The 72089-nt window shown below is 42.6% G+C and overlaps 1 protein-coding gene across 3 annotated transcripts; it reads right to left on the reverse strand.

Moving 5' to 3' along the window:
• Positions 1–7424: 7424 nt before the first annotated feature.
• Positions 7425–55202, reverse strand: Wdr11 (WD repeat domain 11). Of its 3 annotated transcripts, none has more exons than XM_021228518.2 (29): positions 55046–55201; positions 53995–54106; positions 50832–50985; positions 48313–48486; positions 44961–45147; positions 43040–43205; positions 42802–42916; positions 41899–42094; positions 41526–41626; positions 38125–38301; positions 37183–37267; positions 32228–32334; positions 29597–29672; positions 26721–26829; positions 25334–25458; positions 24760–24907; positions 19536–19642; positions 19083–19197; positions 18546–18717; positions 15549–15657; positions 14579–14641; positions 13670–13735; positions 12879–13056; positions 12090–12185; positions 11435–11600; positions 10882–10979; positions 10402–10547; positions 9445–9524; positions 7425–8303 (listed from the first exon to the last, which is right to left on the reverse strand). In XM_021228518.2, the coding sequence occupies exons 1-29, from the start codon at positions 55129–55131 to the stop codon at positions 8146–8148; spliced, it is 3672 nt and encodes a 1223-aa protein (XP_021084177.1). In that variant the 5' UTR covers positions 55132–55201; the 3' UTR covers positions 7425–8145. The 3 variants fall into 3 exon arrangements, 2 of the variants coding, with proteins under 2 accessions (XP_021084177.1, XP_005063432.1); XM_005063375.4 differs by having other exon boundaries at positions 41526–41629; XR_002383169.2 differs by lacking the exons at positions 7425–8303; positions 9445–9524; positions 10402–10547 and having other exon boundaries at positions 11435–11596; positions 41526–41629; positions 55046–55202.
• Positions 55203–72089: the final 16887 nt, after the last annotated feature.

The raw sequence follows: 72089 nt of genomic DNA on the forward strand, positions 1-72089 counted from the left end.
CAAGCAGAGGCCTCCTCTCACCCTCGGCCAGGAGAGGACCGCAGTGTTAGAAAGAACTATCTCTCTTCTAACAGGGACGAGTGTCTGAAGTCTCTGAGGAATTCCAGGTGCCCACTGTGGGTCAATGGAGGTAGACTGGTTTTCAAGAGGGTGATCACAAAGGACCACAACCTTGACAGCTTCAAGGCACTGAACTTATCCTCACCATTCTGCAGGCAGAAGTCTAGAGCTGGAGTGAACAGAGGCGTCTGGGGAGGGGGCTTCCTTGTTTCTCCCTGATGGTATCCTTGGTGCTGCTTGGCTCCTGATAGCACACCACGAGTGTTTCTCTCTGTCACAGCAAGGCCTCTTCTCCACATCTCCATGTTCTCTCCTCTCCTCATAAGGGCACCACCCAATGGGATATGGTCCACACAAATCATAGGCCCCATCTCCTGTCCATCCTTGCTGATCGAGCTCTGGCTTGTGAGGGAGGCTAAGGCTGTTTACAGAGCATATACTATGATTCCTAAGCTGACTGACCCGAGCATCTCTGAGACCAGGATTTGAATGAGTGGCAGCCACTGGGGCTCCACCCAAGGGGAAAATGGCCCATGCTACCCTTTTAGCATCCTTCAGTGACTTCGTAATTGAAAACAGAGGCACTCTGCAGTAGCAGAGAAAGAACTAAGGTTCCAAAACCCTTGACCAAGGAACAGAGCTGACCCTGAGGAACAATACTGTGGTTTTTAAACCAACAGGTAGTGTTTTCAGCTCTCACTGAACATCTGGTACTCATCTAAAAGAAAAATAAGGATGAAGATAGAGTGAGGGCATGCAGTGGTTTCCGTACAGAAGGAGAACACCCAAACCACAGTGGTCTTGGCTGTTGCACTTTGCAAATAGGCCTTGGAATGTCCAAACTGGCATACAAATGTTTGAGAAATGCTTTGCAAGCCCTTCCTTCATGCCAGCAGCACACGTCTGACCAGCAATCCTGTGTCCCGGCCCAGCTAGCTTTAGACTGCCTACCCTTGCCTGTTCCTCAGCTGGCTCCTCAAAGGAGTGCACTGATTCAGGTTCCCGAAACTTCCCCCTCCTTTAGAGAATTAGAGAGGGTGGAGATGGCTGGGGCTGTGTGGTGTGTGTACCAGGTCTTGCATTTCCTTTTGTCCCTTACCAGCAGGGCAACTGGCCACTCCTGTTTGCCAGAGGATATCTGAATGTTAGGATTGGAAGCCTGGTGTCCCTAGAAATGCAACATGAGGATTTTGGGACAGTGTATCACCTACCTCTCTTTGCCACTCTACAGTGCTTTGTGGGTCAGGTGGCACAGTAGGACAGGCTTTGCCACTCATAGGCTGAGATTAGGGGTCAGGCAGCATGCACTCACCTATGCTCACTCTCCTTTGCCTGTCCAGATATCCCGCCATGCCCTTGTACCTCATCGACTCTCTAGCGGCTTTGCAAGGGACCCTGCATCATGGGCTCGTTCCTAGCAGGAGGCAGATGCAGTACTACCCAGGGAACAGGGCCTGCAGATCAGGACTGGACAGGGTAGATGCTACTCTGATGCCTGCAGGGCAGTCTCAAACAAGAGGTACTGAGAGTATTCTGTGGGACTTCCTGGGCAGATTCAGGACTGGCTAGACTCTTGGGAAAAACAAAACGTAGTGGACGTTTGGTTTGAATATGAGGTGCCCCTCATTGGCTTGTGTGTTGGGAGATGTGGTTCCTAGCTGTGGCACAGGTAGAAGGAAGGTTGTGGAACTTTTAGGATGTAGAGTGTCATTGGGGAAAGTGGGTCGCTGGAGGAAGTCCTTGAAGTTTTAGAACTGGGCCCTAATTCCTGTCTACACTGGGCTTCCTATAACTGCAGTGTGACTTCCGGCCTCATGCCATTGCACTCCCCAAACGGTGAGCTTAAACAAACCCTCTCTCCCATAAGTTGTTTTTGTCACAGAACTGAGAAAAGAACATATACAATGTTTGTCTACAGGTTTCAGGAAAGCAAGCTGTAGTTGATTATTTTTAATCTTTTCACTCTGGGGGCTCACCACCCAGCTCCCAAATAAATACACAGAGATTTATTCTTTCTTATGAACGCCCAGCCTTAGCATGGCTTGTTTCTAGCCAGCTTTTCTTAATTGGATTATCCCATCTACCTTTTGCCTATGGGCTTTTATCTTTTTCTATTTCTGTACATCTTTTCTTTCCTTCTTATTCCGTGGCTGGCTCTGTGGCTAGGTGGCTGGCTCCTGGCATACTCCTTCCCTCCTTTCTTGTTCCTCCCTCTTCTTTCTTATTTATTCTCTTCTTGCCAGCCCCGCCTATTCTCTCTCCTGCCTTGTCATTGGCCACTCAGCTCTTTATCAGACCAATCAGGTGCTTTAGACAGACCAAGTAACACAGCTTCACAGGGTTAAATAAATGTAACATAAAAGAATACAACACATCTTCACATCATTAAACAAAAATTCACAAATGTAATACATCTTAGTATTCCACAACAGCAGGCATGAAACAAATGGCAGATCACTTCCATGTATTGAAAGGGTGCACCTATTTCTGCATTCATCTATGGAATGCTGTTGAAACTTAACCGACCAGGCATTACATTTTCTGAGAATTGCACTGAAAAATTCTTAGACGTGCATAAAATACTATGCACATCTGCTAAAAGAAGTGAAATATGAGAAAGGGATCATTACCAACCAGGAGAAAATGGGAGCTTCTGAAATAAGATGATACATTTGTAAGTAAACTTTCTAGAACATTCTGCAGAGGCAAAGAACACCTACCAAAGCCCAGTAAAATAGGAAAGCTCTACTGCCTTGTGTAAAAACTTGTAATGATGCTGGCTGGCCTCAGATGTGCCCCCAAATCTCCTGATGCCCCACTTTCAGCAGTACACACAGCTGAAAAAAGTTCACAGTCCTATCACCTGTCAGCTGAGGGTGTCCCAAACCTGATTCAAAGTCCGGCCCTCTTCTACTCTGCTCCCCCCAAGCCCGATTACACCAAGTATGTGATGAGTCCATCCTTTTATGGGGGATCTGAGAGTCCTCAAAAGGGAGAGCACACAGGATAGGACATCAGCTCCAGACGTGAAGTGAGGGGACACATCTGCACCTCTGGGCAGGGGTGGGAGCAACCCCAGCTGGCACTCCTTCCTGTCCCATTCTCAAGCTATGCCCTCCTTTATGGCAATGATCCCCTCATACACTGACCAATGCCTTCCCTGGGATAGACCTTCTTCTGGGAGCTGAGGCCCCAGGCAAGGACAAGGCAAGAGAACTTCACCTCTGTGGAACTTGTGATCTAGTCAGCAGACAACAAGAACAGGGACTGAGTGAGGTCAGGGGCTCTAGAGGCAAAGGAAGGGTCTGGATGGAGGCGTAGGTAAGAGACAGGTGACTTTGGAGAAGTAAGGGAGAGGAGAGCCACATGAGTGGCTGGGGGAGGGCAGGGGCACACATGCAAAGGCTGAGGTAGGCCAAGGATACATATGTCCAAGGTCACACAGGAGAAGACTATCCACACAGATGGAGACCGGGAACCAGGAGAGATCCTGCAGTCTTCCTGCAGATGGGCCATGCCGGTAACGGCTTTAGGTGTTATTTCAAGTGCAGTGGGAGGTAGCTGCTAGGGAGGGAGTGAGGGCAAGCCTGGAAGGGCATCCTCATCACCAGCAGACATCTGCACCTGTGCTGCCTTGGGATGGGCTTCAGGAATGCTTTCCATGTTCCGGAGGAAGTCCCTCCCTAAGCCTGTTCATCAGTGTTGCCCCAAGTCTTGGGACAAGGCTCACTGAGTTCACACTGGCTCAGAGCAGGGGGAGCAGAGCTGGAAAGGCTCTGGTTTCTCTCTCCAGACCACTCCCTACTCCCCTCTTCCACCTCCGCATGCAATTTATTTGCTGCCTTTGCACCTTCTATGGTGTGGAGTACTGGACAGAGTTTTGGGCTCAGTAAACACATGAAGCTTACTAGTTCCCAAGAACTGGTGGGGGACAGAGGTGGGGGGTGATCAGGGCTGAGGTAGCCAAAGCCTTGGGATGGGTCTGAAGTCAGGCAGAAACAGCCTGCTGGGCATGGGGGAGCCTACCTCTGGGGAGATGATTACTACCAGGCCCCAGATGAAGTTCTGCCCGAAGCAAGTTTTCTGCAACCACAGTGGCTGCATCTCCCCTCCACCCCCTGTTACACCCAATCCTGAGGAACTCCTGCTTGTCCATGCCACTCCAGGAAGGCTCTGCAACAAGGGGGCAGTTCTTCCGTATTCCCCATCAGCCAACCTTACAGACAGCACGCATCCTTAAAAACTAACTGTAGTGACTAGAGCATCCTCTACATTGAGCAGCCATGATTCGCAGCTGTCTGCTCTTTCAGTCACCCAGGGAGAGAATTATCACCACTAACGAAAGACAACCGGTCAGGTGGTTCAAGCTCTACTCCGTTTTCGACTGTCCCTTCTGTGGCACTGGTATTTAGAACCATTCCTGAGCAGGTCTGCCAGTGACCGTGAGACACAGAGGCACTCTACAATGTGCACTGGCCTCTCCTTCACTAAGCACTTGCCAGGCAGGCTGGGCTTCTCACCATCATTTCAACAAACCTAGATGGGAATGTTCCTAGGATGCTATCCAAGCTGCCCAATGTGATAAGGTACCTGGTCCCTAGACCCCCAGCAAAGATCAGCAACTTCAGAGAAGCCAAGGACTGCCATTCAATTGCACTGGGTTGAGGAACATTCCTAAAGGGCCCTAGGAAGGAGAAGTCAACAGGACTCAAATTCTGTTGAACAGTCAAGCTCCCTTTTTGTGTGTGCTGAGGGATAGTTAAATATACTTTTTCTAGTTACATGCATTAAGTAGCATGTGCTGCTGATCTTATGTCAACTTGACACACAAACTAGAGTTATCTGGAAGGAGGGAAACTTAATTGAGAAAATGCCTCAATAAGATCTGGCTGTAAGACATTTTCTTAATTAGTGATTGATGTGGGAGGGCCCAGCACATTGTGGGTGGGGCTATCCCTGGGCTGGTGGTCCTGGGTTCTATAAGAAAGCATGCTGAGCATGCCACAGGCCAGTAAGCAGCTCCCCTCCATGGCCTCTGCATCAGCTCCTGCCTCCTGGTTCCTGCCCTATTTTGAGTTCCTGTCTTGACTTAACTTCAGTGATGAACACTAATGTGGTAGTGTAAGTCAAATAGACCCTCCTCTCCTCAACTTGCTTTTTGGCCATGTTTCAGCAGAAACAGAAACCCTAACTAAGATATAGCACTAATAACACAGTAAAATGACTAAAATGAAATCACAGGATGATACCTTTGCCACAGCTGTGTGGACTTGGATTTCCTGGGCACGGCAAGGTTTTGAAAAATTAGATACCCACTCCAGAGCTATGCCAACCAAAGTGTTAAGACTCAAGTTCTGAGGTGGTGGCTCACCAAAGTTCCTTGCTGCTGGCAGATGACAGGCAGGGCACACTGCTTATAAAGTCACAGCCTAGCTCACAAGTTACCAGTCATTTTCAGAAAGAAGCAAGAAAACTTTGCCTTAGTGTTTGGTGGAGCACAGAGGCCATCGGAGCTGTGAGAAAGGACCCTGGTGGATTGTGTTAGCATTCAGGCATCTGTACTCACCTGTCCTTGGGGTTCTGACAGGATATGTCCTCAGCCTCAGCCACTAAGAGCACCACCTGTGCATATTCACTATGTTCCCTGCCCACCTCCCATCTCTCCTCCCTCCCCTCTTTCCTCTCTCCTGCTGCTCCTGTCTCTGAAGGCTGGTCTCCCTCCTTTCCTTTTCCCTTTTTATGATCCCTTTCCCTAATTAAAAAAAAAAAACCCTCTGCTTGAACCCTGTACCATGGTATCTTTCTCTCACGAACCGCTTTTCTTAAATTACAACAGGTTGGACATCAAGAATCATCATGGTTAGTTCCTAAATACTGAAGGCCAGATGCCGTCTGCTTTCCAACCTTGGGTAAGTTAGAGATAGATGGAAAGGGCGGTAATCGTACACCAAGGTTAATGAATAGCACTTAAACATTAACCCAACACTTCTTGAGAAAACTGTGTGAGTGCCTTCCCCATCAGCCTTCAGAAGTCTGCCTCTTCTCTCCACAGTGCCTGTGCAGCTCAGGGCCAGTTTCCCCTTGACCCTGTCCCATCGACTTCACTGCAGACTTGTTAGTTCTTTGTTCTGCTTGCTGGTTCAGCTCAGTGGGACTGTGTGGGACTCCAGTCATCAAGTGCCTGAGGGTTCCTCAGTCAAGGACTTCTCCACAATCGGGATACACACGCTTCTGCTTCTTTCTATTAATTATTTTCTGCAACAGGCATGCACACCACTGGTTTCAAACACAACTAATTTTTGTCTTCTGGCCTTACCCATTTTGGCTCACAAGTGATGGGACAATGACAAAAGACTAGAATAAAGTCAGGGTCTTGAAGCAGAATGTGTCTGGAGTAAAACAGATCCACTTCAAATGCTTTTAACACAGCTCTTGAAATTGAGCCTTTTGTATTCCTCATCAGAACTGTCACATTTCTTTTACCTCAGAATTGTCACAGATGACATAAAAGTCAGCCTGGGCCGTGCATAGACATCTCCTGGAGCCTCTCTCATGAGAACCCAAGGCTGTAAAGGGACAGACGGGACGAACTTTGACATTGTTCTGAGCACAGGGAGTAGGGGAAGTGTCTATGGTACTCACCGCAAGGGTAACAGAGGACCTCATGCCCATCTGTCACCAGTGAGACTTAACAAGGCAGCAATTTGGCCCCTAAATGATAATCATAAAACTGTTCTGTCAAGGGTAGGGCAGTAACACTTTAGGCCTTTCAAGTCACCTGCCCTCAGCCACAAGTACCCCCCTCAGTCTTCCAAACAGAACAACCAAAGGCAGATAATACAGGGTCTGACTATCCTCCAGCAAACCGGAAGCGGCCAGCAGATGCGGAGTGTAACTGCGACAGCATTTTACCTACTACAGACACTGCCCCAGCAGCACTCCTTCCTCCTAAAGTCCCTCTCCAGCCTCCACTCCCACCAGGCAGAGATCCGTTTCTTCCAATATTGTAGCAGCAGGAAGAAAGCTGGTACCTCTAGCTACACGTGTAGAGCGATAACTAAGGTGTGTCGTTTTTACTTCAGCCCAGATTTACAGCTACTGTTCAAACCCAGTCTTTTCGCCAAAGTGCCACATGGAGTCTGGAATAAGCCATCTTTCTCAAGTGCCCCTGATGTCTCTAAGTTCAAAAATGGGAGACAGGGGACTGACTGGAAATGACCCCAAGTTGCTGGGAACCAGTGACTGTAACTTTGACCTGAGTTGTGTTTCTCAATGTTCCTGAAAAAATAAAGTAGGGGTGAAGGTGTTATTCATTTGGCCAAAAGACCACATCTCAAAAAGAAAAAAATCAAAACAACAAAGTCTTGGCTGAGATTTTCCTTTATTTATCATTTGTATAGTCACAGTTGTTGAAATTCTGAGCAATAATTTATAATAATTACATCTAGTGGAAGAAAACAAAGGCATAAAATGTACAAAAGAGGCTTCAGAAATGAGGTTACTGGAATGTATCCTAGGAGTTAAAATTCAGACCATCCAAGACCACTAACACTAAACATAAAGTTTGACATGTCCCATGAAGACTATGAGGCCCAAATACAAAATTGAGCAATGCCTAAAGCAGGGAATCCACTCCCTGCTGTGTCCTAAACAACTGCCTATCAACACAGGCACACATGGCATGTATCTGAGAAGCCGTCAGATGTACACTTTCTTCTACCGATTTCTTAAACATCTCTAAATTAACAAATGAGAGAGGAAAGCAATCCAGTCTCATGAGTTTTAGGTTACAATTATTGTAAAGTAGTCACAAGGATCCTAGAAGCACTTTCCAAATGTATAAACACTACATACTTTCCCACCATGTGTCCCCGCTGATCTGAGCTCACATGGGACACAGAACTGGCTCCTAGTGTAAATGTGCCCATGCCGCTGAGACCTGCGGCCTTAAGAAGGTGGTGACACAACTAACAAGGGCCAGGTCTTCACATCAGTCTGAACTGACCATGACGGTGACTGTGAGCATGGTCAGGTCAGTCCTCCTCACACCTCACTTCCAACATGGGATTTCCTGCACAGAGCATGTCACCCTTCTGTTAGTTCTTCCTTGGGGGATCCAAGCTCATTCAATAAATCTCTGCCAGCTGCTCCAGCTTTTGAAGCAAAATGCACTGCTCCCTGTTTGAAACCGAGGCTCTTCAGGCTTCGGGCATAGTCTGCATAGATGGCAGTGATGAGTTTCTGTAAACCTCAGTTAAGGAAGCCAAGAATGAAGGGTGGGCTCCTCAGACTCCAAAGCAGAAGGGCAGCTCTGCCCAGGTGCTCCAGGGAGACCTGGTGGCTCCGGCGAGCAGCGTGTCAGGAGTATAGATAGGCACCTCGTTACGAGGGGGGAAGCGCCTCAATGGAACCATGCTGCACTTTGCACCAGCTAAATCCAATGTTTCTTCTAGAAGACTCCAGCCAGTGTCCTCTGATGCTGCCACTGCTGTACTCCAATGAAGCCTGGAGAAAGGCAGAGGACAGGAGAGAACCTGCACACACCCTCATTCCAGGAGGAAGTTTCTCAGAGACTGGCAGTCAGAGCAGAACCGTTTGTTAGGGGAGAGGCTCTAGACGGCTGGGCATCAGGTTTTGAGATAGCCCTGTTCTGTGGTGTCCTGAAAAATTTGATACCAGACCAAGTTCACCAGTGACTAGTCCATGGCTTTGCCAAACCTTAGGCTTTAGTTACTTTTTCAAATATTTTGATTTATGTTAGCTTTAAAAAAATGAGTATTTACAAAGCCAAATGACCAACATAAAGAAATGAGGCCAAATATAGAAACTCAAGAAAAAATACAATGAGAAATGGGAGAGTTCTTTAAACCTGAGGACCTGGGAGCTATATCCACAAGCCCATTCTTTCCAAAAGAAGAAGGTACCCAAGTGATGCTTAGTAGAATACAGTGTCCTAGCTCACAGCAGCCCGCCTCTATGGCACATCTCAAGAGTTCTGTTCTATGCCATACCAGAGGTTCACTTGGGTACAGTGGGAGTTTTTCAACTTTTTAATCTATATTTTCTAGGTAAACATATAAAATATATTTCAAACAGTATTTAAAGTACAAGGACCACATGCTTTTCTAAATTGTACTTTCCCTTCTTTTAAGGCCAAACACACATCAGAGAACACAGGCCTTCACTGTACAGTCCTCCTTGCCACTCCCTCTACCCAGCTTGCAGTGCAGCAAGCTGTTCTGGTTCTTTCCCTCCTCCTCTAGTTTTCCTTTCTCCTTCTCTTCCGGGTTTGGTGACTCACAGCATGGATCTTTCTCAATGTAATATAAGTTCTAAATCTCACTCATGTTACCCTCTCAGCATAAATGTCCTTGCAAAGGATATCTGTGTCCTCACTGACTTCAAATGCACCATACTTGAGACAGGCTTCCACAAACAGGGCAGCTCTATCGAAGTACCTCATGCTGGTCAACGGAACAAAAATAAGTTAGTTTTCAAGATCTGACATAGGTGGGCAGAGCCACCCAAGCAGCATTTCTGTCTGAAGCTTTGTACACATTTCCCATGGAAATAGAGTATTCTATAAGTCAGGCCAACGCCTTTCTAAGGCCTGGTTTATAAAGGAGGGAGCACACTTCTCTAAATACAAGCTTCACAGTAGACACCGAGAACACTGTGCTAAGTAGTTTAAACCACTGTAATCCAGGACTACAAGCTTTTCTAAATTATGTACCCACTGCCCAGATTTAGTAAGCAGTCTGTCAAATCTGTCTCAATTTACTGCCTCTAGTTGTCTATAGGTCAATCTCCTATCAGACAGAGACGTTCATGGGGACTTTCCAGCTTGCCATACTCTACCACCTCTCACGGCTCTTGGGGCTTCTTCTCAGCTACTCTCAAGTCTGAATCCTCCCCAACTGTCTAAAGATTTCTGTATTCTTTCTTTTTTGTTTGTTTTTTGTTTTTTCGAGACAGGGTTTCTCTGTGGCTTTGGAGGCTGTCCTGGAACTCGCTCTGTAGACCAGGCTGGCCTCGAACTCACAGAGATCCGCCTGCCTCTGCCTCCCGAGTGCTGGGATTAAAGGCGTGCGCCACCAACACCCGGCTTGATTTCTATATTCTTACAGTGTGTCCTTTGGGTTTGGCACACATAGTGCTGGAACCAATAACTAAGAACAGAGAGAGATGCCCCCCTTCCCCCTTCGGTTCTTCACAACCGTAACTGTACTATTCTCCCTTCACGTCACACATCTACCTCCATTACAAAGAACCCGGGAACACCGAGAACACCGGGAAGGGCTCACCCAGCACCGCCTAGCGGCCAGGGCTTACATGCCATACCTGTGAAGTGTCTCTGCCACACTGACAAAGCAACCCAGAGAGAGGAGGACCAGGAGGGCCTTGGACTTCTGATTGACTTGTGGAGAACAAAGATGATCGACCCACCGCTTCAGAACATCTGCACATTCTTCGGAATTTAACCGAACCTGAAAAAAAGGCAGATAGAACAGAACATCGTACACGCTACAGAGAAATGAAGTGTGCTTCTCTGAAACAAACAGCTAAACTGTTCCACTGCCATTTATCACACACAAACTGCAGTGATTGCTGCTGGGGCCTGGCTGCATCAGACCCCGGCAGGCAGGAGTCAGCTGTTTTCACCCGACTGCTCCCAATGCAAGCTGTTTTCAGTGAAAGTGGCAGTTAATAATGAGAGGTGGAACAGCAAGTAACCACACGTAGACCAGCTTCCCAGGGAAGAGAGAGGCTCAAGACTGAGCTGTCTGTCTAACTGCCAGGACGCCTACCGGAAATGCCTACCTTTGCCAGCCATGCTGCCCGATTCCACTCGCCATACGTCTGCAGGTAGCGGCAGGCGTCCGCAGCCTTGTCGATCAGGCAAAGTAACTGAACACCCTCTGGAAGACAGAAGAACAGTCCCCTCATCTGACCCTGCAGCACTCTTTTTAACAAATCAATAAAAAGTAAAACCACATTTAACTTTAGTCTTGTACATTTTATATAGGGTGAGCACACTTAATCATTTCAGTTAAGGGGTATTCAAAACCTGGACCTAATGGGAAGCTGTTGAACTGAATTTTAAACTATTAGGACAGAGCTCTACACAATGTCACCTCTCAGGCAACCGGGGCAGTGAGCATGAATACAACCTAGAGCATGAACTGGGGTGGAGCACCTGGCCCAGGATCGTCACCGCAAGCATTCATACACCTCGTTTTTTCACTTAAAAAAAGCTCACTTATGTGACTGTGGTCACCCTATAATCAGCACTAGTTTTCTGTAGCATATACAAAGAGACATGTCTTCAACAGCCCAACCCAGCACTGACAGATGCAGTAACAGTGTGCCTTACCTGCCAACTTGCCATTGGCAATCATATTGGTTGCCACCAGCTTAATGGTGCTCTGAGAAGGGCCTGAGGAGGTGACAGTGGTGACCAAACAAGCTTTCAGCGAGTCACAGTAATAGTGCTGGTTATCCGCACTCGTTTCCAACAGGAGCTGCACGGCTCTGTCTGTCTAGGAAGAGAAACACCTCCTGCAGTTATGGGAACATTCTCTTCCAACAGAGCCTTTTAAGATTCATAAGGGGAACATCAAAGTTTGCAGCCTAAAGGCAACGTTCACTTTCAAACGTATGATATTATATCAACATATACAAACTAGTGAAAGTCCCACACTTTAGCTCTAAGGCAAGCATAAAACCCAGCCCGGGGGGAGAGCTGCTAGGAGGAATGACACTTCAGCTGTGCACCACTAAGTGCAGGAAAACAAAACCAACAGCTGTTGTCTGTTACAGAAGCTAAAGCGAGAGTAGGCTAACCTCATGGCCGTGATGCTCACAGCGTTTGGTGGTGACATTGCTAAAGAAAGCCTAAGTGTGTACAGAGAAGGACATGCGTTCATGTGGCTATATACATATGCACACATAAGTGAGAGTATGTGTGCACAACGATGCTTGAAATATCCATCAACTAGCAACTCCACGGAGCATCCAAACTGACATACCTGACCCAAGAGTAGTAGCTGGTCTGTGCATTTCCTTGTATGATCGTAAGTTGACCTTTTTACTTCCTGTAGATTAACTCTTTCTAGTTGAAATTTCTAAAGTAGGAAAGAAGAAGGAGGAGAAGTAAGATAGGAGGAGGAGAAAGAAGAGAGAGGGAGGGAGGGAGAGAGAGGAGGGGAAGAGGAAGGAAGGAATAGAAAATTTAGTCAAACTTTTTTTATATTTTATTTTTTTTAATTTAAATTTAAATTAGAAACAAGGTTGCTTCACATGTCAATTCCAGGTCCCACTCCCTTTCCCTCCCCTCCTCCCGTGCCTTCCCACCACCCTCCCCAATATCCCCCCATTTCCCCAGGGAGGGTGAGGCCCTCCATGGGGGTGTCCATAGTCTGTCATTTCATTCAGGGCAGGGCCTAGACCCTCCCCCAAGAGTCCAGGGTGAGAGTGCATCTCTCATTGTTGGATGGGAGCCCAAAGTCCGTAAGTCAAGTAAATTTTTTAAATCAAGTAAAAATACTGAGATTTATGGAAAATTGAAGTGAACAAATTAAAATGAGCCTTCTAAGGTAAAAAATTTAATACAAAAACCAAGACTTTTTGTGTGCATTAAAAACCTAGTGTTTATAAGCTTTCTGAGAATCAGGCTTTTCATACAACATGCCACACTTATTTCTAGGCTGTGGACTTTAATTTGGCTCTAAGTTTTCCCAAGTTTAAGATGCTCAGGGAAACTCCAATAGTGAAGATGAGATGTATGAATAGGGCTTTGCTCTAGAAAGCAGCAGCACCTGGAAGTAGTCGTTCTCACAGAGCACGTCGTAGCAGATATCCAGTGGGTTGTTCAGCTTGTCCTGTGGAGCACCTTCCTGGGCTACTGCTGTGTCCCCAGACTTGGCTTGGGACACGCTGTGCAGGTAGTGGGCCGCCACTGTCCAGAAGTGCAGCTCTGACTCATCACCATAGAGCCTGGGGAGGGGAAAGCCAGGCCTCCATGAGTCCACACTCCAGGCCTGATCAGGCTGCCTTGAGTAGCCTCCAGTACCAGGAACAGTGTTCACTTCAGAGTCCACCAAGAAAAGCATAGAGCAGTGGGTTCCCAATAGCACATGGCCTGACCACACAGAGCCCTTCACATCCAACAGCTCCACAGGCCTGGTCTCCCCGTATCTCTATGTTTGCACATCAGTTTCCCAGTAAGAGCTTCTGCATAAAGTATCAGGAACAGAGAGGGAAATGTCTTCATTGTAAGTGACTCTGCTAAACACTAGGAAAGGACTGATAATTGCTTTTAAAGGTAATTCATCAGTGTGTTTATAAATACATTTAAATGCATAGTTTGTAGCTGACATTTTAAAAGCTGACAATAAGCAAAAGTCCTTGCAGTACAGTAAGCCCAGATCTCATTTAAGATGTAAAAGGATTTCCAGTTTGTATCAGCACTCTTAATTGTAAGTCAAATCTAAAGGAGGAGCTTAGATTTTTAAAACATGTCACAGCTTGGTGTAACTTTTACAAAGCCTTAATAAAAGAAGTAAGTTACCTTGAATTATCTCTTACACAACATATCAGAGAACATTACCTGGAAACAAGCAGGCACCTCTGCAAGAGAGTGAATTCAGGATCAAGCAGGAGTTTCTTTATGTCGCTGTAGACAGGAACCCAGACAGAGGTAAGACAAACATTTCCAAACAAACAAAAAGCAAAGAGATGTATCAATAGACATAGGGATTTCTAAGAGCAGTTACTTTGTCTTGGCTCCCAACTTACGCAAGTGGAAGAATACTGTCAACCACCCTGAACACTGGGACCAGGACTCTGCTTTGCAGTCTTGCAATAGTTTACTTGACTGCAAGGACAAGGATGTCACTGCTGACAGGATTCTTAAACTCTACAGTTTCCCAATTAAACACAAATGTTAATCTTAGGAAACTGATGACAAGTAATTATTTTGAAATTGCCATTTACCAAGTATTATAACTTGTTAAAGATTATTATATAGGGTAGATTCTAGATTGCAGAAACATGCTCTATTTTACCAAGACCTTCAGGTGGACCCCTATTTTTCTCCCCCCTTTGCAAAATAATTCTCAGTATTTATTTTTAAGTGATCATGGCTCTAAGAAACATCAGTTTCTTAGCCAGAACTGTGCGTTCACAGTACCTGCCACGGGCTGTCTCAGAGTCACCTGTGCACTAACACAGCTCCATGAGGCCCTGATGATGGAGCCTCATGACACAGAACTCCTGGTCCTGATAGAACACAGCAGTTGGAGAGTTGGGAACTGGGTGGAGATGGCTACTCTGTCCCTGTAATCAGTAACTTAGTCCCTCTGGTAAACAAAACTACAAGAGGAACAAACCTATGTCAACAAATTGTCTCTCTGTGGACCATTAACACTTAGGAAAACAATTGTTTTGGTTTTTAAAATCAAATTAATATGTGTCACTTTCCTGTGTTCTTATCTTCTATGGAATACAGAGTGCTTACTTAGACAATGCGTTCAACTGTTCTTGAAGGAGAGTCTTTATTTCTTCATTTTCTGGATAGTCACTGTACAGAAAAAAGTTTGAATCATTCACTGTCTCTGAATTTACTACTATGTATTTCTTTACTGAAAAAAACCATTGTATTAATATAGAAATAAACTTTTTATAACCTCTGGCTAAAAGCTTGGCTACAGGTCAAAGTAGTAGCAATGTACCTGGGACTCACTGACCATTTTTGTGGCTTGTCTTTCTTTGTCTTACTGAATAGAAATAAAGAAATGAATGAAGAAACCTCATGTATTCAAAAGAGTAGGAAATTGGTTAGCTGATTCTAAGAACTATCAGGTTTAGATTCCTTTTAATAAAAAACCTACAATGAACAATGGCTAAAGTGATTATTTCCCTCTGCCCTATAGAATGTGGCCATTTGTTTCTCTAATTAAATAGTTCTTAGACAACAGACAGATAATGCCTTAAAAACAACAACAAAACCCTCATCCCACACCAACCTGTGATGTCCATATACTGTAAGTTCAGTAAATTATAGTAAATAATTGATAATTTTTTTCTATGATGACTTTTTTTGCAGTGAGGTAGACACTGATTTATAAACGCACTTCTGATCCTGCTGTACAGAATTAGGCCTGGCCCCAAACCTGCAGCATCTCCTGGTCCTCTTCGCATTCATCGTTTCCCTCCACCCTGATGCTCCCATGTGCTGGTCACCCAGTCCTGAGAGCGAGCATCCCATGCACCTGCAGCTCCCCTCCTTACTGACCCACTCTTCTGCAAAGGCCCCACGGCGGTGGAGGCGGGCAGAGGAGGAATCCCCATAGTGTCTCTGCCTTGGCCTGGACTGGTGTTAAGGTTTCATTCCTTCTAAGCTCTGGACTGTAAGCCACCGCTAATTTTCATGGGTGTCCTGCAATCCAAGTAAATCATGCACAGAAAACAAAAATGAAATAACTTACATGCGAGAAATATCCAAAGAATATCGCCCATTCCAGGGCTGGTGTAGTAAGAAGGCTTTCAAGGCGAGGGAGGCCCTTGGAACAAGGAGGTATGGGCACCACACAGGCTCTAGACAGCAAAAGAGTGCTTCTCAATAAAATGAACTTTTATACCTTAGCAAAGCCTCAGCTACAGACCATTTACAGGGCAGTTATAAGAGACCAATGCCTATACTTGGTACAACTGGGACTCTCCAGAGCAGAGATTCTCGCACTCAAGTTTGATTAGTACATTGTCTTCCTCCTTTTTAAAGTTTAAATATCTGGAATGGTACAAAGCTCTATACTACTCATTAAAATACCCAATGCAATGACTCAACACATACCAATAAAGCACATTTAAAAAATATTAAAATCAACTACACTTACTTGCAATGTTTGTACCACCAGATCTCTTTTTTTTGAGACTATTAAACTAACACGATCCACCCATCCATCAGGAATTGGTTGCTGATGAGACTGGGTGGCCTCTGATCTCTGGGCTTCCCATGAGTCCTGTGTGAAGTCTTTTGCACACAAGGGATAACTTCCTACAGGCATGGCCCTCACCCCCAGGCCCCAACATGAAGCAGTTGCTTATTGGGACACTACAAAACAAGTAAGAGCTGGCTGTTTTCAACACATTCCAGTGGAAAGAAACAAGACCAATGGCTCTACTACCTAGCAGCTACACACAGCATCTCCCTCAAGTGGGCTCCCCACCTTTGACCCACTGGTTTTCACTACCCAGTCTCCTCCAGCTCCTGTGAAGCCTTCCTTCCCTGGTCTCTCGAACAGACACAATGAGTTAAAATGGCCCAAATGTAGGACAGATTGTGCCATCTAATATGAAAGACAGCTACTAGTCACATACATAGCTACTGAACACCTGAAAGATGGCTAGCATGGAGAGAATGAATAATTTAATCAATCCCAAAGCTTGACTCAGTGATTATGTAACTTCTACATAGATCTGGAGTGACTCAAATACATAGCTACTGCTCACATGAAATGATATAAAATCTAAACAGGGCTCAAATATTTCTACTGAAAATTTGTCCTCAGAGTTACAGCTATCCCAACTTACTTAGCAATACAGATTAAAATATCAACAAGATCTTGAAGACATAGTACTTAAAAAAGGCAAAAATGTCATTAGTAATTGTTAATAAAGATTATACTTGAAATGACAATTTTTAATATTTAAGTTAAATAAAATCTTCGTTAAAATCAGGCATACCTCTTTCTTTTTAGTTCTTAAGGTGTTATTTCTAGAAAATGTAAAGCAATTCATATGACTCATTATGCTTCTATGAAGCAATGCAGCTTTAGCAAACATGATTCTGTACGTCAAATAAAAACTAAACTGGCGATGAATAATATGCACAGGCTTTTCAATCTGAGAGTCAGATGAGGTGAGAAATGTTTCTACTACTATGTTTTCACACCTGAGAGTTTTACTGTTGATTCTATAAAAGCACCTAAAATGCTATATTCAAAGTTGCTAACTACTCCCTAGATAGCTTGATAATTACATTCTTTTTAAAAACCTAGAGTCTGGGAGCTAGGTATACAATAGTGTGCATGCTTAGCAAGCCCAAGGCTCTGGAGTCAACCCTTAGAACCAGGGGTCAAAAGAAAAAGACAAACAAGTTTGGAGCCCAAAAAAAGCTCCTTCTTTTGTTCCCTCCCTGGAAAGCTGGTGCCCAGCAGTGACCCTACCCATTACTAAGTTCAAATTTCACTTCCTGGTTGAGGCTATTACACTAGAGACTGAACAAGAGTAATATTTTTCCTTTTACTATTAGTAGAATTTTAAGTATAATGATGCAAACCTGGTTCCCAGCCGGATGTTTAAGTACAGTATACATAGTATGACAGACTCCAGTTCTCTAGTCAGCTTAGTTGAGAACACATTGAAGTGCTATGGAGCTTTGTAGATTCAAATTTTTAAATCAAAAGTAAAAAGTTTCTAAATACTTAGATTTTTATTTACCTACATTTTAGCCTAGAACTAGCAACTGTTTTTCTTCTGTTTTTTAAGCCTCATTCTTGTTATTCCCTCAATTTCTGAAGCATTTCAGGTTTAAAGTGCTTGCTTCTGCTTGTCTCCCTTGGTGAGGAGGTCCTGACACCTCTGCAGAGCTGACAAATGACTCGAGATCAGGTATGGGAATGCAACAAGTGGCCTATATTTTACCCGTGCCAGTCACAGCTACAAAGAAAGAAGAGCTAGTGCCCCAATGTAGTGGGCAGGGGCCACAGATAGACGAGGAACAATGCCTGGCTCATGTAAGCTACAAGCACCCCAGCTAACACCAAGAACACCAGGGCAGATTTACACAGCCTCAGTCTCTCAAGTGCCAAATAGTAATCAACTCTACAAAGCACAGGCAATTCTGAGTTGAGTCCATAAATGAATAACCAAGGCTCTACAAAGCAGATGGCCAGGAGTATGCATGGAGGATGTGCCAAGAGGATACTTGGAGCTGGAAGTCCCTGGTCTACCCCACTGAGGATCAGAACCACTGTTGTCCTCTGAAAGTGCATTCTAAAAATGATCCCACTCCAAAAGACAAAGGCTGCCTTTTAAACAGCTGGATGGGTATGCTTGCAGCCTTCTTATTTTTTCTTTAGGAAAAACAAGTCATGCAAGCAGTTTTGTTTTGTTTAGTTTTTTACTACATTTTTAATTTGTGTAAAAGAATAAACTCAGAACAACCACATAAGAAAGGAGCAAGACAGTGCAATCACTTATCTCAGCTGTGGTTGGGCACATAACGAGTCACAGACAGGACTCAAACATCACGGTACACAGAACCACTCACTGATACACAGTGCAGGGCACGTAAGGCTTGTTACTGAAAAGTCATTAGAGTCATGTTCTCCCAAGCGTTCTCTGAAATGAAGCAGCAGTTGCCCTCTGTCTAGATGGCCATAGCCTGTAGCAGCAAGCACCCTATCAGGAGTGCGCCTTACCCGTTAACTCCTGTTCATCCATTCTAAAACACGTAGATTTCATTGACATCTCCAGGACTCTGATGCACCCGTCATCAGATGCCAAGATCACCTTATCTGATGTGCACCAGTCCACATCCAAAATCCGAAAGGTCACATTTCTTCCACTTCTTAAACTGCTCACCATCTGAACCTGCGACATGATTGACGGAGAAAGAAGTTGTTTACCTTTCTGGATTAAATGGTCAGAGACTGCGTGGCTGAGGCCCAGTATATCTCTGCAAATGAAGAGTCTCTGGCAGCCCATCTCCCACATGCAGTCTGCATTCCACAGGTCTCAGTCACAGTGATGACACTAAAACATCAATCAATCAATCCGTCATGCTGTCTCGCTTACAACAGAAAATACCATGTGAGCAAAATTCTCTAACGAATAATTTCTTATAAGAAGTCTGAAGATTATTACTGGGGACTCAGTTTTCAGAAAAGGTGGACAACAGAAGCAGGTCCCATGCTTCGCTTCCTCTGCTTCACCGCCAGCTGCAGGGCCGGGCCTACCTCTTTAGTGTCCCACACTTCAGCACCATCGTTATACATTGCTATCAGCTTCTGGTTTCCTTTGCCAGGAGCAAAACGAATCTTCCTCACCCAACTTCTATGTGTGGGTATTCCTCTGGGGACAAAGAATAAAAACACCAACATGATACCAAACGCAACCCTGCCAGTATGCCCACTATTTCTGATCAGGTGTGAGGATGGCAGAGCCACTTTACATTCTTGGCAGCCACACTGGACAGGTAGCTCTGCCCACTAAGATCTGTTGGAGCGAGGTCCCAGGCCTTCTGTATGGCTGCCTGCTGATCAGGGTCTATTGTGCTGACCAGAGCCTGGCTCACGACCATTCTTCCTCCAAAGTTTAGACAGTAAGGGCTCAAAACTCCAATTTACACTTATCAGTCAGATTTACAGCTGTAAGTTTCCACTTGAACAAAGATTTCTTTTGGCTCCTACCTGGATACTCTGCCTTTCAAATCCCAGAAGTTTAAATTTCCATCCATATCTCCAAGCACTAAGGTATCCCCTTTCCAAGCGATGCAGGTAATGCTGCCCATGCTACCCTAGAAGCAAGAACAACAAAACTACAGGTGAACTTCTCAACTGAGTTGCCATTAGAACAGAAATATTTCCCTGTACTGATCACAATGAAATAATAAATAATTTACTTAAAAATCATTTACTTTGTATGAATGCTATCATATCTTAAAACTTTAAACACTGAAAAAGCCACTGCATGTCAGCTTCAACTGTGCTAAAACAGGATATTTCAATTTGATGGATATCCAAATTGTTCATTCAAGTAGACATTGGATGTAGTTATCCAAACTGCATTTATAGAGAAGATGTGTCTTTTGGGAAGAAATACTTTAGGAAAAAGAAAATTCCAGAAAGAAAAAAATAAATTGCAGTCTAGAGAGCCAACTCTAATTTATCTCATTACAAAAGGTTATATAAATCCATTCCAAGGGAAACTCAGTCACCCTCTGTGTAGTGTAGTGTTTGTCCACTAGAAAAAAAGACTCGGTACTTTGCCGACACACTATTGTAAGAGGTGAGCATAGTGGGGAGATCCAGCAGAGGCTCAAGGAGGAAGAGAGGCCCTAAGCACTAGTGCTCTGGCATCAGACTGCCTTGACATCATGGGGTTGGGATGTGTTTATTTAACCTTTCTGTGCCTTGGCTCTATTGTTGGTGGAGTCCGGTGCTGGTAGTATATCTATAAAGCTAAAGCCCTGAAAGGAATGTCTGCCACACTGTAAACACACATTCGAGTTGGCATTAAATAATGTTGTTACTCACTACACTCACTCCACTCATAAAAACAAAACTTGCTTTGCATTTATAGAACCATTAAAGTATTCAAAGGGGCCTCTATGGTTAGGTCAGGAATGTGCCAATGCTTGACAAAATGACCAACTGCCTCCCTAATATTTTATAAATCCTGGTGATATCCCAGAAACTAAAGAAAAACAGAATTACAAATCAATATTGCAATGAGCTTAATAACAAAAACAACTTACAATAAGAGCATGAGACTCTGTGTAATATGAAGCAGGGTTCTTAGACCTTATTTCCATTTCTCTGAAATCCGAATGGAATGTTTAAGAAGTATTTGCCTCTAAGTTTACTTTGTCTTGAATACTTTCACATTTTAAATCTTACTTTCCTTTTCAGATTTAAAAATGAGAATATTATAGGTTAAATTAGCCCACAAACTAGCGTAGCTGTGCTAATTCAACTGTGCAGACAGGAGGATCCCCTCCTGCAGTGCTGGGGGAGCAGGAGAGGTGCTTCTGGAGGGCCTGCTGTGTACCCCGTGGCTCTCAGAGCTCTGCAGAGCTCACTGCCCTGTTGCTGGGCTGCCCACATGCCAGGCAGACACACAAACAGCAGACATTCACTGTCTCATTCTTTCCATTTTCAAGATAAAGCAAGCCACTGAGGACTACACATACCTACAATTTAAAATATGCCAAGTTTTCTCTTTCCTTTTACCATTTTATGTGCTTTATAGTTTGGGGGCCAAAATTCAGAGTGAAAAATTCAAATCTAAATCAATGTTTAGAACTTTACATTTGAAAGAACAATAAGGAAAATATTGGATTGAAACAAACAAATCCTTTTTCCTACACACTGCATTATAGCCCCTGGAAAAAAGATCAGCTTCAGAAAAATAAAAAACCAAAACCAATTCTCATATAGTATATAGATATCAATTCCTTCCCTAAACATAATGTGCTCTGACATGCATACCAATTTCACTAGAGGCTGCATGCTTACTAATACAGTCATTCCTTCAAAGACTCACATTCATTTTGGAAGAATTCAGCGGAACAAAGAGAGTTGTAATACCCAGATTTCAAAACCCCACAAAACAGAGGTGACACCGTCTTAGCCATGTGGCATGACTCCCTTGAAAAGGCATGTATAGGACCAGAGCCGGCCAGAGCTTAGATGGTAGATTCTCCAAGCCTGACAGCCAGAGTTTGAGACTTGGGATCTATATGGTAGAAAGGAAGGATTGACTGCTACAAGTTGTCCTGTGATTGCCACATATATGCTATAAATATTAATGCAATAAATTAAAAAACAAATACTCATGTCTGAAGCCCAAAGCCTTTTCTTTGGTTTAGTCAGAAAGACTGGTTCTTTGAGTTTTTGGCCCTGTTACATTCTAACCTCAGTGTGAAGCAACTGGAAAGTGAGATTAAATTACTTGTAAGTAACTCTGTCAGAGTCAAGATAGCATCTTCCCTAGGCTTCTAAAAGAGGAGCTATGTGGAGGCTAAGGGTGCACAGTGGGCTCTCCAAATTTTCAGCAGCATTAGCTACAACTGCTTTTCCTTGCATGCATTTGAAGTTAACTTTCCTATTATAATCACCAAACATCAACTTTCCACATTCATATTACTACATCCATTCTTTCAAAATCTTTAAAACAATAGCAGATATACTTAAACATAGATATAACTAAGTCTTAGATATGACTTAATTCTTCTATGTAAGGGTTAATTTTATGCTACAATATGAAAAGATTCTCATGCTAACTTCAATTTTGCAATAATGGTTTTAGGAGTATGCCTTCAATTCTTTGCTTGTTAATAGGGAAGACTTGGTAGCTAGCCTCTAAAGAACTCCATCCACCCAAGGGCCTCAGTAGTTACTTCCCACAATAAGTAGATCTGATCCAAGGATCAACAGTAGACTGCAAAAGTGACAAGGTGTTACTTGTGAATGGGGATCATCTATCCTGGCTCTTTTGACTCACTCACCTGAGAAGCCAGCTGCCAAGATGGGATGTGACTCAAGTTTTACAGAGAGCCACTTGATGAAGCACTTGGCTCTCACCACCAGCAACATTAGTTATAAAAAAGCCATGTGATGGCACCAACTTGGAGTGGATACCCATGATGGCTGGTTTTAATGTCAACTTTATACAGGTAGGGTCATCTGGGAAGAGGGAACCTCAACTGAGAACATGGCTCCAGCAGATTAGCCTGTGGGGCATTTTTTTTTTGACTGATTGATGTGGTATGGCCCAACTCACTGTGGGCAGTGACATCCCTGGGTACGTGGTCCTAGGCAGTGACATCAAGAAAGCAGGCAGAGCGAGTCACGGTGAGCAAGCCAATAAGCAATATTCCTCCATGGCCTCTGCTTCAGTTACTGCCTTGACTTTCCTCAGTGATAGCATGTGCCCTGAGAGATGTAGGACGAAATAAGCCCTTTCTCCCCATTGCAATAGCTACAGCGTCCATCATAGCAACTGTGACCCTAACTGACACTGTTCCTCTGCCCCATTTAACTTTAATGACTGCAGCTAGTTAACGTCTTCACTAGGCCATTTTAAACATGAGAATCAGCCTTCTATTAGGACATCTATTTTCAGATGGGAATTTTAATTAAATACACATTGTGTGAAATCCCTCCTCATGCTTCTATTTAATTATAATCTGTACTAGTTAACAGTCTATTAATTAATCTATTAAAAGCAATCTGTAAGATGTATACTGATACCAAAATTTTTTTTCAGTTTAAATTTAGATAAGAAACAAGGTTGCTTCACAAGTCAGATCCAGGTCCCTCTCCCTTTCCCTCCACTCCTCCTGTGCCCTCCCCCCAACCCCCCCATTATCCCCTCATTTCCCCAGGGAGGTGAGGCCCTCCATGGGGGTGTCCATAGTCTGTCATTTCATATAGGGCAGGGCCTAGACCCTTCCCCAAGAGTTCAGGGTGAGAGTGCACCTCACATTGTTCTATGGGAGTCCAAAGTCGGTGTGTATACTCGGGATGGGTACTGATCTGCTGCCCAAGTCTCAATAGATTACCTAGGCCTCCTCACTGACACTCACATTCAGGGGTTCTTGATCAGTCCCATGCTGGATTCCCAGGCTGATGCCTGGGATTCAAGAGTTAACCTTTGTCAGGTCAGCTGTTTCTGGGGGTTAAACCAGCCCAGTCTTAATCCCTTTGGTCATCAGTCCTCCCACTCTGTTACTGGCTTTCTTGAATAGAGGAGTCTAAAATGGCTGAGAGGCACTTGAGAAAGTGCTCAACATCCTTAGCCATGCGGGAAATGCAAATCAAAACAACTCTGAGATACCATCTCACTCCTGTCAGAATGGCTAAAATCAAAAACACCAATGACAATTTATGCTGGAGAGGATGTGGTGAAAGGGGGACAATTCCTCCATTGCTGGTGGGAGTGCCAACTGGTTCAGCTACTTTGGAAATCAGTATGGAGATTCCTCAGAAAAATGGGAATAAATCTACCACAAGACCCAGCAACTCCACTCTTAGGCATATATCCAAAAGATGCCCATTCATACAACAAAGATGTCTGTTCCACTATGTTCATAGCAGCTTTATTTGTAATAGCCAGAACTTGGAAGCAACCTAGATGACCCTCAACCGAAGAGTGGATAGAGAAAATGTGGTACATTTACACAACGAAGTACTATTCAGCAGAAAAAATAATGGAATCCTGAAATTTGCAGGCAAATGGATGGCACTAGAAGAAACCATCCTGAGTGAGGTAACCCAGTCACAAAAAGAGAAACATGGCATGTACTCTCTCATATATGGATTTTAGACATAGATCTGGGGAGTGCCAGCCTACAATCCCATGGCCAGAGAGTCTGGGAAACAGAAACTTCATTTAGTGGCTGACTGAAGAAGAGGCAGACTCCCTCGGTTAAGTACTGATAGCAATTATTAACTATAGTTGATTCCACAAGGCCAAAAATGATACCTAAGAAATGAGTAAATATTAATGCTACTAAACTTATAATCTAGTTATAATTATCCCAAACTAATCAAGTGTTTCATGAAAATCCATGGAATGTAAACAGGATGGCTGAGTTCCAAACATGGCTCTGTCATGACTCAGCCATGAACCTTGGAAAGTCCCTTCCCATCCTCAGCTTCATAAGCAAACAGATAATTCCTGTGGACCACCATCGTGGTAAGAAGGAACAGCACACGTGGTCTAGGGGTGGCTATGTTACTTTGAGGAGATATGGACCAAGTTCAATCAGAGATGACTTCTCCTCAAATAGGAATATTTTTTAAATTAGGCTTTTCTCAAGATGTTTCCTTAAGTATGTCTTCACTGGATATGAATAAATAAGATCCACAATCACATTCGTCACAGAGATGTATTAAGGATGACACTCACATCTGGTGGAATCCGAGCACTGTCCTTTACAGAGTTCCCTTCGACAGTGAGATGATAAACTTGGCCATCATTGTCAGTAAACACAAAATGTTCCCGAGCTGAGATGTTCTGACTGAGTTCAGACTTACTTTCTGCCTCCTGTAATAAGCTTTAAAATAGAGAAAAAGATCATTTTTCCCCTAGAGTGACACCCACTAATTCCCACCATATAGATGTATTTATAGGAGTTCCAAGACCATTTAAAAACTTCTGAAGTTTAGTATAACAATCCAGGGTTCCCAGTACATTTTCTTTGACAGTGATTCTATCTCTAACCATGTCAGTGTTCATTTGCATTTTTGACATTCATAGGATGGAAAGGTGCTGGCTTGATCACACTCATGACTGCTGACAGGTTAACAGCACTGTGTGTTACTGATAACCCTGAATACAAGAACAACAGAGCTCAACTTCAGTCCTCTGGGTCTGTGCTGAATGAATGCTCACAAGTGAGTCTAACTCGCTACCACAGATGCCCTGCATGGTGTCTGCCAGGGTCGCTGTCAGAACACCCACAGGGAACAGAACACAGTACCTGATCACAGATGACTCCACAGCACCCAGCTCTGCATCCGAGACAACAGTCTGACGGGCCATGGCCTCCCGGGTGGCAAGCTGTTTCTTTCTCAGGCTCTTCAGGTTGTGAGATGGCGACCACTCCTGTGTAGCAGAAGCAAATTATATGCCAGGACCCCCTCTATCAAAGCCTGCTTAGAGCAGCTGGAAAGGGCTATCAGCACACCACTGATTCTCAAGTGGGGGCATCATTTAATGGCAAAGTTCTACAAGTAGGTTTTCATTTTCTTTTAAACAAGACGAAATGAATTCCACTACAGTCCTGTGCATTCTACCCACCCAGGACTAGAGAGTCGTGGTCTCTCATCAGGCTGCTCTCAGGTGCAGGTGCTCACACAGCTGCTCATTTACATGCTTATTCTTATACCTCCACCTATTCTAATGAGCTTAGTATCCTCCCATGTAAAAGTTCCTTTTTAAAGTTTATTTTATAGGTATGCATGGTTTTGCTTGTATGTATGTCTGTGTACCATATGAGTATGGACAGTTTGGGGCCACCACATGGTGCTGGAAATTGAACCCCAGTCCTTTGGAAAAGCAGTGAGTGCTCTTGACCACTAAGCCACATCTCCAGCCCTGTTATATAAAAGTTCTTCACACGTAGCTATTGTACATGTGTATATTTCTAAGACAGTCCTCTGCTGTCTGGCTCAGGCTATATGAAATGAACTGCCCTCCTACTTCCGCCTCTCCAGTGCAGGCACTTCAGGGTATGCTCCCATGGCCAATTCTCACACGCATGAAAATCTAATGTATGTAATTAGTGCTGTGTTAATACCATCTCATTTCTTACTTTTTTAGTTTCTTCCATTAGAGTGGGATAGTTTCTATCTAGAGACACAGGTTACCAGTGAATAGAGAAAAGGGAGAGTTGGGAGGCGGAGTGCCTAACATACAATGTACGTTTGCATGACAGCTTAAAAAATAAAAGGTGAAACTGTTTTCTTACACCACTACTAAACAGTCTGACTATGCTCTTTGATTCGCATATGGCTATACTATGTATGTGGACCACAAATACCCATGGATTTATTTCTGAACTCTTTCTGATGTTGACCCATTTCCTTTTCTTATGTCAATAGGGCAATGCTTTTATTTCTATGGCTTTTAAAAAGTGCTAATATCAGATATCATGGCCAATTTTATATCTTTTTATTTCAAGAATGACAACCAGTTAGGGCCCATCTTCTTTCATAACTATATTTATTATGTTCCTCAATATATCCAAATGTTAACACATTTTAACAAGAAAATACATGGCAGGAATGATGTTAACTCAAGCTACAGAAAAATAGCTACCACAAAGGTCTGTAGTCAGGAAAATGAGCTGTGAGGCTGTGACTTACCAATGCAGTTATAGCAGGAAAGCTTTTAGACATTTCTCTAAGAAGGGTGCAAGTTCTAATATCCCACAATTCCAGGGGCTTATCTTTGAAAACAACTGCCAAATACTGCCTAAAATAAACAGCAAAAAAATAAAATTTATCAAAAAGATCCCATTTTACAACAAAACATCATGAATTAGTAAGCCAAGAAAAAAAAATCAGACGCATGTCCCATGCATAAGCAATTGAACTAACATTCAGACCCCACAAGAAGTCACGTTCAAAGTTACATTAAATCTGAATCACTAAGAAGCTGAGATTGCCAGTGCAAAGAGAACTTGACAAGTCGAGAGGCACAGATGAAGTCATAGTGGGCAAAGGGAAGATTAGCACTGACTGTTCCACATAAGAGGAAACATAAGCCGGGCGGTGGTGGCGCACGCCTTTAATCACAGCACTCGGGAGGCAGAGGCAGGCGGATCTCTGTGAGTTCGAGGCCAGGCTGGACCGATAGCCTCCGAAACAATACAGAGAAACCCTGTCTCGTAAAAACCAAAAAAAAAAAAAAAAAAAGAGGAAACATAAACTGAGGTACACACTTGGATGCAGTTTTAGTGAAAATGATCAGAAATGCAATACAATACAGGAAACTGCCAGCTCCATTTTCAAAGACTCTGCAGAGAGGATGAAGATAGGAGAGCTGCGTGGTTGAAATGTAAATAGGACGCTAGAGGGTCTCAGTACACACCGTAAGCAGGCAAGTACAGGCGTAAGCTCCTAGCACACGATGTCCAGAAGAAAACCACTCAAGAGCACAAAGACTTATCAGAGTGCATACATAAGGATAAACAAATATAAATACTAATCAAAACAAAACTGCACTGGCTGTTCCAATAACAGATTATCCAGACTTATTTCCAAATGCAAAACCCAAGATAAAAAGATTCTTCCTAGTGATAAAAATAATTAAGAACAACAACATGATCTTAAATGTGTGTCTGATTATGGAGCACAGAACACCCATAAGAACCTAATGTCTTCAAGAGAAAAGTCAGCGAACCCATAACTAATGTAGGGAACTAGGCACTATGCACTCACTTAGTACTACACAGAATACCTGCAATAGAAAACCAGCATGAACACAGCAGCCTTGGGTAACCATGCAGAAAACCCAACTCACAGACTAACAACAGCTTTTCAAGTCACAGGGACATTCATTAAGGTAGGCCAGATACTAAGTCATGTGCCATATCACATTAAATCTAAGAAGTCTGAAATAACACAGAATGTGCTCTCTGACTACAACAGAACTAGAAAATAACAGAAGGATGTATCTGGGGAAAAGAACCCAAATATATAGATATGTCATGGGAATGTTAAGATAGCATGACATGAAATAAAACGAAAATATACCATATCAAAAAGTATAGGCAGTGTTAAAATGGTGTCATGTAGTAGGGAATGCTTATGTTAAAGGGCCAGGACTTAAGATCCTGGCGCATGGCAATTGTGTGCTCTCACCACTTGCATTCAATATTTACTAGCAGCATTACTCAGTGCAACCAAAAAAACCAAAAGGCCTAGAGGTGAAAAAGAAAGGTCAGAAGTGTCTTTATTAACAACTAAGACTGTCTAACACAGAGTCTTCTAAGGAATCAACAAAATTATTACTAAAATTAACAACTCAGCTTAGCATGGTCACAAGGTTCAAGGGAACCATCCAAAACTTAATTGTAGTTCAATGTATAATAATAATTGGAAACTGAGATTTAAAAATCCATTTATAACAACATCATAAAAAATATAAAATACTGAAAGTAACATAAGACTTACATATTGAATCATGTACAATACTGCATGCAATGCCATATTGAAAAGTATATAATATTTCTGGACAAAGAAGAGCTAAATGGGTGGTGGTATATGTCACATTCATGAACTTAAAAATTCATTAAGATGTCCATTCTTCCCCGCTCTGATACACAGACCAAAACCCCAGGAGAATGTTTTGGGTAAACATCTAAAATTCACACAGAAATCCCAAAATACACTGCTATCACTTTTCACTGTCTTCTAAAATAATATGACTCTGGGGTGAATTTTCAAGTCATGGTATTAGTAAAACCAGCTGTCTTAATTAGAGTGTCTATTGTTGCAACAAAATACCATAACCAAAACCAAGTTGGGGAGGAAAGGATTTATTTGGCTTACGTCTTCAAATCACTGTGTATCACTGAAGGAAGTCAGGGCAGGAACTTACTGGCTTGCTCCCATGGCTTGCTCAGCCTACTTTCTTATAGAACTCAGGACCACCTGCCCAGGGATGGCACAATGGGTTGGGTTCTCCCACATCAATCACTAATTAAGAAAATGCCTTACAGCTGTATCTTATGGAAGCATTTTTCTCAACTGAGATTCATTTCTCTTTTCAGATGACTCTAGCTTGGATCAAGTTGGCATAAGACTAGCCAACACAGACAGTTTTTACAAATTGACAAAATGTGTTTTTCCTGATAAAGATTATTGTCATCTAAGTCTTGTGCCCTTCTGAGCATGGGATTATTGTGAAAGATCTCATTTTCTCTGTGTACAATTTAAGTTCATTTTGTTTCCAATAGTCCTTTGAATTTTTGATCCAAGGAAAATACACATACAATAGGATTGGTGAAAACAGAGGTAGGGAGGGGGGAGGGAAGCAAAGGAAAGAGCATCTCAAGGCTGTCTCCACATCTACCCTTTTGATATGGCCACACATAACTACTGGCTATTACCAACCAACTCTAGGAATATTAACATATTAATATGTTAATAAGTGGGAATCTACTTTCTTAAAAGTTAAAAAACAATTGTGATATACCATTAAGCTAAAATCATAGATGGTGTATGTTGACACTTACTTCAAATGAGATACTTTGATCATTTCAATGGGTGACTCGTCATTGCCTCGATCACCACGAAAAGCAGTGCTCCTCCCTTTAATGGAAAAATGAAAAAGTGAATAGCACATACCACATGAAAACAAGAAATGTACTGCCTGATGTGGTCAGTCACACAATCACACCCTCTGCCTCCTGTTATTCATGCCTTTGCTTCAAAGCCAGCTCTAATAGCTAAATTGAAAAATATTCTTAAAATGTGAAAAGGAAGCAAAATATATTATTTACATTCAAATACTTATTTTATAAATAGATATTTTAGTGTTATATAGTTTCTTAAATTCAGTAATTCAATTTTAGAAACAGAGATGCTACTGTCTAAAAGTTTAGGGCATCTGTGGACTGCCAGCAATCACTGTACACTTAAAGTCACAGAACAGACCTGTGTGTTCACATGCCAATTAGTTGGGAGAAAAAAACCTCTTGAAATGAGTAGTTAAGATTTCTTATGTGCAAAGTATTAGATGAAATGTCTGAGCACATTCCTACCAAAATGTCTAAGTGAAACTGGGAGTTATAACTATACACTGTATTAGTTAAGTGCCAAAAAAGACAACAGTTTTCATAAATAAAAACAAATTCTACCTTTACCTGAACAAATATATTTTAATATCTTCTTGTGAGATTTTTACTTACATTGAATTAAAGAAAGAACATAACAAGTGGAAAACAACTGAACATACCTAGACGCCCCTGTTCTACAGGCAGCAAGTGCAATCTACACTCCCCAAATGGTCCTTTGTAGAATCTGCAGTCTATTAACCTCTAGAGCAGCATTTCTCAACCTGTGGGTCATGAACCCCAAAAGGCATCAAATGACCCTTTCACAGGACCACCTAAGAGCACTGGAAAACATAGATATTGACATTATAATTCATAACAGTAGTGAAACTACAGTTATGAAGTATCAATGAAATAATTTTATAGTTTATGGGGATCACCATAACATGAGGAACCATATTAAAGGGTAGCAGCATTAGGAAGGTTGAGAACCACTGCTCAAGAGCATCCAGCTACAAAAACCTACACCTGAACGCTCACTCACAAATCCCTCTTCAGGAAATCAGTATTACAGACTGTATTACAGACAAGAGAAATCTGTAACAGATTCTAAATTAGTTAAGAGTTCTGCTGAAGAACACAGGGATTTTTAAAATGTGAATGACTAATAACAGTCTTGTTCAAACTGTGGGATATGATATTGCTTGGGATAAAGTCAGAGCCAGTATGCTAGCAAAGCAGGAACCTAGGACCTAAAGTGCCCAGGCAGGTCACTTCCTGACACTACAGCAGCAGTGATATATGGGATGGATGATTCTTTAAGTTAACATCAACTGTATACAGAAAAGCAACCAAACAACTGTCACACCTACACATCATTATTTTAAAAAATCTGCATATTTTGGTTTACTATTGTTTCCTTGTTTGTTTTTGTTTTGTTTTTTTTGAGACAGGGTCTCACCACGTAGCTCTGGCTAGCCTAGAACTCAATGAGATCTGGCCACCACGCCCAGCTACTGTATTAGTTTGAAGAAACTCACTTATTTGAAATCACTATATTTAAAACTCATGTACTAGTATAGTTTAAAGTTCTTCATTCCTTAAATTCATTGGGTTAAGCCTTATAAATAACGTTGAACAAGTTACTTTACTGGAATGTTCTCTTTCTATCACATTTAGTTATTTCCTGAGTGTGTGGGTTTGTGAGTGTGCACAGGCAGATGTCAGAAAAACACTTGTGGGGTCCGTTCTCTTCCTCTGTGTGGGTTACCTGCTGAGCCATCTCCCAGCTTAAGAAACACTCCTTTAAAATTATGAGACTGGACTCACCTGTTCTAGGCTGGCCTTGAACTCATGTAGCTGAGGATAATGTGCCTTCCTCCTCCTGAGTGCTGGGGTCACTCCTGGGTATATGGTGCTGGAGCTAGAACTTAGAACTCCCACATGCTGGGCAAGTACTGTATGAATGGGGCTACACCCCTAGCCCTGGAATGTTTTCTATTGCAAAGACTTCCTATATTCAAGTTTCCCTAATCCAATCAGCCTGTAGCTATCCAAGTTTTAAATTTGAGCATTTAAAAATCATCACTAACCTATAAAAACTTTGAAGGCTTCCTACGGTGGTTTCCAAACTCTGAGAACCTACAGAGATGGCTTAAAAATTGATCTTTTAGAGGGCCAGTGAGATGGCTCAGTGGCTCAATGGGTACAATCACTTGCCACTGAGGTCAATCTCAGGAGTCAACATGATTAAAAAGAACTGACTCCTGCAAGCTGTCCTCTGACCTCTACGTGCGTGCTGTCATATATAAAGCACTGTGTGCATTAGAAAACTGGGTCCCACCTTTTGTTACGCATCTGTGAGTTCAGGCTAACCATTTTCTACTTACTTGTGTTACATTAATATTATGTACATAGAAACAATGTTGTGGCTATTCTAGGGCAATTACTACAGAACCACAGAGTGGCCACAGAAACAAGATATAAGGACACACACCAAGGTGAGAGAATGTTCTGAGCACATTCTATGCCAACAGTGTCTCCATTGGCATGATATACCACCCCTGTCTTTCAGGAAGCCAACACACAGACCTGTTGGGAGATCAACCAGCTGAAGCTCATTTCTCACTAACCCCATGTTGTTTGGGGTCGAAGCAGCAAAAGAAAGGAAACTGGTCAAGCTTGTCCATTCAATACCCCTAGAAAGCAAACAAATTTTAGTCTTGTACCCTTTTTTCATTTGAAATGTTTATTTGAAAAATAAGGTTTTCCTAAGATTTCATTTTATTAATGATGTTATTAAAATGTTATTCTTACCTTTAGGCTACATTACTGCATACTCTGACATATGTGAAATTTGTTCAAATTAAATGAATACTAAAATTCAGCTGGGGAGAAACACTTCAGAGCAGTTTTCAAGAACCTAAATGTTCAAAGGAAGCAGCTCAGAGACACTCAGAGAAGAATCCTTAAAGTGACCACTAGAGATGTTATCAAAATGCCCAGCTGCAAAACACAAGCAAAATTTGATGGAGCAAAGAATCTGCCTTCAGCTTCAAGATGTGAAGGAGACAGAAGCCCCAAGTGTTCCATCACACAGAGAAAGCACAGCTTTGGAGAGGGCCATCCAAACAGGACAGCAGCGGGCTGACAGGCAATGCTGACACATTTTCTTCCACGCAGAAAGGCTGGCTAGGCAAAAGACTAAAACTGGGTCCAATTTACAGTTGTTCATCAGTAGTCAGAGCCATCCATTTGCAGTGTGAATGAGGTGCCTCTGGCTGCTCTCATAATACAATGGCAAACTTGAACAGCTGTGAGAGGCTTCAGGCTCTAAACTCTTGAGCCTCGGAACTTTATTACTGATCCTCCACAAAAAATGTTTATTGACCTCTGATCTACAGCAACCTGAATGCAATTACTAGATTTGCATAAAATAGTTTTTTTTCTGTTTTGCTTTTTTTCCAAGCAGTGCAATTATCTCCTGTGTCAATGTAAGGCCCTGTTTGCAGCTTTTAAGACCACTAGGCACTGCATCATCCAAGCTTTCTGCTCTATCCTCTGAACTTGACCTGCTGTCATTTATTTTCTTTTGAGACAGTCTTGCTCTATACCCCAGGCTGACCTCAGGCACACTGTGTAGTCCACAGTGATACTCCTGCCTCAGCCTCCCAACTGTGGGATTAGTTGGTTAGACACCAGTCAACTCTGTATCCGCTATGTTAACTACAAGCATTTCCCTCCTTGGTTCCTGTGGACCCATGTACTCATCTTTTGGTAGAAGGACAACACAATCCACAGAGAGCTGTAACTGTTGAAGCAGTAGCAACAGCTGTGATAGCTAGGATTACAAGCATTTCAAAATAAAGCTGTACTGACACACTCAGACTAATGGTTGCCTGAAATGAGTACAGTCTGGAACTTCCACTCTGAGCACACCTTTTTCCTTTCTTCTTCAGATACAGCTGGAACAGACTGACTCTAGTACTTGCTCACTTGGATCCCCGCATCTCAGTACACAGACACTACTGAGTACACACAGAAGGACTGGCCATTATCACACTCATGGTTAGCACAGTTATTGAGGAATTCATCAGGACTGCTTTAAATAAACATACCCACAGTGGTTAGCATATAACTGGGCTAATCATTAAGAAAGTCCTTTTGTCTCTTCTTTCTCTTTTCTTCCCCCTAGCAGGCAAGTCTTCAATTTTTCTAGAGAAAAGGAAGGAATCACTGCATTTGATCTACTGTCTATAACCCTGGTAGTGTTCAAGCAGATGCTCACCTACAGATTCTCTCAGAGCATTTTCCAAGTCCTGCTGCTAGCAAGATCAACTCACTATCTCGTTAAACACTTGGAATAGTGGCGTCAGCAGCTCTGAGCACTAGCAACCTGCCCTCCCACTTCTCATGCATTGAATTTTAAATGAACCCATTAAGTATCCAATTCATGCCAGGGGCTAAATGAAGCTCTGTGAATGAGACAGACACACCTGCTATCCATTTCAAGCTTATATCCTAGCAGAAAAGGGACAGTATGCTCAACAGGAGCTGTGTGAGCCACACACACTCTGACCTCAGGGACCAGGCAAGGTCCCAAGAGGACTGTGAGACTGCCACTGGATCCAAGCCTGACCAACCAAGGCAACAGTGTAATAAACTAGTTGTGTGTGTTCCTGAGGGTTGAACCCAGGGCCTCACATGTGCTAGGTAAGCACTCTACCATTGACCTACATCCCCAGCATCCTGGACTGTCTTTGAGGGGATGTACCATGCATCTCGCCTAGCACATCTCTGTTAATCAGTGTGACACAGATTCTTGGAAGTGCTTCCCCTGTTCATGAGTGGTCCCAGCCCAGGAGCTGCCACAAACCTGCAGGGACTGCTTATTTGTGATCTGGCAGTATGAACATGCTGCCTCTGAACAGAATACAACAGCAGCTTATACCTTCATAAGTAAAATAAAATCAAGCTGGATTTCCAAATAGATTAGATAAGGACAGGGTTATCTGTCGGAAGAAAAGACTAAAAACTCCTGTCAGACACAGCTGAGCTTCACACTGCCATCAGGATTAGAACACTGTTGTCCAGGCTTAACTCTATACTGAGTAGCTGAAGGACTAAGAACAGCAGCTCATGGCTGATCCAGGACTTCTCTAATCTTTTTTGGTAGGATCCTTAGCCACTGAACAACTGTAATCTTAGGATTACATCAGATCGCCATGAGTTCACAAGCCGAGCATGCTGGGATCTATAGAAGGGGTAACACAGAAGCTACTTCTCAACAAGGATGGCAACACATAATTCTGAAGGCCTTAATCCTAAAATTCCTTGTAAATTTCTAGGTAAACAAGAGAGACCATTCACTTTCTAAAAAGAATTCAAGGCAATATTATAATCAAAGTAATGTAGATTCCATCCATGTCTATATAAACTACTGTTAACAAGTTCTTCAGAGTATCAGACTATTGTTTTAAACTCAGTTCACTGGACAAAGATACAAACTAGTGATCTAACAGAGTCAATCATTCTACTTTGTAACTTCTGTATCTGCCACTGGTTTATAAGCACCAAAGTCTCTGGTTATCTAGTTTTACAGAAAATGTTCAATAGGCATCTGTGAAACATCCCTTGTAAAACATTGAAACATCAAGTTCCCTACTCACCCCTTGCACCTCCCACAGCTATCTGTCATTATTCAGTCCCTGGCCACGTGTCTACATACGATTCAAATGCAAGTAAAACAACTATCTAAAGGTTAGCCTTAATTTGCATGTGAAAAATCAAGAATACATTGGGTTTATTGCTAATTGGTTCAGACTTTTTTCTAGCACATCTGTGAAATTTTCATAATGGTTTTAATTATAATACTAAACTGAATTAACTGAAACACAAAGACAGCAGGATTTTAGCATCCTCTTGGGTAACATCTCTGAATATAAAGTGAATTACCGTAAAAATGTCAACAAAAAGGGAAATTCATATGAAAAGTGGGGCGTCTGCATACGACCATTCCCAGCACTCCTCTGTGTGAGCAACACATTCCCCACAGTATTCACTATCCAGACAACGGTTTCAGAATGACTCAGGCCTAGATAATACCACAGTATGTGCATATGCATGCCCTCACTGATCCAGGTCAGTTACTGACATTCAGAATTCAGAAACTAATGACAGCATGCTTGACTTTCTGGAAGCTCATGTCAAATTCTCAGCACGATTCTTGGCTCAATCAACATGAGTCCCAATCCACTGACGTTCTTAGCAGACCTAGCACACAGATGATACATAGCTACATGAAAGGGCTTGGGATCTGATCCCAGGAATGAATCCCACCCACTGTCTCCCCAGGCTTTGCAGTACCCACTTTCTTCGTCAGTTGGAAAGGTGACAGCATCTATTCTTTAGGGTTGTGGCGGGGTCAGTGAAATGATAGACACAACATACTGACACAAAACATAATCTTCTTAGAACTAGTGATGGTTAGCACTGCAGAGTTCCGATTGGTTAGTATCAGTCATAAAAGGAACCACTATGCACGAAAGATAAGGGTAAAAGGAAACGTAGACAGGAAAAGAAGAAAAAGAGAAGATGCGAAGAACAGTAGCAGTGGAGACCACTGGAAGAAGTGTCAGAAAGAGGGGCAGTGCTGCTGTACCCCAAGGTCAATGTCTTGAAAACACTACTATTCTACATAAATATATTTGCAGAGACCCTGGAGGGGCACACCCTAAGATGGTAAAAACAACCACCTGGGCTGCACCACAGGCAATGCTCTTGGAAGAGATTTCAGTTATAATCACAAGTTGTGATACTCAAAAGGTTAACCTTGCTCCATCTCTTGAAAACGTATTTACACTGAAATATGTTCATTAGATTCACCAAGGCTTTCAGTGTACACACAAGACTAAATTACAAAATGTACAAAATACAAAACCTTTCTCATATTTTCATTCGAAGATCATTAAAGCACTGGGCATTTTACACGTACATGAAATTTCATAGTGTATCTCTCACAGGCAAAAAAAGAAAGCAGTTCGGCATTCAGCAAAATAAAGCTGTGGGGTTTGTCTAAAGCAGAAGATGCAGGAATATGTCTGAAGCAGAAGGATCTCTGATCCCAGTTTAGCCTTCTCTCAGAAGCCTCTGCACACACTGCACTCACATACAGACTGCATCTCAAAATCAAACAAATGCTTCTCAGTTTGTATCTTTCCCGGTGATATTCAAACTAACAACTAAAAATGACTTTACTCAAATACGCCATGAGTTGTCTTGTCAAGAAATAAACTGCATAAACCTGGCAACACAGTGATTTCCAGTGAGAAAAGAACCTGGAATGAGGAGAAATCCATAAACACAATATCCCACACACAGCAGACAATGAGTGACCATTTCTGAGGCGCATTAGCTGACTGCACACTTGTCACTCTGCAGACACCAGAGCAGAGCACCCGATGCAGAAAAGCCTACGAGACTCAGCGAAGAGAATTTTTCTGATGTCACAGAAGTTGGCAATCTCAGTGTCGCAAAGCCATACTCACTTGACTTCACAGGAGTGGACGCTGAGCTCCTTGTGCAGCAGACCACTGGTGAGGTGGTACACCAGCACAGAACCGCTACTCGTGCCTATCAGAATGACAGAAGAGGTGGGTGCTAATTCAGTAGAAGAGCCAACTCCACCAAAGTCTTTTGTTAAATTTATCTTCTACAGAAGGATCAAAATAATATGCTTAAAAACAAACTGAACAGACAGGAAAACCTGTCTCCTTCCTTACCAAAATGGGATCTAATCTCATATACTCTGAAATCTTACCTAACCTCAGGGACATATTTCCTCTGAAAGATTTTAAAATAGAAATCAATACACATAATAATTTAATTTAAACTTTTCTACACATGAAAGTTGATATTTTTTGAGACTCAACATTTGTTATAAAATCTGCTAACCTTAGCTCATTAACCAGTGTTCTAATATGTTCTGTTTCCTTTTAAACAAGTCATGTCAAGACACTGGTGTTCTTGGTTAATCAGCATTTCTGCATCACTGCACTGAACAACAGCTCGAAGGCATTGCTATTCCTAAAGCTTTTTGTCTGCCCCAGATAGTCCCTGATATTTCAGAAATGTGTTCATAGAGATGATCTTAAGCACATGTACTCAACGCAATTAAAATTAAGACAGGAAACTAAATAGAAAAAACTAAGGGAATGATTTATACAATTTCCCTCAACCTGTTACTCCTTTTAAAACATCCCCAGCAAGGCAGTGGTGGCACACACCTTTAATCCCAGTACTCAGGAGGTAGAGGCAGGAGGATCTCTGTGAGTATGAGGTCAGCCTGGTCTGCAGTGAGTTCCAGTACAGCCAAGGCTACACTTAGAAACCCTATTAAAAAAAATCCAAGGGAATATAGACTTCCTAGAACTAGGAAGCCTAAGAGTCTTATAACATGAGTTTAACAAAAGAACAGGCCAAGTACTCACCAACAGCAAGGAGTGGCTGATACATCTTTATGTTTTTCGTGGTCAGTGGTGGGCACATCCGGATGGCGAACTGAGGAGATGGGAGTCCTGAGAGCAGTCCTGTCAGCAGGAATTTGAGGTGTACCTCCTGCAGAACGGTGCCTTTGGGGTGCTCTTCCCCAGCAATTGCACTTTGCCCTGATATGCAAGGAAAAGCATTAGATATGCTTACCTTAACATTTTTAATATGTTCACCAGGTCTAGAAAGAAAGGTGTGAGGTATTTCTCTAGGGCAGCAGTTCTCAACCTATGAGTTGCAACCTCTTCTGGGGGTTGAATGACCCCTCCACAGGGTCATCTAAGACCATTGGAAAACACAGATATTTACATTATAACAGTAGCAAAATTACAGTTATGAAGTAGCAACAAAAATAACTTTATGGTTGGGGGTCACCACAGCATGAGGAATTAACTGTATTAAAGGGTCACAGCACTAAGAAGGCTGGGAACCACTATTCTAGGGACTGTAGCTAGCAAGTTCACAACAGTCTAGAGCTGCCCATGGATCTTAGGTCACATCACTAACAACTCAAGGGTTTACTTTAATAGATTCACACTAGGATACTCCAGGGTCTTGCTTCTGAGAAAATTGCTTCAGACAGAGCTCCTAGGAGAAGGGCACTAAGAAGACGCCTCAGGAAGAGTGTGAGAAACCTAACTTAGGACTCTGTCTGTGGAGTGAGATGCTGCAACGCATTGCCACCTGACTACCTTTCTTTTCCGCAGGGCTACTTTTCAGTTAGAGGGACTTTGTAAGACACACTAGACTAACAAGCACAAAGAACTCATGAGAAGCCTTACTGTATCATCATAGCTACAAAGATGTACAGTTTATCATGAAATACTTTAAATGTGTAAAATAAATAAATCAAGAATATATGTAACATACAAGTACCACTGTAGATAGTTATCCTTTTTTTGAGCCTGTAGCCTGACTGACCTTGAACTTCCTATGTAGCCCAGGAGGATCTTGAACTGATCCTTTTGCCCCCACCTCTGGAACATTACAGGCTTGACAGTTCTGAAATTACAGGCTTGACAGCAAACATAAACCACTTTCCATCTCTCAGTGAATTGCTTTCCATTATGGTCAAGTACACAGTGATATTCAAATTATAAGTTTAATTAAAAGTTTTAATTAAAATGCTTACAAATGACAAAACTTTATTTATTTAACACTTAAACTCCATTGTCAAGAACTGCTTGACAGTCTGTATCTTTTGTTTTAAATGCTGTAATTTGTATCACTTAGATGCCTAAACAACATAAAAATTCACCTGAGTATGGGCTTCATTTGCTGATTCGTTTTGTTCATTTGCATTCATAATTATTTTTACTTTAATATTTTATGCTAAAATAGACAAATTCAATTAACTCAGAAGATTGTTAATGATCAAATAATTTTGCAAAACTTGTCAGTATGTCCAAACTTCCTCATAAGAATTTGTCTGGAAGAATAGGCAGAACTAAAAGATGATGTGATTGAACAAAGGACTGTACAACCGGACGAAACGTGACACAATTAAGGTCTTCAAGGTCAGGGTCTTGCCCCAGACAACCACGGAACACATATTACTGGAAAACACTGTTAAGTGAGCGGGTAGGACTGGAGACCACTTTTAAGTGCCTTCTCCGGAGCCAGGAAGATAGGGATGTGGTGTTTTCCATCCACTGCTATGTGGTTAAGGGCATGTTTGGAAACCTCTCTGGAACTCATTCTCTACACAAATGGAGGCATATTAACTATGCTGCAGGGCTGTAAGATGCACCATGCATTTGGCATAGCACTAAGTGTACTACTAAGCACACAGAAAGTATCAGTTGATTACTATGATCAATAAGGTATTGCTCTTTGTAGTATGTTACCTGGTATTTTAGATAAAACAACTCACTAGATAATACCCATTCTCATTTACATTGGAAAAATTTGATGCAGAAAATCCTTTATAAACCGTATTGATAATTTAAAAAGAATTGCTTGCAATTGTAAAGTCATACAATTCCAAGTTTCATAACATTTAACAATGTTAAGTCCCCATTCTTCCTTTCATATCATAGCCCCAAGATTGTGCAATGGTTGGATATTTTATTATAAGTATCTGTTCAAAGTAAGAATCTCAAAAAGAAAAAATACCCATTAAAGTTTTCTTTTTTCTAATATTTCTCAGCTAATTTATTCCTTCAGTGAATCTTCATTGCATATCTACAAAGCACAGTCCTGGGGATACAGAACTGAATCACTGAACTATCCTTGCAGAATGAAGACCTACTAGAAGAAAGAGAGATAACCCCACAGTTAACAGCACCTGGGTCATTATTAGGGACTATAAAGAAAGAAAGCCTAAATGAGCTTACATCAAGAAACAACACTTGGGTTGGATTTTTCAATTACAAGTAGCAAGCAATTACTGCCAAGCTGTGGGTCAGGGAGCACGTAGGCCCTGAGGAGGAAGGGACTGCAAAGCAGGGTCTCTCCACCCAGAGTCTAGGCATCTGTGATCCTCTCCCTCAGTCTTTGATTTAGATCATAATCTCTCAAGGTTGCAATTTTCTAATTCCAGCAACTGCAGAGCCTAACCAAGCCACTTCAGATACCTTCATGCTTAAATAGCTTACAATCCACTGGTTTACTTAGGAAAAAAACTCCACATTTTTTCTTTCTCTTTTTTTATTTTTTTATTATTAAATTTTTTATTTATTTTTAAGTTTAAATTTAGATTGGCGCACGCCTGTAATCCCAGCACTTGGGAGGCAGAGGCAGGTGGATCTCTGTGAGTTCGAGGCCAGCCTGGTCTACAAGAACTAGTTCCAGGACAGCCTCCAAAGCCATAGAGAAACCCTGTCTCGAAAAACCAAAAAAAAAAACAAAGAAACATGGTTGGTTCATAAGTCAGTTCCAGGTCCCTTTCCCTTTCCCTTCCCTCCTCCCGTGTCCTTCCCCCAACTCCCCCATTATCTCCTCATTTCCCCAGGGAGGGTGAGGCCCTCCATGGGGGTGTCCATAGACTGTCATTTCATCCAGGGCAGGGCCTAGACCCTCCCCCCCAAGAGTTCAGGGTGAGAGTTCATCTCACATTAAAAACTCTACATTTTAGTTTTCCTGAATATTAACTTTGACTTTATAATAGCTGCCAAGTCACTTACTCTATAATTTTGCACTTCAAGAGAAATTTTGTTTTGTTTTGTTTTGGTTTTCGAGATAGGGTTTTTCTGTATTGTTTTGGAGGCTGTCCTGGAACTCTGTAACTCACAGAGATCCTCCTGCCTCTGCATCCCGAGTGCTGGGATTAAAGGCATGTGCCACCAATACCCAGCTCAAAAGAATATCTTATGTGCAAGTTGGAGGACTAAAGCAAGCTTACCAATCATATTATCCAGGGAAAGGTCTGGGAGTTTGTTCTGCAGCACTCCTACAGGAATCCCACAGAAAGACACTGGTGAGTATAACGGGGACACACCGGAACTGCTGCAAAGACACAGGGAGCAGACAGTTACCCATATTTCAAATCAGCATTACACGTCAGGTACTCAAATATCAATCTCAGACCACGGCATTGCTCTTGTACAGTGGTAGTTATTAATCTTGGCCACAGGTGATACCTAATGATCTAGGGCATATGTCCTTTAAAATGGCTTTATAAAAAAAACCTCTTTATATGATTCTGTAAATTTACAAAACAGAAACAGAAAACAACAATCAAAGCCTATGCAAACCACAACCTACCATTCACTCACCTGTTCCGTGCATTTCGGCTGCACACGGCCGACTTGAGTTCCCATATCATGACCCGGCCGTCACTCACTATGAGGGCAGCTGCATTCTCATTAACAGGACAGCACACCATACTGAAGGGACGAACAGTTTTCGTCACCCTGATTGCATCACACTGGCTTCTCAAGTCATAGGTCAGCTCCTGAACGGGATCTGGATCTTAAAGAAAAATTGTCTCTTTCATATGCTAGCGAGGAAGCACAACCAAAACTACCACCTGTTCCAGTGTAAATAACCTCAACTAAAATGATAACATTCTGTCACTAGTGCAAACTGCCCAATCTAGCATCATGTTTCACTTACTAATTGCTTCAGATTATAAAGATAACTGACATGAGAACTACACAGTATAATCTCTGAAATAACAACTACGATCACAACACCCTGTATTTAAAGGATGCTTTGAAAAGCGTCAGTGAATAGTGCACTGAGACTACTTTGCAGTAGTCTGGAAACACCCCGCTCCATAAAATTTCTTCCATCTAAGTGTAGTTCTTTATTTCACAAATATATTACCTATAATCGCCAAAGATCTGACAGTGGGTGCCTTGGAGACTTTAACCTTTGTCATGTTACAGTGAAAGCTATCGTAAAGTCTAGGGGTGCAGGATAAGGGGAGCACAGCAGAGGACATACTCAGAAGGTTACATCTATTTGGTCTGTGCGCATATCAGGAAGGAATGACAAAGGAGGCACTGTTGCAATGCTGAGAACTCAGGTGGGCGTTTGCACTATTGTGTGTCATACATGTAATTACATCTTAACACTTTCTCAAGACAAGGATGTCATCAACACTATTCTCTGTGATGCTTTCTAAGACCATTTTGAAGAGAAATACCATTCACATCACTGAGATGTGCACCCACCTGGTTCATCATTTGAAGTAGTAAAGACACTATTATAAGACCTTCGGACACGTAAGGTTATGCAGCCATTTTCATGGAGGCAAAACAGGCCGTCGCGCTGAGAGCAGGGTATTACCTTTAAACAGAGACCAGTTGGTTTTTAAATCCAACAGAGCATTAAATCTAGTTCAGGAAACTCAACGCATATTTAAAGAATATGGACAAAATAGAAGAAACACACACTGACACATGTAGATACCTGCAGGAAGGGAACTCCAGTCCTTTCTATTGCAATCACGCCCACCGTTTGATTCACTTCAAGGTCAAGGATTAAAATCTCCCGCGGGTAGAGTAGCAGCATGTGGTTCCTTTTGGAAGGCAGGTAGGCCAACTGGAGGCAGTCATTGAGAGCTACAAACTCAGCACTGAGAAAGGCATGAAAGAGGAACTGCCATCAATATCAACACCAAGACCCCATCACACGAAAACTATCGTGAATGAACAACCATTTCCTGAAATGACCACAATGGACTAGCAGCTAAAACTCAGACCTCTGCTAATTGCCAGAATTCAAATTATGCCAAAAATATTGTGTGGGCCAGGTAGACACCAGTGTTCCTAAATCTTCAAAGCACATCAAGTACTGAATTCTGATTATGATGAGATAGTGGCAGTATCGGCACTCACAAGACAATATAATTTTTCCTTTGCAATTAGAAGTACAAGACTGCTGAAATACAGACTTAGAATTAAAACATAAAACATTCGGGGTGACAAATACCATTGAAGCGGGAGTACTGTGCCATCTTGTGGTATAGGGCAGGCACCTCTTCTCCTCTGTCCCCATACTTTAATGCTACCCTAAACAAACTCAGTTTATTCTCTTCCATTTTCTTCTATGCAGGTAGAAAAAGATTCAGACTCATTTTAGTATCTTTTACTAAGCATTCAATATTCTGATATAATTACATTGAAAGCTTTGGAAGTTTACAACAGAGTTAATCTGGGTGACTAGAAAAACAGGAGTCTATTGCATTAACCTCCTGCTGCCAACCCCAGCTGTGCGAGCCTGAGTGACACTGGGATCCAGTTTCTTCTGCTGTACAATGAGAGAGACCCAAATGTCCAGGGCTGGAGTAGACTGCATGGGTCGGTGGATGTAAAAACATGCACCCAGTTCACCTAAGGGACAATAAAGCACTTTCCAAAGCTCAAGATGACATGATAGAAAACAAAGCAAGCACTACAAAACTATTTAGTCTGCTAAATGATTTACTTGTGACATGGAATCCACAAAAATGTAAAGTTCTATCAAGGCACTTAAAAAGCAATCTTAAACCATCTCAGCATAGGATGTGAGATAAATTAACCAGTAAATTAGACTATGACTTAATATACAGAAACAGTAGTTATTCACAAATTCCAAATGTATTTATAGCACAATCTTTTAGCAGATATAATTAATTATTCACAGTCTTAGCAGAATAATCTTAGCATATTAGAAATGATTTTGAAACAAATACCAAGAAAGCTTCCAAAACTATAAAAAAATATAAAATTGTAGTTCTAGCAAAAACCCAGTAATCTATTTGTAATGCATGTAAACAGTTCCTTATGATTTCCCTCAGGTGCAATTTCTTATATAGTGCTAGCTCACGCTTTCTGAATGCATGGGACATGTCTGACACTACACTAAGTGCTAGACGGACACACTGCGTCTGTCCACCTCTGTCACAAGCCTCTAAATACTCTAAAGACCCAATGCTCAGACTGGGAGAGTGAAATCTGAACAAGGTAAAAATGTACTCAGTCAGAGCCTCCTTGGTACCCAGCTCTCAGCCATGCAGGGCAATGCCTTCCTTCACTTACATACAAATGTCCACCTCTTCTTGACTGAGGAGAGGGCCCAGCACATAAATGAGGAAGTGCATCAATGTGAAAATCCAGCTTCCCCTAGTCTTCACATTGGTTCAGTGACCACAACTTCAAAATTATCTCTAATTTTCACAAGCAAAATTAGGAAGTGATATATTTTTATCTGTAAAATCAGTGAGAAGGTCTAGCACAACCAGTGGCCTAAGGAATGAATGCTGGTCTCTCCAGGGGAGCTCCAAAGTCAACCCTCTCAGAAGTGGTGGGGTAGAGCTGTGTGCTTTAGTCAATCTTTCCCTTGCACTCACCTAGGTTTCTCCTGAGTGATTAAAATCTTTACTTTATGAAGAGCCTTCTTGGCTCCCGTGGCTGCGGCCAGCTTGTTATGAGCTGGGCTGGAGTGCGGACTGGAAATGTACACTTTCTTTCCAGGGCCAGAAGGAGGCTTGGATGGAGAGAAGTCTGAGATGAAAACAATGCCCTCACTGGTGAGCACTGTATCAAGAGAAGCAGAACTCTGATTAAGGGTTAATTCAGGTTAGCACACAGCTCTACTCTAACCCATGAAAGCAAGATGACAATACTTTAACAAGTATGAGCTGGTGAACTCTACTCCAAACACGTGGAATGCTATCCCACATAAAGAGGTGGTCCACTGCAGTTCACCAGAAACCTCCAATCTGAACTTCTCAATTACATTTTATATTAAAAGATACTACAAGATTATTGGCATAGAGAACAAATATTGGTTCTTACAGAAAAAACTATGCATAGACTTTTATTCCCATTACAGCCTATGATTTTGAAATCTAACATTTTTTAGAATATACAAGCCACACAGGAAGACTACCCCATGTAGGAAAGCTTGTGTTACCTCTAGCTATGTTCAAATATTTGATTTGATGACACTAAATTTTTATGACTACTCTGAACTACTAAGTCTAGTAAGTATCTTTTTTCCTTCTCAAATATCAGTCTGAACCTTAAGATATTTTTTCATATCTGTATGTCTATACATATAATACACACACACACACACACACACACACACACAAAGCAGAATGCCAACAGAAGCTTCCTATCCATGAAGCAAAAGTATCTCAGCACCACATTTAGTGATACAACTTAAGCCTTCTTATTACCTAGAAAGATCATCTACCTCACTCCCTGGCTAATACTGGGTATACAGCAGGGAACCATAACTGTGCTAGGTCCTGACATTGGTAAAGCTGCTTTAAGTACAGGTATCCAGGCAATGTTATGTATGACAAGTTCAGCAGGGTGCACATGACCAACACCTGACATCCAGTAGTCAAGAGACCAAGGATCATTGGTCTGAGGCCAATCGTAGACCTTTTCTCTACATAATAACACACACATACATGTGCACTCACACAGTGCCTCTATAAGTCAAACCACAGTGTTAATACAATGAACTCAGCCTAATCCTTGTCACCATTCAGGTTCTGGAATTCATCCTCCAAGGCCACACTGGCTTCCTTCTTTCATGCTAGTGTCCCCCACTGACTATAATGAACCAGCCCCTGATTGCGTTCCCTTAGTACTGAATTTGTCAGCAAATCAGTAAGTGTGTGTGTACAAGTACATACACAGACAGACTTGAACACACTTTACTGACATTATTTTCTTAGCCACATTTTCCTCTTAACTTTTTTTTCTCTTTCAACATAGACACGCCATACACACTGTCTCTCTCAATAAATTCTGATAGATAAAATGAGAATTTGAATCACTCAAATCCAGAGAAAACACTATGGACCACAACTAATTCTTTTGTCTCCTTCAAGCATCTGATCATTACTAAAATGAATCTTGTTCTGGCCATTAATCTAAAGTAACTTGACAACCCATTCCTCCCCCATCTCCTTTATCTGATTTTATCTTCTTTATACTATTTATCACCTTTTAAAGACATTATTATTACTGTTGTGTGTGTATGTGTGTGTGTGCGTGTGCACATCCCATGCATGCAGTTGTTGGATTCTATGAAGCTGGATTTATAGAACGTTGTAAAATATCCAACATGGGAGCCAAGAACCAAGCTAGGGTCCTCTGCTGGAATGATACATCCTCTTAACTGCTGAGGCATTCATCCAGCCCCGCCCCCCCTTAACATCTCTTAATAAACTAGAACTTATGACCTCACTACATTCGCAGTTTATATTCTGACTCTCTCTTACTAGATTCATAAAGTTAGGAAAATCCAATTTGGTTCCCAGATAAGTAACACTAGCTAAAGCTATATGTGTTGAATCATTGAATAAAGAGTATTTTTAAATAATAAAACTATATAAATATCTAAATGGCAAGAAATATTTCTATAATAAAAATTCTCTTGAGCTTGTCATTTACACAAGATAGCATGAATTGGAATCAAGTTTTTTTTTTTTTTTTTTTTTTTTTGGTTTTACGAGACAGGGTTTCTCTGTATTGTTTTGGAGGCTGTCGGTCCAGCCCGGCCTCCAACTCACAGAGATCCGCTTGCCTCTGCCTCCCGAGTGCTGGGATTAAAGGCGTGCGCCACCACTGCCTGGCGGAATCAAGGTTTTTTTTGTTTTGTTTTTTTGGTTTTTCGAGACAGGGTTTCTCTGTGACTTTGGAGGCTGTCCTGGAACTAGCTCTTGTAGACCAGGCTGGCCTCGAACTCACAGAGATCCGCCTGCCTCCGCCTCCCAAGTGCTGGGATTAAAGGCGTGCGCCACCAACGCCCGGCCGGAATCAAGTTTTTAAAGGAAGAACTTTGGTTGCATATTAAATGAAATTCCTGATTCAAGTTCTTTAAACAAAGTCTACTTAAGTCTGATCTAGAATATCACAGCAGCTCTCTGTTCCAACGTAGTCCAATACTTTTCAACCATGAATTCAACACGTGTACTGAGGGACATTGGCCCCCTTAGCACGTGGCTCCGGCAGGCCTTGCCCTTCTCCCCACTCCCTCTGCCTTCTAAAAGCCCTTAGATTGCATTCCTAAAGCTAGACACCAAGGCCACTTCTTCCTCCTGAGGCTGACTACCCAATTCCAGCAATCAGAAGCCCCCTTTGGCTCACCTAACTAACATGCTCAATTAAACATCTCATCCTAACACGGGTTTTCCCCTTTACCTTTATAAACTACCATTTGCTTATGGGCCATGTCTGTCTCCCTCTACCCAGAGGCAGCTCTTGTCTCTCTGGAACAAATACTCCTTTGTTCCTTTCTCCCTTGTACCCCATCTCCTTTACCACCACATTCTAGCCCATTCTATAACAGACCTCCCCTTCTCCTCCTCTTAAAAATTACACCTGCAAAATTATTTGTTGCTGTTTTCTGCCTGAGTCAGAAAGCTGCCACTTTAACTTTTCTTCCCCACTTAAAACAGATGTTTGGGTGTGGTTTGTGCCTAATCCAGGGTCCAGGAGGAAGCCCCTACTGTTCTGGAGTTCCCCTTCAAGTATGACTTGCCAGCATAAATGTCTAACAATAAAAGTACTTGCAAATAGTGTGGGGTTACAATTCAGTATGCACATTAGGAACTGCAGATATATGAAGATGTCCTCCAAATTTTTGAGGACATATAAAAGTGCATATTTTGTGTATGTAACACAATTATATTTTTAGTAGTTCCTATAAGTAATTTTCTACAAATAATTATTACTTACAAGTTAAATGTGAGGGATCAAAAGGGTCAAAAGAAAAGGATAGGATGTTGTCTGCATAGCTCTTCTTCCACAGCTTGGTGCCAGTGTCTGCATTCCAGAGCACGATGTAATTTGGTGGGTGAATAGCAAGCAGCAAGTCTCGGGAGGCATCTTGATTCCACAGCCACTGCACATCTGTAAGCAGAAAGATGAGGGCAAAACCATGAAAATGTCTGGGCCCCTTGTCCTTGATACTTTTCCAGGTGTATAGCCCTTAAAATACAATACCCACCCTAGAAATGTAATATATACACATAAAAATGAATTGTTGTTGTGCAATAATCATTACCTGAAACTATAAACTCAGGATCTGAGATGTTCGTAGGCATGGTCAGGATGCCACACTTAACTAATGCTTTTGTAGAATTACCTGATAACCCTGAGGCTTTTCATGATTTTTCAAAACAATAAATATCTTAGAACAAGAATGTTGCCTAGTACTTAGTACAGAGTAAGCACTCAATAAATATTTTAAAAACCACCATTTAAAAATTACTACATACCCAAAATATACACTATCCTACTGCAAGGATGCTTGCTCAACTATGTTCACAATGGCTTTATTCATAATAGCAAGAAATTGGAAACAACATAGATGTCCCTCAACCAAAGAATAGATAATGTGGTATATTTACATAATTGAATATTACTCAGAAAAAAATGGCATCATGAAATTTGCAGGCTAATGGATGGAACTAGAAAAAAAAATCATTCTGAGAGAGGCAACCCAGACCCAGAAAGACAAACATGACCTGTACTCACTTGTGAGTAGCTATTAGTAAGGGAAAATCACACTACAATCCACAGACCTAGAGAAGTTAGATAAAAAAAGAGAGGCCTGCGGGGATACACGGATCTTCCTGGGGAGGGGAAACAGATTTTGTGGGTGGACTGGGGATGGGTGGGAATGGAAATGGGAGGAGGGGTCAAGTGTGGGAGAGAGTATAGGGAGAGACAACTCAAATAGGGGCATTTAATGGATGATGTGGAAATCTAGTGCAGTGGAAACTTCCTGGAACCTGAGGGTGACCCTAGTGAGGACTCCTAGTAATGGAGGATACAGAGCCTGAATTGGCTGACTTCTGTAATCAGGCTAGGCTCCCACTGGGGGGATTGGGACATGAACCCAGTCACAAAACCTATGACCTACAACCTGTCCTGCCTGCAAGATGTGCTGGGTCAACAGTGGCTCAGAGTATGTGGGAGTAACTGGTCTAATTTGAGGCCCAAGCCACAAGGGGGAGCCCATGCCTGACACTGCCTGGATGGCCAAAACCTGGAATCTTGATGGCTCAGAGACCTAGAGGGATAAACATGACTAACAAAAAACAAAACAAAACCACCAGTGAATGAAATGATTCAATGGTCTTCTGCTATGCTCATAAATTGGTGCCTAGCCCATTGTCATCAGAGTCATCAGAGAGGATTCCTCCAGCAGTTGATGGGAGCAGATACACAGACCCACAGCCAAACACCAGGCAGAACTCTGAAGCAGAGGGGGAGGAAGGATTGTAGGAGCCTGGGGAGTCAGGACACCAGAACACAGCCTACAGAATCAACTAAGCAGAGCTGCTAGGGGCTCACTGAGCCTGAAGTGGCAATCAGGGAGCTTGTATGAGTCTGACCTAGGCCCTCTACATCTAAGCTGTGGTTGTTTAGCTTGGGGTTTTTGAGGGATCCTAAAAATGGAATGGGGGTATCTCTGACTCTTTTGCCTTCTCATGGGACCCTTTTCCTACTACTGGGTTGTCTCATCTAGCCTTGATATGAGGGTATCTAGTCTTTATTGTAACTTATTATGCTGTGTATGGCTGATATCCTGGGGGATGGGGGCTTGGAGAAGGGGAGGGAGAGGAGGCTATGGTAAGGATGTATTCTATGAGAGAAGAATAAAGCAAAAGAAAGGAAAACAAAATACAGGTCTGGGGAGATGGCTCAGTAGTTAAAGTACATGCCGTGCATGCTTGAGCCCTTCATATGTGTGTGTGTGTGTGTGTGTGTGTGTGTGTGTGTGTGTGTGTGTGTGTGCTTCAGTCAAGCAGGAGACATTGTCTGAAGAACAGTGTAATAGTTTTAGGAGAATAACATTAAAAGAAAAGAACCAAGCAACTGTGTTATGAACACGAGAATAAAAGTTTGTTAATCTCTATTACTCTATCGTCAGTACTGCCAACTATTTCACTGCAGTCATTCCAACAAGTGTACGTTACAGCTTGTACTTTGGTGGCTCATCTACACAGCTGAGGCCAGTACTGAAACCAATGCATTTTACTTTAGTAAGAATCAGTTAAAATTTGAAGAAACAGTGCCCAAAGGGGGATCGATAGGAGAAAGAATGTCAAATTCCTACCAGAAGACAGCCTAAACACCCCCAAAACTTAGCCTGGAAGTAACAAAATCAAACAAATAGAGAGAGAACTAAAGAAAAAAGCGTTCTCAGTGTGAGCGTGTTAACAAGCTCAGCAGAGCTGGGCTCTCACCTTGGATGGGCTTGGCATGCTCTTGGATCTCACACTGAGCAACTCCTGCTGCTACATCCCATACAATGATCTTGCCATTGACATCAGCAGAAGCCAAGCGCAGGCAGTACGGCGAGCCAATGTTATGGTGGTAGTTCTCTCTGGCCCACTTAACCTAGTGTTGAGGAGAAACTGATCAAGCACACTTGCACCAAATGACAGCAGACATCATCCTCACAACACATTAACCATTCAGACGGTAAAAACAGTTTGGTACGACTAAGCAGGAAACTAGTATTAATTCTGAAATGAAGACATTTTATTACTTATTTTTAAATGATGTATTTAATTTTAAATCACAGTGTCTTTGAAATGTGAAACATGATTCATAGCCTAAATATTTTATTAACATCAGGTATGAAAATAGAACAAAATTTTTCAAATGCCTTGGTATAATTCCAGGCCATCTTGGAGCTTAGTTTTCCTAAAATCTTACTTGTGTAAAATATCTAAAATCATGAATAGCTAAGAATATTTTTCTATATTCTATTGTTCTAATCAGAAAAAAACCCAACAACTTAGAGACACAAAAACTTTGGAGGCCTGCCTGTAATTCCAGAGCTAGGGAGGAAGAGGCTGGGGATCTCTCTCTGGGGCAAGCTGGCTAGTTAGACTTTTCAAATTGATGACCTTTGGGTTCAGAGGAGACCCTACCTCAATACATAAGATGACAGCAACTGAGTAAGACTCCCAATGTCAACCTCTGGATGTCATATATGCAGGCACACACAGCACTTGCACTGGCTAGTTTTATGTCAACTTGATACAAGTTGACATTTTAGAAGAGGGAACTTCAATTGAGAAATGCCCCTGTCAGATTGGCCTGTGGTACATTTTCTTGATTGATGATTGGGTGCTGTAAGAAAGCAGGCTGGGCAAGCCATGAGGAGCAAGCCAATAAGCAGTGTCCTTCCATGGCTTCTGCATCAGTTCTTGTCTCCAGGTTCTTGCCGTTTCATAACTCCCTGCATGATGAACTACAAGCCAGAATAGGAAACAAGCCCTTTCTTCCCCAAGCTGCTTTTAGTTGTGTTTTATAACAGCAACAGAAATCCTAACTAAGAGAGCCCCCATAAACATGTGGGCCCACACATGCAAGCATGGATATACACATACACACACAACATATATAAGCAAAGTATATTAAAATATAAAAATAGAGTTTGGCCTGTTGGTGCAGTAATAGTTCCTGATATCCTAGAGGCCGAGGAAGGAGGACTACAAGCTCAAAGCCAGCCTGGGCAACGCAGCAGCATCCTGTCTCAAAATTTTAACCAGGTAAAATAAGGGCTGGGTATGCGGCTCAGTGGTAGCGTGCATGGCGAGCAAGTGCAAGGCATTACCCAGTCTCAAATTAAAAATTAAATTCTACCAGAACTCTTAAGAATCTGATTAGATTCTTGAACATTAAATATTCACAGAGTAAGAGGTACACCTTGTAACCATCACTAAAAGCCAAATCATTCCCTGGTGCTCAGGACCATTCCTTCTTCTCTATCCCTGGACACTTGCTGGTACTCAGGACCGTCCCTTCTTCTTTATCCCTGGACACTTCCTGGTGCTCAGGACCATCCCTTCTTCTCTATCCCTGGACACTTCCTGGTACTCAGGACCATCCCTTCTTCTCTCTCCCTGGATACTTCCCTGGTGCTCAGGACCATTCCTTCTTCTCTATCCCTGGACACTTCCTGGTACTCAGGACCGTCCCTTCTTCTTTATCCCTGGACACTTCCTGGTGCTCAGGACCATCCCTTCTTCTCTCTCCCTGGATACTTCCCTGGTGCTCAGGACCATCCCTTCTCTCTCCCTGGACACTTCCTGGTGCTCAGGACCATCCCTTCTTCTCTCTCCCTGGACACTTCCCTGGTGCTCAGGACCATCCCTTCTCTCTCCCTGGACACTTCCCTGGTGCTCAGGACCATCCCTTCGTCTCTCTCCCTGGATACTTCCCTGGTGCTCAGGACCATTCCTTCTTCTCTATCCCTGGACACTTCCTGGTGCTCAGGACCGTCCCTTCTTCTTTATCCCTGGACACTTCCTGGTGCTCAGGACCATCCCTTCTTCTCTCTCCCTGGACACTTCCCTGGTGCTCAGGACCATCCCTTCTCTCTCCCTGGACACTTCCTGGTACTCAGGACCATCCCTTCTCTCTCCCTGGACACTTCCCTGGTGCTCAGGACCATCCCTTCTCTCTCCCTGGACACTTCCCTGGTGCTCAGGACCATCCCTTCTTCTCTCTCCCTGGATACTTCCCTGGTGCTCAGGACCATCCCTTCTTCTCTCTCCCTGGACACTTCCCTGGTGCTCAGGACCATCCCTTCTTCTCTCTCAGCACCCTGTTATTGTAGGATGTGTAATTACTTTACTTCTTTGGCTATTACCAGCCCATGGATTGTCAGCTCCACGGGGCAGACCCTAACCTCAGTGTAGATTCTAGATCTGTTGTTCAGTGTGCTTAGTTGATAAAACATCGCAAATCTTCAAATATACAGAAACGTAGGAAAGCACATGTGTGTACACATATAAACAGTCGTATATAATAAATGTCAAAGTAGAAAAGTAATAAATTACAATAGAATTTATGGAGACGGTGGAAACAAAGTTTTCTCAATACTAATTTTACTAATCTTTACACTCCTCAAGTAAAACTCTTTTTAATACATGTGTATGTGTCTGTGCACATATGTATACATTCACGTTTGAACATCACATGTATTATGCATACTGTCTACACACAGATACATCTAGGGAACTTTATTATTTGCAGTTTGCAAACACTAACTCCCCTTCTTGCTAATGTGAGTTTATAACACAAAGACAACACTTGTAGGGTATTTGCATGAAGGACAGCCAGGTGACTAAGCAGAGCTGATGAACATATGCACGTGACCCGCTGTGGAAAACAAGGCATCTTTACTTTAGCCCTAACAGTGCAAATAAGTTCCATTTAACAGCTATTTACTGCATGTTTTCCATAGTTTGGCTTTTTCTTGGCAACGTTCTAAGACATCGGACATAACTGAATTTAAAGGCTATTTGACATTTATACCTATGACTTAATGAGAACCAGATGATGTATTAAACTTGAGGCAGATCTACAGGCTTGATGTGGGATTTAACTTACCTTAACAATATCAGCTTTATGTTTTTCTAGAACTTGTAGAGTTTGGGCAGTATTGGAATCGATCACTACCACAAGCGAATGACATCCATAAGCAATTAAACCTTGCCAGCCCCTGACAAAACATCAATGTTAAAATGTAAATAAAAAACAAAACAACCCAACTTTCCTCTTGCCTATCATAAATCAATCTAGTTCATATGTATCATCATTAATAGCATTACTTAAAGTCAAAGGTTTGTGATATCGTTCCATTTATATAAGGCTCTAGCTAAGCTTACCAACAATTTATTAAGACTCTTTCACTTATATGAACAGTTATAAAAGATATGTAAGCAGAGATTTGATGTGTAAGACAATCTGTGCTGCTTTTGTATGCATAAAGTTTGCATCCAATGTTTACTTTTATAACAACATAGAATCCACAATGTGCCTAGGATAAGTGGCTAGTCTTAGTCCTTCCAACCAAATTAAGAAAAATAATAATAATAACACAAGAGGTTACAGCCTCCGTAGCAACATTCGCAGCACCACAGCTATGAAATTTTGCATCACATCATTACTAGTTCTCAGAGCTTCGGTGTTATTTTACTGTGGGAAGAGACCGGCTGTGGAGGACTGTGTTTCACAGGAGCCAGGAAAGACAAAGGTGGAGCAGGTGCACAGGCAGACGAGTGTGGGGCAATGTTGAATGAGTGTAAGTGAAAAAGAGGAGTATGCACGGGTAAGAAAAAGTCAGGACCAGGAAGAGATAAGGAGACAGGGAGTGGAGGGAGAGAAGCCCTCCCGGGTCCAGGTTGGCAAAGAGGAAATGGGAGCAGCCAAGGAATAAGAGGAGAAAAGAACACAGGAATGGAACCGTGTTTGCACCGAGGAATTGCCCACTCGGGACATTTGCGACCCATATGACAACAAAACGTCTCAGCTAAAAGAAAAATCTGGGAGCTATGGGAGGCCGGCGGCGGTCTAGGCAGGGGAGACCGGAAGCCCCGAGTTCTTCCCCGTCCCCTCGCGAACTGCGGCCGAGGCCGGCGGCCGGAAGCGCTGCCCTCACCAGTCTACCGCCGCCTTGTTGTGCGCGTTGAGCGCCCCGGTGAGGGTGCGCGCCGACACCTTGAAGTTCACGTTGTAGGGTAACATCGCGGCGGCACTGCGGCCCTCCCCACCGGCAGGCAGGAAGCGACACGCTCAGTCCTTCCGTTCCAAAGTCCGGGTAGTCGTGTCGGCGCCGCTGTCAGGTTCCGTGGGATCCAAGGTTCCTCCTTCAGTCTCTCTAGGGTATCGGTCTTCTAAGTTCCTCCTTCTCCAGAGTTCCGAGACTTGAGTGAGTTCCATGCATTGTGCCTGTTGGATCTACGCATGGAAGAGGCTTCTGCTACCGTTCGCACCTGTTTCTTCCCTTTGGGATGCAGATTACTGGAAATCGTGAAAACATAGCAATAAACTACCCAGTTTGCCTTTCTGCCTTTGATTTGTTGATTTAGAACAACCTCCATTGCCAGGTGCTGCTTGCTGTAGACATTAGAAGTATGCACATGAAGACACAGTGTCTTGTCTCTCCTAAAGTGTGAACAGTTTGGAGAGAGAGGTTTCTTGGTCAGTGTGGGACAGGAGCTGGGATTTAGGCTTCCCTGACTTATACAGACAACCCTTTAAAATATAAGGACTCTGTAACAGTTCAGGGGTCTGTGTGTGTGTGTGTGTGTGTGTGTGTGTGTGTGTGTGTGTGTGTGTGTGTGTGTGTGTGTGTGTGTGTGTGTGTACCCAGCGCACTGCGTACATGAGTCAAATACTTGAACTGACACATATTCCCCCCAAAATTTTGTTGTCTTTTTGGATCAGGGACTCATTCTTGTAGCTCAGACTGCTTTGAAATTCACTATCCTCCTGCCTCTCTGCCTTCCAAGTGATATGATTATAGCCACCATGCTAAGTTCCAAAGGTTATTTTAAAACGGCACAGTATGTCCATAATTTTCATTTGCCAATTACTTATATTTTCCCAATTATTGTACAGATAAAATTATAGTATACATAGTTTTATAGTACTGTATAACGTGTTAATCTTTTTCTTTCAACATCAGAAGACACCAAGTACCCTGGAACTAGAGTCACAGACGGTTGTGAGCTGCCACGTGGGTGCCGAGAAGTGAGCTCAGGTCCTCTGGAAGAGCAGCCAGTCCTCCTAACCACTGACTCACAGCTCTCCAGCCCACAGCTAACCTTTTTACAAGCAATTTTTTTCAAATTTAAAATAACCAAATGTTTATTATAAAAAATGCAGAAGTCTTAGAAATGCATAAAGACAAAGTTTTTAAGTGTCTGAATGTCTTTAGAAATACACATACAGTACTTTTATGAAATCAATGTAATATTTAACAGTTTTTACTCTTTCACTAGTCAGTTGATGTAATTACTATTAATCTTTCTTGATGATTCACCCTCTATCTTTGGATTACGGAGACACTGAGTTTTTAATAGGCAGCCACAGCGCTTCCACTGATACAAGACCAGGCTACAACTCCACTCACATTGTTCTGTATGATAACACACCTGGCAATAGGGCAGGTGCCAATTACAGGGAATAAAGGAACGAAGTGCTTTCTGGAGCCCTGGGCAATTCCCAGCCTGGAGCAAAGCCAGACACTGGGTCCTGGAAGCGTGATCCATCTCCTTTCTATCTCTGTTCTCACACGGGGGCTCCCTACATTGTGGTTCTCTCACTGAACCTACCCCCAACATCTTGGAAGCTTTAGAGGGTCTGGCACTTCAGGCCCACCCTGTCTCCCTTGGTCCCTTGCTGCTTCTGAGTGACTCCTTGACTCGCCAGCAGCTCATGAGTCTGGCTCACCACACAGAGGCAGGTGACTGCCAAGCACACCAGTTACTGAGGATTTGGGTCTGACTGTTTAAAAAATGCTCTTTGGAGGTGAAGTGAATTGCCCAGGAGCTTCCAGTCAAATGAATCAATGTATTCTCCTGTTCCTCATGTTTGTTTCATTAATTCAGAGGCTTTAAATAGGAATTAGAGAATGAAAATGATAATTGATTTTCCACATTTGTAGAAAAATGTAGCAGTTATGAAAATTAATTCCCCATGGGAACGAGGCTTAAATCTCCTTTATGGTTTTTTAGAGGGTAATTACTAATATTCTTGTATCATGGTGTTAAAGGACACCTATGAAACTTGGTGATTTGAGTAAGAATACAATCTATTGAGAAGCAGTGTGATTAACAGAAATTTGTTACTTTTGTTTACATATATTATTTATAACATTTTATGCACAAATATGAATCACAAATACAAAATATAGAAGTAAAAAATGTGGATGTGAATCACAAATACAAAAACAAACCTTCATATAAAGTGTTTTAGTTCTGATAAAACTTGTCATGCTGGTAAGATGGCAGTAATTTTTAAAATGTTCCCAATTCAAGCCCTGCCATCCCTAGCTGACTGTTTTCTGGCAGCTCTGGGGTAAAGGATGTGAGCCACTGCAGAGAGTCCCAGGAGAATAGACCAAAAGAGCTGCCCTTATTGAAGACATTCATGTTGTCTATGATTGAGGAATCCATTGTTGTTCTCCTCTGTTGAGCCCTTCTGAGAAGTCTTTGTGTGGTAACCTGTTCACATCAGAGGATTGTTGGGATTTCAGAATTTGATTCAAGCCCATTAACCCACAGCAGGGGTTTGTAAGTGTCTTAGCACAAACTGTGGCATCTTGTAGTGGTGATAATTAGGCAGCATCAATTTTTAAGCCACGAGGGGATTGCTTATCCCTGAGCAGTGCCCATTCTTCCAGATTAGAGAGACCCAGGAGAGCAGACATTTACCTCTGAAAATCATAGGACTCCCAGGATCTACTCAGAGTTGTCCCCTAAACACCTTCATTTTTACATGATTCTACCCAACAGTAGACCTAACCCATTTTCTCTTGTCTATTAAATTGAGAGCAGTGGGAAGGACACCAGGTTCCTAAGACTAGTCCTACATGGGCATTGCTTTTAATCCCACCAGGCAGAAGTTCCCAGAGCAGAGATAACATTGTGTGGGCTGCTGTAACACATCATATCCAGAAGTCACTGAGCATGACCCTGGCTAATTCAGAATGAGCAGGAAAAGCAAAGTCACGTCCAGAAAAGAGCCCATCTCTGTGAGTGAAAATGTCTGTCCACCATCATGGGAAGAGTCTGGTGCTGATTGCCAGATTTCTATAACCCACTGTGGTTCTTTCCTGAATCTACCCACAACATCTTGGAGCCTTTAGGGGGCCTGACACTCCCTAAAGTTGGGTTTGGTTGCTATATGATCAAATTGGGATAACCAGGTATGAGATCACCATCGTCATCTTTAAGGGGGACAGTCTATGTCACTCAGCTCATGTAGAGCCTCTGCTTCACAGACAAGGTTTGGATGGCTCAGAAAGAAGGTTAACTGAAATCTTCTGTCAGGAATTTGACATTTTCCTCAACCCCCATAATCGGGAACCTTTATCACAGTTTGGTATCTCTTGAAGAAAAGTCTCACGACTCAGAGTCTGAGTCCAGCCATACAGGTGCCCACATGCCTTTCTCCTGATCCTCCTCTGACATTATCTGAGGATTCATCAACAGTCAACCATTTCTTCCACATGCTAGCAAAATATGGCCATCAACAGACCAGTGGGAATCTCGGGTGAAACCAGATTAGAACTTCTAATAACCATCCCTTACTGAGCCTCCTCCCCTACTGTCTGCTGAATTCTTCCCTGTCTCTCAGAACTTGTCTGAAGGAAGAAGTCTCCTGAGGAGACCTTCCTCAATGCCTGCTGGACTAGGGATTTCTTGAAAGATGCTGATCTGTGGTTAAGGATTCCAACTATGTGTCAGAAAAATTAAGAAAGAGAAACAGGATTATACAGAGGTAGGGGTTGAACTTTCCCATAGACCTAGGATATTAGTTAAATTTCTCATTGCTGTGGCTAAATACCAGGAAAAAGTAACTCAAGGAAGGGTCTGTCTTGGTTCATAGTTTGAGGGGATGCAGTGTATGGTGGTGGGGAAGGCATACTGAAGAGCACCCAAGGCAGCTGGTCACACACTTCCATAATCCAGAAGCAGGGAGATATGCCCTGAGGCTCAGCTCACTTTCTCCTTTTTATACTGTTTGAGACTCCAACCTCTAGAATTGCAATCCTGATGTTCATTGGGGGTCTTTTCAGCTCAGTCACCCCTTCCAGAAACATCTTCATAGATACACCCAGAGATCTGTCTCCTAGGTGATCAAAGCCAGGAGTTGCTATGGGGATCCAGGTCACCACGAATCAAGTTAACTAAAAAGCTACAAAACAAGAGAAGAGATTAAGCCAGCTCCTAACCTCTTGGCATTATTCCCATATATACCTGTGTGTTATTCGTGTGTGTGTGTGTGTGTGTGTGTGTGTGTGTGTGTGTGTGTGTGTGTAATCTTGGGGGAGGAAAGATTTGGGGACAACTTTTGTGAGGCAGTCATTAAGTCTCAGAGATTTACATCATCCATCCCATTGAATTCTCATGACCACAGTGAAGTGTTAGTGACCTAACGCCTCAGTGGACTGAGAAGCCATGGACGGGAATGTTGACCTGACTGACAAGCTCTGATGAGGAGATCCACACTCCAACCTCACTGCACAGTTCCCACTCTGACAAAAGACTGCGGCCCTTCAGTCGTTCTGAATAAAGAACAATTCTGCTTCTGGAGATACCTGTCTGCCTTCTTTTATTTCCACGTTGCCTACATCAGTCTAAACCAGAAAGAAAAATCATGTACTCTTCACAGAGTTGCTAATTTCCCTCATGTCACCTTATAGCAAAGCTGACAGCCCTGACAGCTCTGATAAAATAGCCTATCTTCCAATTTCCCATCCTCCAAAGCAGCCATATTTTATAATCCTGATCTGAAACTCGTAATTAAAAAAATCACCCAGAATATTTGTTTCCTTTGCTTTCTCTTACTGTGATAAAGACTGTGACCAAAAGCAACTTGGGAGGAAAGGGTTTGTTTGGCTTATGTGCCCATTTCATAGTCCATCATTAAAGGAAACCAAGGCAGGAACTCAATCAAGTGGGGCAGGAACCTGGAGGCAGGTGCTGAAGCAGGGGCCACAGAAAAGTGTGCTTCCTGGCTTGCTCCTCAGGGTTTGCTCACCCTGCTTTCTTATACAACCCAGGATCACCTGCCCATTGGGATCCGAAAGCCTGGCCACAGTGGGCTGGTCCCTCCCATATAAATCATTGATCAAGGAAGTTCCCCCACAGACTTGCCTACAGGCAATCTGGCGAAAGCAATTTCTTTATCAACGATTCCCGTTCCTACATGACTCTTGTTTGTGACAGGCTGACAAAAAGATAAGCAGCACAATGCTTTCGAGGACTAGATTGTGAAGGTGGATTCCTGTGACATCCAATTAGTGTGTTTTCAGCTTTCATCCATGTGTAGGGAGGCATTTCCAGGGTTTGCCACAGTCCTCTGTGTGCAGATACAGGGAGCATGGCCATGTAATCTAAAGTGACCAGGATCACCCAGGACACAAGCAAGCAAAAGGGCTCTGGAATCCTAGGACTTAAAGACATCCTCTGTGTCCTAGACACAGTGAGTCGCTAGGGAAGGCACAGGTGAAGACTGAACCCTTATAAGGCTCTTATAGTGCTCAACCCCTTCAGCATAGTTCTGGACTCTGCGTTTAGAACCATGGATGGTTGGAGATTATGCTTACAAGATAGCCAGTCTGGCTGGGATAATAGCTTTATCCTAGCAACATTAGAGAAAGTATTGCTGCTGTTATCATTATCGTTTCAAATTCCCGTGGAAGAATTTGCAGAAGACTTCAGAGTCGCCTTATGAAGAAAGACAAGAGCTGTCTCCATAACAGGCATTCAAAAATGACTGATTTAGAATCAAAGGAAGATTCATTCTAATGAGGAAGTAAGCAACTAAAGTCATAACTGAGGCTAATTATATATATCTAGGAAGAGGCTTCTGCCCATGGTGGTAGTGAACACACATGTTAAAATGTCTAAGTTGACCCAGTAACGACACACTAACGGTGAGTCAATGGTCCCATGTGGAGTTTTATCGGTAGACAGGAAAGGGGGGGGGTGAGAGATAGCCAACCCATGCAGAGCTGAGAGAGAGGGAGAGAAAGAAATGAGATATGAGAGAAAGTAAGAAATAGGTAGACAAAGTAACAGAGAGAGTAAGTGGGCAGGGGTCTGTCCTTTTAAAGGGGTCCTTTGCACCTGCGTGCAGACTGGCTCTCATGGGACTCTGGGCTGGCCAGAGTGCTGCCTGAGTGCATTCTGCCAGGTAAGAGGGCAGGCCAGCGTAATGCCTGAACCTTTCAACACAGCCCTTGGTATGTCTTGAATGGTTTATATAATAACTCATTTCAGTGTTAATGACCTGAAAAGAGGTCCTACTGTTCTTTTCCCTTTACAGGTGAGGAAACCAAGGCGTGGAAGTTACTCAAGGTTACATGGCTTAGCTGTGCAACCTCAGTTGTCTTTTGGCCTAGTGAATGTCTTTGTGTATTTTTGTTTTGAACACCCCTTGTATCTCAGGGGGACTGCTTATCTTGAGTATCTGATTGTCCCTATTCTCTTGAGGCTCCAAAGCCCCTTCCTCCCATTTACAGATTTCCAGGAGCAGATGTGTGACTCAGATCTAGGCTAATCAGTGATGGTTTATGGAGAATGTCAACAAGACAGGATCTAGAATAACTTTGGAGACACTTCTAAGGGTGTATCTGTGAGGGATTTTCTATATATTATGTAAACTGAAGTGAGAAGACCCACTCTAAATGTGAGTGGCACTAACCCATGGGCTGGGTTCACAGACTGAACCGTGTGAATTGAATGCTGGGGTTTGTTGTTCTCTGCTTCCTGACTGTGGACACAATATGATCAGCTGCTGCTGTGATGGACTACACCATCCCATGAAGCCAAACACACCCTACCTTTCTGAAGTAGCTTTTATCATGAATTTTGTCACAGCAAAAAGAAACGTAGCATGACCACCGTCAGTCAAGCTAAAATTGTACATAAAAGGTTTAAAAGTATTTTTAGGACTTTTTTCAACACTGGATGAATGTAAGCCTGGTAGAAAAGGCAGCCTGGATGTGGTCACCTCAGAGGAGAGGAGAGCTACAGACAGACAGGTTTGGCCTGATAATATCATTGAAGCCTTCACTCGGTCATTTCCAAACACTACCCTGGGCTTGTCACACTTAAAAAATAAGTAATCCCAGTGAACTTATTTGTATATTTTTCAAGCCTGTATAACAGCCTGAGAGAAACCCGGGACTCACGAACATCCCCATCCCCATTTCCTTTTTCACTAGATCTTGACAAACACTAACCTGCTTTGATCTCCCTTACCCGACATGGACTCACACAATGTGTGACTTCTGTAGTTGGTTTCTTTTATTTAGCATGTTTGTGAAGGTTTATCCATGTAGATATGTCAATACTTCATTTATCTTTTTGTGTCCAGACTGCAATGCACTGAATAGCAGCATCACATTTTGTTTTTCTGTCTACTTTTTAAAGGTCTACCTTATTTATCAGTGGGTAAACATGTGCACACACATGTGCCTGTGGCATGAAGTCTATGGAGGTTAGAGAACAACTTTTAGGAACCTGTTTCTTCTTCCACTGTGGGTCAAGACTTGTGTGACAGCTGTGTAGGCAGAAGTTTCTGTCCCACCAAAATAACCACACGGAGACTTATTATTAATTATAAATGCTCAGTCAATAGCTTAGGCTTGCTACTAACTAGCTCTTGCATCTTAAATTAACCCGTATTTCTTACCTACGCTCTACCACACTGCAGTACCTTTTTTCAGCACAGCATGTTCATCTTCTGCTTCCAGCCTGTCTGTCTGGCTACTTACTTCTTCCTAGTGTTCTCCTGCCTAGCTATTGGTCAGTTGGCTCCTTATTAAACCAATGAGAGTAATACATATTCACAGTGTACAAATCGATTATTCTACAGGACAGGCGCTTTTACCCACAGAACCATCTAGATGGTTTTGAAGACTTACCAGATTCTTTTCCAAACTGATTACACCATGACACCTTTTACCCACTAGTGCATGAGAACTGCAGTTTTCTTCCACATTTTCAATCTCTTTGTTTCAACTCCTCTTTTTCACTATAATCATATTAGGGCATATGAAATAATATCACATTGTAATTGGTTTGCAAAATTTCCTCCCATTCTGTAACATCTTTTCACTTATTTGATAACACCCCTTAGTCTTGTTGGAATTCAACTCATCTGTTTTTGTTTGGTTTCTCATATGCTAAACCAACTTTGAATTTTCAGGATAAATTGAACATAGTCATGGTACATAGTTCTATTACATGTTGCTGTATTCAATTTGCTAAGTAAGTGTCTGTTGCTAAGGAGTTCACATTCAAATGCATGAAATATTTTGGTTAGTAGTTTCTTCTTCTTATAATGTCAAGTGTTAATAGGAGGGAAATTCTGGTCCCTGAAAATGAATTGAGAAGTGTTCCAACCTTTTCTTTTTTTTTTTGAAACATGTGGGAAGCCATGTGGTGGTGGCACCTTTAATCCCAGCACTCAGGAGGCAGAGGCAGGTGGATCTCTGTGAGTTCGAGACCAACCTGGACTATAAGAGCTAGCTCCAGGACAGGCTCCAAAGCCACAGAGAAACGCTGTCTCACTCCTCCTTAAAAAAGAAATATTGGAGGAAGCATGCCTTTAATTCTTTTTATTACAGTTATTCTTTTATTTATTCTTTGTGTCTTTCACATCATACTTCCTGATCCCACCTGTCTCCATCCTCCTTCAAAGAAAATAAAACAAGATAAAATTTAAGAGAAAAAAGGGAAAAAAAACAAAAGGAAGAAGAGGAAAATTCATTTTGCTTTTTACTAATACCCCCTTTTGTATATTTAAAAGATTCCTGAAATTGAATGTATCATGATTGATAGCTTGATATAATTTAATTGGTAACATTTTAGCTACATAAAATGATGGCACATGTTAGCTTAAAAGTTATTTGAGTTAAAAAAATTCACTTTTGCATCATTTATCTTGAGATAAGTTTTCTTCCTTTTTAAACGAGTAAATGTCATATATTTATCCAGAGATAGAAACACCCACTGAAGGATCTGAATTAAGAGATGCTGGGACTCTGAGTCACGCTGATGACCAGCAAATGTCACCAGGGACTGTCACTGTCCCTTTTCCCCTTATGTGAGGCAATACATCAATACTGGGCTTGACCCATACTGCTTCAATTCCAATCCCTGCTCTTTCCTTCATCATCAGGATCTTCCACTAATCACAAAAACTAGTTACCTACAGAATTGAGATTATAACAATCCTAGTCCAATAAAGATGAAATAAAATTGTCTTTCTAAAAAACATGGCACAAGCCGGGCATTGGTGGCGCACGCCTTTAATCCCAGCACTTGGGAGGCAGAGGCAGGTGGATCTCTGTGAGTTCGAGACCAGCCTGGTCTACAAGAGCTAGTTCCAGGACAGCCTCCAAAGCCACAGAGAAACCCTGTCTCGAAAAAAAAAAAAACATGGCACAATTATTCTGATTGTCACACATGACTTACCAAGCAACATTTCATTTCTGTAAGAAGGCAATGTTTTCTATTCTTTTGAATTCTTTTCACATGATTCTCAGAGGAAGTCTGCATGTCATCTAAGCAGCTCCTCTGAGTCCATCAATGTCCTTGATGGAAAGAGCAGGGATGGGACTTGTTTATTGAGAAAGCAAAACACAGCTTGGTACCAAAGGCTGACCCTAACATGAATGAAGAGTCTCAGTGGGTAGTGAGACCTTACTTCTCAAACCAGAACATGATAAAAGGAGATGTCATTTACAATTACACCATGGCAACAGGCATCACCTGGACACATGTCCTCCTCGTCCTCCATCCCCATAGTCCAGAACAGCAGAAGTAACCAAATGCTGCAGCAAGTATCTTGGCAATGTGTCATTGCCAAGGTGCTCCTGAAAGACCCTGCAGTCTTTCTCTCCACCAGGGAGCCGAAGTTCATTGCAAAATGCAAGAGGATTTTTATTAAGCCGTTGCACCAGGGTTCAGCAGCCTTAGGGAAGGAGTGAACCATGAGCAGAAATTACGAGTTTTTAAAGCCTGAAACCACAGATAGGGTGCTGGGGTACAAGGGGAGTTTGGAAATTGGTGCCAGACCTTCATGAATCATACACTTGTGGCTGATTGGCTCGTTATCTGTCTTAGGCAACATCTGTGCCCTGGCTGAACTTTATGACCCGCCTGGAACCTTGAGGTCTGGGGAATGTTTTCAAGTCCTTGAGGACTGAGGTCTGGGAAATATTTTCAAGTCCTTGTCGACCACCAGGTGAAGATGTTTATCTTTAAGTGCAGCTGCTCACATCCGAGGATGGGACAGCTCAGTAATTTTCCCAACTGTTGGTAGGGGGGAGCTCTTCACTCCAACTTCATGAGCTGCCCAACAGAGGTGATCCTAAAGGCTCTTGCTAGCCAGTTTGTTCTGCCCTCCATGCAGGTGACCCTGGCACTGCCATCTGTTGGTGCCAGCTCATCTGGAGGCTTTTGCTCTGCAGAGAGTTAGGCTGTTGCATTTGGAAACTCACCATTTGAACTTGGCAAGTCATGGTCCCTCTGCCTTTGTTGTTGCTAGCAGCCTGAGAGGTAGGATATATGTCCTGATCATTTTTCTCAAGTATAAATGGAAGTGCAGGGAGACTGGGACTTCTGGGTAGCAAAGAAGATAATTAGGTATGACACCTGGGTTTCTATGTGTGCCAATTACAGTTATTCTTTTAGTCACAGTCATAAGACAGGTGGCAGGCTACTCCGCCCAAGATGTACCTAGATTTCAAGAACATGAATGATATGTTAACTACAACTATTTTTAGCTAGCACAATTTTGCATCAAGATGACCACCATGGGTGCATTTGTACCTGTCAGGGCCCACAGAGATGATTCTGCTTCATCTTGACTTAAGGTCACAGACTTCAAAACTATTCTTACCCTTCCAAGGTTAAAGTCATAAGACCTAAAGTTCTATGGTTTGGCTACTGTAGGATGTTTAGTTTTAGGCATGGATGTCTTATCTAAATAATAAGAGATTTGGTCTGAGGTGTGGTTACTCTTAACCCTCAAGATCAGATAATGAGAGATTTAGTCTAAGGCGTGGTTACCAAATATTTGGAGAATTAAGGAAGAAAGTCTATTTCTTCCTTGTATCTTGATAAAGAAGTCTTTTGCCATGCTCCTCTTTTTGGTTTGGGTACATAGGGTTGTTGAAGAATAAACTTGGTGCATTCAGTATTCATTGGATTGCCCTCCTGACTCTATTCTGTGTCTCTGTCTTTTCCTTAACATCTTTACTTGACATCCACACTCACCCTCTCAGGTACGAACTGGCCAAATCAGCTGAATTTGCCTGAAGCACAACAAAGGTAGGTTAATACATTTACCCCTCTTTTTCTTCCACTCATATATAAATGTAAATGAGTAGACATTTTTTATTGTAAAGACATCCTTGGATACACTTACCTTCAATTAGGAAGAAATTTATTCACAAATTTTAATTAGTAGCAGTAATTGCCGGTGACCCAACTTCCAATCCACCATGACCCACTAGAGAATGGGACCCCATGTCAGGATGAAAGACCCCTACCCAGGGCCCCCTAGGAAAAGAAAAACAAGGCCAGGCCGTTGCCTAATAAAAAAAAAAAACCCAGACCAGGTGCCTCGCCCAGCTGGCAGGATGTCAAACAGGATCTGTGGTCACCAGAGCAGTCATGGGACCCGGATAATAATTGCTGAAGCGTGCCGGGGTCTTTCATGAGGTAATACCAGGAAACTTAGTCCGTGGGAACTACCCCTGCGCCCAAGATGAGCCAATGAAATGCCTGTTGCTATGCTGATACTTATGTAACCATTAAAACTGTATAAATATTGTGCTCCCTGCAAGCCCGGTATGCTCTGCACCCGACTTGCAGTAGCATCCGCAGGCGCCTGTGTACACAATAAATCACCTCTTGCATTTGCATCCAGTGGTCTGGCCCCAGTTCTTGGGCAGAGGGTTCGGTTCAGTGCACAGCACTTTGATGCCGAGGTCTTTCAAGGGAAGGAGGTTACCCTTCACAGTGCTCTGCTCTGGAGAAGTAAAAAAAGAAATATCAAGCAACAAATAAAACCACTATCTGGTCTTATGTTTTGCTTTTTAATTTCTCTTTGGAACTCAAATCAAATTTTCTAGTTAAACCCATGGGCTTTGGGAAGATAACAGAAGCTAACTGGGTTAGTAGTGGTAGGAGATCTAAAAGTCTGGGTATATGTGGCCTACTCATGGAGCAAAGGCATGAACATCAAAGAGGCTACAGGGAGACTGATGTCTTTAGAAAGGAATCGCCTTCCTCTGATTGAGAAGTCATTACTCTGATAAAGTAAGCCATTGTGTTGTGAGGTTGAAGTAGGGCGGTATCACCCATCTCATCCCTCTAATTCATCAATTAAAGTGAGAATGAATATGCCACGGCTCCCTCTACCCTTCAGAGAGATGGTGGCTGCTATGGACATGGAACAGCAACCTCTGACAGCCACAGAGAAGGATGGATGATCCTGTCTCCTCTGAGAACTTGTAATGGGGTTTTCACCTCCACTGAATCACATTTTTCCTTGCCATGGTCCTAAATTCTCTCTCTCGCTGACAGAAATACACTCCCTTCTCTTTACAGATGGCAAATCTGACTGACAGTGTTGTAACTGGATGTTTCTCTCCTACCTACCAGTTCCCAAATAACCACTCTGAGGCTTAATACTGATTATAATTGTTGGCCAATAGCTCAGGCATATTACTGACTAGGTCTCACAATTAAATTAACCCATTTCTACTAATTATGTATTGCCACTTGGCTGTGGCTTACTGGTAATACTCTGGCATTTTACTCCTCTAGCAGATACATGGAATCTCCCGACTCTGCCTTCCTCCTCTCCATATCTCTGTTTGGATTTCCTGCCTGGTTCTATTCTACCTGGCTATTGGCCAAATCAGCTTCTTTATTAAACCAATGGTAATAAAACTTATTCACAGCACACAGAGGGGCATCCCACATCACAATATAAAGGGCTATACTCCAGTGTGATAGGGATCCTGGGCTTGGAGTGGAGAAAGCCAGAACTTACTGGGTTTGAGTTGCATACCATGGAGTTTTAACTAGGAGGAATTTGGAGTGAGGGGGGCTAGAGGCCTATAAGATGGACCTCAGGCAGTCTCTCTTACCTTCCATCTTGTTTTTGCATTCTTCTCTCCCCCCCCCCACAGCCTACTCTTTCCCCTAAATTCCATACTTTGGTCTGGGCAGTTTGGAAGAAGTGTCTCTTTCCACAGAATCTGCTCATCAGGTGAACTCAGGGCTGGGAGAGGACTCAGCGTGCCCAGAGGTCCAGCATGATGCTCTTCTCGTCTCTCTACCTTGTTCTCTGGTTGCTCTGATTCTGAGAGAGAAGCATTTTTTCTAATAATTCTCCCCCAAAATGAAAAGAACCAATATAGAATGTCCAGAAATTGGCGTTTAAGTTATGCCTAAAACACAGGCTTTATAATTTGGACAGGTCTCCATGCAGGACTGATGGTGGTGAAGACAGTGGGGAGCTGAACTTGGAGCAGGAGCCCAGTCTTGGAAGTGGGGACTCCTGGTAGGAGAAGGTCCCCATCCCCACCATGACCAGCTACTGCTGCCATAGAAAATGTGTTTTAGAAAGCTCTTGCCCATAATTTCCCAGAGGAACCCTCTGTTATTTGTAAGATCTTGATATTTCTCTCAAATCAATCCCCTTAGTTACTTACCCAGCTAATGGAGAAATCAAAATAAACTCTCAGAAGCCATGGCTGTGCTATATAAAGAAAAAAAGTATGCAGAAAAATGGTTGCAGAAAAAGGAGTGAGTTTTGACTAATTGTAGCTGTGGCACAAATAATGAAAATCCAGAGACAGATACTGGGGTTAAAAGTGAAGATCAGGTAAGCAAAGCATCCAGCCACTAGCTCTTACCTCTACTTCAGACTGAAGGGGAGATAGATCCTGTTTCCATAAATTGTCAAATTGAATCTGACTGCATCTGTCTCCTCCAAACCTCAGACTCCAATGCCCCTGTCTCCTAACACCTTATATTTTTCTCTAGTGCCGGGATTAAAGGCATGGGATCCCAAGTGCTGGAATCAAAGGTGTGATCTCTGTTTCTCTTTTAGACTGATTCACTCTCGTGTAGCTCAGGGTGGCCTTGAACTCACAGAAATCCATCTGCCTCTGTCTCCTAAGTGCTGGGGTTAAACATGTGGCAGGCCACCACTGTCCTCTATGACTAAATAGTGGCTTAGGTGTGTGGCTAACTAGTGACTTTGTGTGTGTGTGTGTGTGTGTGTGTGTGTGTGTGTGTGTGTGTCTAACTAGTGGCTTAGCTCTGCACTCCAATCTGCAGGCAAGCTTTATTGGATCATAAACAAAATATCACCACATATAGCAACTTCTCTTACTGGATAAAAAAATCTTGTTTCATAAGGCCATCACCATGCCATTTCTCAGTGAGAAAAGCTGGTTAAAGAGGCTTATTTTCTTGCTCACAGTCAGGTAATAATTGCTCCAGCAATGATTCCATGTAGAGCAGGATACACAGGAAGTCCAAGTGCTTTAGAAGAGGTTTCCCCTCCATCACCAGAAATGTATGTCCTTGTCCATACTGCTATCAGGCCAGCCCTAAAGTACAGTTCCCTTTAAAACATCATCAGACCTGGTCCTGGACAATAAAGATTCCTGTTTCACAGATGGAGAATCAGAGGTGCTCAGCATCTTACAGGAGTGGGATTTTACTAGAGGGAAGCAGAGCCGTCTCGAACTTAGCGTCAGAGCTGCAGATTCTCCAGCCTCATCTGTCCACTGATATGTGCAAGGATGTCTCCTTTGACATCTGCAGGTCTAAGATTAACCCTCAGCTAACAGCCTGGACCCCTGGGGTGTTCAGTCTAACCATCCATTCCTTTTGGATGAGTGATTATCGGTGAACATTTGGCTTTGTGTTCTTTGCTTTTGAAATTATAACAGCATGATTTTCTCTCTAATTAACAAACATCACCTGCTGTTAGGAGTCAATGCAGAGGATACTGTTGGTCCTCAGTATCCATGCCATGCTCTGTGAAACAGAAATACTCTCTCCCCACTAAAAGTGCTCCAAGTGACACCGCCCATCCTTCCCTTCTTCATCACTGCATCTTTTCCATGCAGCAAGTCACAAAGAGAACTCTGAGGAGGCCCAGGAGCCAAGATCTTTCTGGGGAGAAAATCACTTGGAGGCCCTTGGCTGCTTTGGTTTTGCTGAGTGAGTCATTCCAGCCTGGGCTTTTCTGTTTAATTATCTATCTCCTAGCACTTACCTATTGCCTATGCACCATCTATCCATCATTATATCTTTTTTCTGTTGAGATAAAAGTGTCATAAAATTCAGCCCTTAAATTGTAGAATTCCATGTATTTTTATATTCGCAGGGTTAGCAATCATTGTTTCTGAATTCCAGAACATGTTCATGGCCCTCAAAAGACATGCTGTATCTATGAGCAACCACTGTCCGTTTATTTCCAGTTCTCCATCCCTCAGCTCCTGACAATTGCTGATCCACTTCCTGTCTCTGTGGGTTTGGGCACTTCCTTTTTAAAGCTCTGCTAAGAGGCTCAGTTGACACTTGTCCATTAACAGCCATGAAAAAGGAGAAATGAAAGCCCAGGGAAAGGCAGAGAAAGCTGGGCAGTGCTATATGCAGGACTCCCAGTGGATGGAGAAGTGATGTAACCACATGGTCACATGTCAGCTAATGACAGGGACACTGCGTGAGACCTGCATCATTGTGTGCTTCCATTGTTGCACAAGCATCACAGAGTTTGTCAACACAAACTAAGATGGCCACAGTGTCCTCTTAGTAGATGCAAACTTACAGAACGACCGTCTATTATCTGACTATTTAGCTGCCCTTGAAGAGAGATTGTAATATCAGCTTGGCATAGTGGTATAGGACTATCTCAAGGGAGAGGACATGCTAGACTATGTATCAAGATCTTTCTAAAACAAACAAATGCTGCCAGAAGCCATAAGAAAATCCCACTGTCAGGGATGGGTTACCTCCCTGTGTGTTGTTGGCCAAAGAGGCCTCTAAGAACCCCAAAACAATAGAGGTTATTGCCCCTGCTGTTGACTACCAACTAGAACTAGATATTAAGTCCCTATTGCTGAAGACACCATCTACCTTGGTTACAAGGCATAGAGAAATTAAGCTAGAGTTAAATTTGGCTAGCTTTTACAATGCTGCAAGGTGCTATGTAAACCATTGGGACAGAACTGTCACCAATAATCTTAATCAAATATGGACCCTGCAAACCACACTATAGACTGGGAAGGCAGGATGTACCCATTGGTACAATAATGGCATGACTGTTTTAGAGGTAATCAATCACTTGCTGATTAGACTTGAAGACCACTCCACAGGAGGGGATTCAAAAGTTCCCAAAACCCATGGCTGGAAAGACATTGGCCCTAGTGAGGTAGCAACAGATATTATATTGCTAAACACATGATATGCTGGTCAAGTGGCCTTCTTAAGGTTTGTTGGTGCTCATGGATTTGTGCTGTGAGCTTTGATCAAAGAAGTATTTTATTGCAATAGGTAGCTGCTATTGCAGAAACACAGTTGATTAAAGTGTTGAGGATAAATGACTGCTGAATGCTCATCCCCAAAGGAAACTGCTTTACTGTCCCCTCCAAAGCTCTAGGACATACATGGCATAGAAGCAAAAGATGTAAGAGCCAGAAGAAGGGGTGGGAAGCTACAGAGTGATATCTTTCAGGCATGACATGGCCATCACATTTTTGAAACTTCTATAACTCTAGCTAGCTCCACAATACTTGAAAAAGGTTGCACCCACCAGAACTCTGTCATAGAATAGGAAGGGGTACTTGAGGATTGGTAGGTAGGTAGTTAATTGTTACAGGAGGAGGAAGAGAGACATTTTCTATAGTGGTTTAGACATGGGTA

Source organism: Mesocricetus auratus, unplaced genomic scaffold, assembly GCF_017639785.1.
Source record: "Mesocricetus auratus isolate SY011 unplaced genomic scaffold, BCM_Maur_2.0 Super-Scaffold_4256, whole genome shotgun sequence".
In the NCBI taxonomy this organism is placed as follows: domain Eukaryota; kingdom Metazoa; phylum Chordata; class Mammalia; order Rodentia; family Cricetidae; genus Mesocricetus; species Mesocricetus auratus.

Excerpts from the sequence above, each read along its gene's own strand:
- Wdr11 (XM_005063375.4), bottom strand. The coding sequence starts at position 55,131 with ATGTTACCCTACAACGTGAACTTCAAGGTGTCGGCGCGCACCCTCACC. Across the intron at positions 50,986-53,994 it reads ATAAAGCTGATATTGTTAAG|GTTAAGTGGGCCAGAGAGAA; the intron begins GTAAGTTAAATC and ends CCTCAACACTAG. Across the intron at positions 18,718-19,082 it reads AAGTGTGGGACACTAAAGAG|GTTCAGATGGTGAGCAGTTT; the intron begins GTAGGCCCGGCC and ends ATCATGTCGCAG.